The sequence below is a fragment of the Bidens hawaiensis genome, unplaced genomic scaffold (assembly GCF_021521415.1).
Source record: "Bidens hawaiensis isolate Kalapana, Puna unplaced genomic scaffold, B.hawaiensis_p1.1 tig00014849_1, whole genome shotgun sequence".
Taxonomy (NCBI): domain Eukaryota; kingdom Viridiplantae; phylum Streptophyta; class Magnoliopsida; order Asterales; family Asteraceae; genus Bidens; species Bidens hawaiensis.
Window position 1 is genome coordinate 189,825 of NW_027492314.1, and position 56,313 is coordinate 246,137.

Below are 56,313 nucleotides of genomic sequence, written 5' to 3' on the forward strand. Positions count from 1 at the left end.
GTTTGATATACGCGTGTTTTACATTAGAGTAAACAATTTCATGGTTGATGGTTACACACCTGAATATCTCACTCTAAACCACATACCTTTGGACTATGGTACTGTTCTTGAAGTAAATGGTAAAAGATGCACCTTGCAATCCGAGGTTGGTTCGTGTCGTCTAAAGAGAAACCGAGTAGACATGAGGTTCGAGGAAGCTACTTTTGTTACCACAGACAGTATAAGGTTGTCGGGTAGTGTGAAGTTTGAGGTTTTTGATGGTGAAGATCTTATTATCTCGGGTGCGTTGGAGATGCATAATGAAAAGTGGAGTATGAGTTGTGAGTCAATGGTTTGTGGTAGTAATGGTTTTTTTAAGGATAAGCATATAATAGGATGTGATTCAATGCTTCCAATGATTGAAGTTTATGTGGCGGGATCATTTTCCAGGGCGCCTGTTATTTTGACAAAACACTGCAGATGGCGGGATATGGAGATTATAAATATGGAAAGGATGATTATTATGATAACAGTTTGATGTGGAGCCAGAGAGAATTTATGGAAGGTGAAGATGGTGCGTTATCATGGTTCAATGCGGGTGTAAAGGTGGGTGTTGGGTTAGGGCTCGGTGTTTGTCTCGGGGTTGGTGTCGGAGTCGGTCTTCTTGTTCGGACATACCAGTCAACCAGTCGAATCTTTAGAAAACGGTTTTAGTAATTCCTCTTTTTCCTTTATTATTTTGTCTTTTGATTATATGTTGTAAAAGATGTAGAAAACAACTTATTTTGGCGTAAGTTATATAATACCAAATTAACAACCCTATAATTAAGTGTTGGGGTTTTGTATCATGACTTTCTGTCAAAGAACTAGACGTTACTTTCTGTTCGAAAACCCGGATTTTGTCTTCTGTGTTTCACAAGAATCCGACTACTGACCAACCATAACTGTTGTTTGATGATCTCTCTTTCCCGACCGACTCCCACTGATTCAACAGTAGCCAACTGCTGTTTGATTACGGCTTGCTGCACAAGGAATCCAACTGCCACCACAACTGCTGATCTCTGATGCTACTCGAACAACATGCTCGATCAGAATCTAATGTAGACAATTGAACAAACAGAATAAACAGTAGTTGCCTTCTTTACTGATCTGCTACTTTTTAATTAACTGATGATCAATGTTCAGGCTGCTGTTCTACTGAACTCTGATTATGTTATTCCTAGGATCTGTTGAGGGCTACACTCGTGATTGAATCCGCTGCTGCTGCTGCTGCTGCTACTGATTGACTGAAATAATCAGCAGCTGCTGACTATTCATTCTTGACACACAACAAAAACAATATACCAGAAATCTCTCTCTAACTCACACGAAAGCAAATAAGAAAATAAGAGAGAGATACGAGATTTACGTGGTTAGGTCTAAACTGACTTGCATCAACAGTCCGCATTAGACAAGTCAATATTATTTCTAAGGCGGTGAAGATTACAATTACATAGAGGTTGCATTTGTAGGGCTATAATGACATAGAGCTTGAATAATAGGCTAAACAATTAGTGGTGCCCTAAAACCAAAACTTGGTGTAGAAAACACCTAAAAATAAGTTGGCTCGGATTTCGGCAGCTCGTCAAAGCTACCCATATCTGTCCGAAAATAGTTTAATGCAGAAAAGGATTAGGATCGGCCACAAATCATGTAAGGCCCCGTTACCGGTAGCCCTACTTTCGTGTTGGATTTACTCATAAACGCAGTTCTAAATATCAGAGTTAATTAAAACATTCGCGGAATATAAAAGCTTTCATAAAACATTTCATAACAAAACACGTCTTGTCTTAAAACATCATTTTGTCTTTCAAAATAAACGAAACATTAAACTTAAACGTCTTGAGTCTTCCGATGCCAGCCTCTTATTCGGTGCCACGTGTCTCCTCAAGCGAGCTGCCTCATCCTACTCACCTGCGTGCATACTAAAAGTCAGCTACGCTGAGTGAGTTCTAGTTAATCACATAATCATACAATACCTTCTTACATTTCATACTTAACCTCTTAACTTTCTTTCATACACACATAAGTGCATATACTTTCATTCTTACCTTCATACTTTCTTTACATACATAATCATACGTTTTAAAGAGCCTTTCGCCCTATAACCTCACAGATATTATAAGGGTCTGGTCCCTAACATCACAGATATTATAAGGGTCTGGTCCCTAACATCACAGATATTAAAAGGGTCTGGTCCCTAACATCACAGATATTATTAGGGTCTGGTCCCTCTTCGTTAACCATGCCTTTCCTTTGTTTATTAACTTTATCGCATTCATACATATGAGCAAATACATTATACTTACCTTATACGTAACACTACAACCTGACAGTACGTGCAATATCCGAAGATCGTTCACGTACTGACAAGCAATCATTCATACATTTCACATCATTCATATAAGGCATACACTTATCACTTAGGATAAGTGTATTAACAAACATATCGAGTATGCACACAGCCCCGAAAACATAACACAGAAGTGGGGCTAGAAACTCACCTGAATGCGGTTACGTTCACCGTTAATCGTAATCCCTTTCTTCAGTTGTGCACGGCTGACTGTATAACAAGTATACGTATCAATTAACTATCACTACTCATATCATCTTTCTAGTCTTAACTAGTACCCACAACGAACGGGGGTCCGGGGGCAGCGCCCCTGGCAGCGGGGGCTAGGGAGCAGGGTCCAAGGGGCAGAGCCCCTGGCTGGGGTCGAGCTGCTAGGTCAGCTTGGAAAAATTTTATTTACATTAACTGTCTTAACACATTTTCCATTTGGTTTTTAATTTATTTTTTAAGCGAACTTAACTTTAGGCGAAGTTAAACCTTAGGCGAACTTAGCTTTAGGCGAAGTTAAACCTTAGGCGAACTTAGCTTTAGGCGAAGTTAAACCTTAGGCGAACTTAGCTTTAGGCGAAGTTAAGCCTTGAAGGCGAAGTTAAGCTTTGAAGGCGAAGTTATCGTTTTGAAGGCGAAGTTATCGTTTTGAAGGCGAAGTTGCCCAGTTCAGCCACGGGTTTGGTTTTCATCAAGCATTTTGGCGATTTTAACACCCTTGTTATGGTTCGACATCACCCACTACGTTCCCTAACCGTTTTCGGTCGTATATATACCCCGTATATACTATAAAGCTTGGATCTTTAAACTCTAAAGGTCAAGAACATACCTTTTTGTGCTCGTTTGGATCTCGTTTAACTTGTTTAATCACAACTAATCGTTCACTCTCTCTCGGATCTTGTTCGTTCCTCTCCCTCGGCCGCCGGCCATATGGCGGTGTGTGGTGTGTGTGTGTTTTGGAGTGTGTTAGAGAATAAGATGGAAATGAATGATGGTTTAGGGTTTAGGGGATATTTATATCCCTTAAAGCCCATGGACCTAAGGCCCATTCTCATTTAACCCATCTCAATTAATCTAAGTCCATGATCCGCTCCTTACTCGATATTAATTAATTAATAACGCGAAATCACTAAACGTAACTTTCTTTATTCAACATTAAAAATTTTAGGATGTTACAAATCAGCATCCACCTAACAATAAGGATTAGGAAATGTTTTCAGTTTTGTGGCAAATCAAAGCACTTTATCGGTTAGTAATAGCTTTCAACAATATATGTGCAACTTTTAGCACAGTAGCTAGGTAATTTAAACCGAGTACAAAGTTTAAATAGGAATAGTAAAAGTATCAAACAAAATGATGATAATCAAAATGAGCATCTAGTCTAGCCTTGGTTAAACTGAGTGGTCTGTTAAGCTAAGCATGCCACTCTTAAGACTCTTTTGCAGCATCCTCATTAATCTTTTGGTCCAAACCCCAGAATTTAGCAGTTTTGACATCATCCTGAACCATTAATTTTGAAAATTCTTCATGATCATATTTCATAGTTGCCTTCCCACCAAACTCGGTCGGGAGATTATCCGCATCAAAACACGATTGCATGATCTCCACACTCTCTTTATTCTTCGGGTACACAAATTTAACCTTCTGGAATGTTTTCGGATCCAAGAAGTATTTAACAATCTGCATATCATCAATCAGGTAATTAATATATATTTTTTTATAATATATATGTTTGATGCGAACGATACAAACCTTCCAAAATGCTTCAAAAATGTGAGGGGGGTTGTAGAGAAAAGCGAGAGCTCTGTGGATAGTGGTTTTGTAGTATGTTTACTGTCTCGCGTGCGGTTTTGATTGGCACATTGGTGCTAAAAGACCAGCCTGTGAAATCTATGAGCCACACCATTTGTTCCTGGCCTTCTGGGAGATTAAGGATGGCGTTTTCGATTAGGTACACCAGTTGTCTCATCTGATTATCTATTCCGGTTGTGTTCTGAAATCATTCTATTTTTTAATTAAAAGGTAAATGAAATGTAAAGTTTTAAACTAGAAGAAAGGGGTGTCAAATCACCTGCAGTCCTGGTTTCATTGTTAAAACCGTCCGTCCAAAACGGTCATGAAAATTTGATCTGAACAGCTTCCCGGTTTCACCTTCGACAGCAATCTCATGCTAACAAAATGATAATGTATGTTAAACAACTTTTTATATTAAACGATGTGGGATTTGTGTAGAGCGGTACAGAGAAACTAACCCAACGGATTTCTTCGGGTTTGTAGGTTGATCTCCATGCTAATGTCTCTTCCAACATCTTTTTAGCTTTCTCTATATTCCAGTTTCTAGCCTCCAGATATCTTTTTAAGCAAGCATCTGTGCAGTATTTCAAGCTGCATCCAGAAAGAGGTCCAAGAGCTGATCTAAGCTCATCTGCATATATAGATTCATCAAAATGTAAACTGATGCATTGATATGTTCAAAAACAGTTATTATAAGTTTTTGCTTCAAATCCTTGGTTAAATGAATCAGTTTTTTTTACCTTAGATTCAGGATGCAACTCATGATGCTCGTGTTCTTGTGTCGGTGACGCCTAAACATGGACATGATGAATAGTGATAACCAAAATAACTAATTGTATAGTTTCTTTATAGTTTTAAGAGAGACAAACACAATGTTTCAAGGCAAAAAACCAACCACCAGAGTTTGGTATATTTGGTAAAAGAAATAAAGTATTTAATAACTTTGTAATAATAAAGTTCATTTATTTGCATGTGGATGGGAAGTAATGCCAAATTGGTAGGAAGGTGGCCAGATCAGGTGCAATAATATATAGACTATTGAATCAAATTTATTGACTTCTTGTTTTTTCTAGTTGTGTGTGTGTCTGTTTTTTTTTTTTATTAAGAAGGTATTTTATTAAGAAATAAGTGGGATTAGCAAGGAGCTACCTCAACCAAAGAACGCTACATCGGTTTATAGTAAAAACTTACACCAGTTTAACCAAACTTTCATTTTTCGTCCTGTCCTTGCTTGTAAACACCCTTTTGTTTCGGGACCTCATACACCAAAGTCTAATCGAGAAAATACCATGGAAAGACTTTCTCTTCTTCTCATTTTTGGACACATCAAACGGAAGGTCCAAAAGTTGTAACGCGTTTAAGGGGAAGATTACCGGGGCGGGTTTGGTTTGAGGCGGTACGGGAGGAGACGGGCAATAATTAATTTCTATATATTCCCAAAAACTAAAAGCTTTTCATTTCTATCACTCACTTTTAATTAATTTCCACATTTTAGCTGAGAAACTTAATTGTTAAATAGATTATAAACTTATGATTACTTGTTTCAGCTGAACTAAATGAAAACTTGAAGTCTATTTTTCAATATGCAGCAATTTTATTACTAACGCTGTTTGGGATTCCTTATTTTCACCTCCTTATAACTTATAAGGAGAAGTCATAAGTTACAAATATGCAACTTATCAACATTTCCTCTCACATAATAAGGAAACCCAAACATTTTTTTTAACTTATCATAAGTCATAAGTTATAAGGAGCTAAAAATAAGGAATCCCAAACATCCTTTAAAAACAATAATACATTATAATAAAGTTAGTATAGAAAAGTAAACTGAAGACATCAGTCAACAATGCCGTTCTAGCTCAGTTGGTAGAGCGCGTGGCTTTTAACCACGTGGTCGTGGGTTCGAGTCCCACGGATGGCGTCTTCACTTTTATAAATGCTTTTAATTTAAATATTAAATTTGTCGGATGTAAATCAATAATAACAGCCTTTTGCAACTTTTTAATATAAAAAACAAAATAAAATATAAATTTTAGTGGTTTGAAAGCTTTTTATTTCTTAAGTTTAATACCTAACTACTTTATTTTATTTGTTGATTTATTTATTTAACTAACTTCATACGATCCTGAAATTCTTAAAGTTACTTTAGTTATTTGTTTTATATGATCTTACTATTAATTACTATTTTCTTTAACCCAATCTGTTTTAACTGATTCTTGTTTTTTTATTTCTTACTTATATGAGTGTTCTTCGGGTTGAAATTTACGATTTCAAGTTTCTTGGGTCTAAGATTCTTAATTCATACCCGAAACCTGACCCGTAAATATCATGATTTTTTCGGGTTTGATACTCCAGGTTCAGGTTTTATCGGTACTTGACCGATAAATTAAGAAACATTAAAAGAAAAACAAGTAAAATGCTAAAAGTTATATCTTCACTTATAAACGTAAATAAAACCAAAACACAATCTGTTAACAAATAAAGTTAAAACAATGACAAAGAAAAAAAAAAGGTATTCAATCTTTTCGTTAGACTTTTTGTACATCCATTTCTAACGTATTAAAAAAAGTCAATAAACGGATTTTCTACGGCCACCCCTCTAATTGTTAAAAAAACCGACCAATACGCCGCGTATAGAGCTATACGTGGCATATTGTTCGGTGTTTCTAGAAAAACACACAAATTTTATCTTATTGTGTTTTTTTTTTCTTTGTTTTCTTTTATTTTGTTATTATTTTTATTTATTATTATTATTTATTTATTATTTATTATTATTCGAAATTTGGCAAAGCACGTTCAGTTGCAGTGCTTATTTGGGAAAATTGACATTTTGAATTAGTTAATGTAACACAATAGTTTAACGAAATTGCATGTAAAGTTGTGTATCATTTTGTTTTTTATGTTTTCAATGTTAAATTGATGAAATAAATAAATCGTTTGGTAAAAGTTCGGTCAAAACAATTAACACATATATACCCCAAAACCAGTGTTATATAGATAAAGTATACAAATAAAAGTAAATACAATAAATAAAACATAAAAATCTACACAAAGTCGAAGTCGAAGTCGAAGGCGCCATCGAGGGCCCTGAACGCCGCGTCGCCATCGTTGACGTCGTCCTCTGCCCTGCGCCTAGCCCCCAAACCCTCACTGGCGGCATCCACGTCGTCGCCTCATCCGCGTCTCACACTAGACGAGTTCGCCTCGTGGTCAAAACTGGGAGGGGGTGGCGGGGGCACGGGGTAGTGCTCTCCTGACTGCTATGCTGCCAGATAGTGAACAATCCAGCTAATCTAGCCCGACATCTGCATCATCCCCTGCTCCGTGCGCAACCAAATGCACCGCGCGGTATGTGCGTGGAACGTGCTGCCAGGTTTACCGTAAAACTGTTCAGGCTGACTATAATAACCGATCTGCTCCTAACAAAATGTAATGTAGCATGCTTAGTTAAAAAACCAACTAATAACTGCATACTAAATAAATACAAATAGCGAAACCTGGTTCAAATTTGGTAAGGCCGACAAGCTAGCCTGACCATAAGGTTGTTGGGGCTGAGTATCATAGCCGACATACTCCTAACAAAACGTAATGTAGCAAGTCTTAATTATATAAACAACTAACAAATTCATACTAAATAAATATAAAAACAAAACCTGGTTCAAGTCGATTAATCACGACGTGCAAAGCTGATCGTTAGCGGCATAACCCGGCTCCTCCTTCGGAAATAAATGGTTAAACCACGACATTGTGGGTATATATATTACAAAAACTGTGTTATGTTGTTTGTTGATTGAATGTCGAGAAAGAGTGAGCGGCATGTGTATATATAATATAAAAAAGGAAAGGAGGAGAGGGAGGGGAGCCGGGCTCCTCCAATAATTCAAAGCAATCAATACGCCGCGTATAGAATACGCGGCGTATTAGGTACGATTTGACAACCTAACCAGCGTTTGATGGGTGTCCCTAGTAGGACCCATAATAAAACAAGTATTATATATATATGTTGATATAACAATCAAGTACATTAAAAGTAAATAATAATAAAAAGGAAAATTGTAAATAAATAATTCCAATTTTTGTGTATTGGCCGTTAATAATCCTAACTTTAAAAATCACTACCAGCGGTCCCAACTTCAACTATTTTTGTCTCAATGGTCCTCCGTTAAAAAACACTTAACGCCGTTATGTTTTTTCCCGAGTTTCAAACCGATGTTTTAAGGCTTTTGATCGGAAGAACAACACGATTCGACTGGTGTAAAACTTATCTCGAAACGATGATTCAAATGACTTGATTTTTGTTAATTAGAAATTAAAACACCTGAATTGAAACATTGTTTCGTAGCTTGAATCACCGTTTCGAGATAAGCTTTACATCGGTCGACTCGTATCATTCTTTCGATCAAAAGCCCTAAAACATCGTTTTGAAACTCGGGAAAAAGCGTAACGGTGTTAATAGTTTTTTAACGGAGGACCATTGAGACAAAAATAGTTGAAAATTAGGACTACTAGTAGTGATTTTTAAAGTTAGGATTATTATCGTCCAATACACAAAAGTTGAGATTATTTATTTCCAATTTTCCTAATAACAGTATCCTTATTAATTTGAGATTGACCTGAAAACCTAAAAAATCAGAACCAAGAACCGATCTGAATTACCACGGCTCGGGTTTGGGTTAATGTTTGTTCAGGTTCGGGTTAATGTTATAACTTCAACTGACATGCTTGCTTGTTTCTCCTACTCACTCAGAAGCATAACACCACCTCTAACTCCAAGCACGCCGCACCAGGTTCCAATTTCAATTCAAGCCTTTGTTCACTTTTACACTTATTAACAATTAACAAAAATGTTTAATATTATTTTTATTAATATTTCATGTTTCCGTATGCAATATTATCCTATATTCCTAACCCTAGAATTGGCTGTTTGGCTGTAACTTAAATTCTCGCAAGTTATATATTTACTTTAGAGATCGTTAGAATTAGGTTATTTATCTGTTTAATTAGGTTAACTTAATTGATGCCATGAAGTTAATTTAATCAATTAATCATAAATGAATTTGAAATATTAAACCTAATATCAAGTTTATGTTCACAGATACACTGTTTCAATCACATTATACTCAGTGTTGTAGTAATCGCTAGTTAGGCGGTGGGGTGGGCACTGGCGATTAATCAGGATTAGTTGTTAATTAATCGGCGCCTATTTGGGACTTTTACAGCCATGATTATACACAGGTTTAGCATTTGTTGTTGCATTTTGAATTTATTTTAACAAACTCTGCCGGATACGTTAGCGGTTTGACCTTCTTCTTGAATGTTAAGATTCATATTACTTTCTTTGTTCTTGCAAAAAAGCACAACTTTTGAAGATTTTAAAATATATTTCTGGGTAAGAGTGATTTTATAATGCGTATAAACCTTTAACCAACTAACTGTAGATTGGCGATGAATGAGAAAGAAGCTAGTGATGATGGAATGAATATGGATGATCTTCTCAGCAATCAGAAAGATATTAATGCAACGGAGGATAATAACGCGGGGTGCTCTCAAGAGAATCAAACAGATGACTGTAATGCTGAAGAAGAAGAAGAAGAATATGATGAGGAAGAAGAAGAAGAAGATGATGATGATGATAATGATGATACATACATGTTAAGATTTGAAGGAGAGGTAAATCCGTTGGCTCTAATAGAGGTTGATGCTGATGGAGTTTATCCTTATGAACATCTGGAACGCATGGAATATGAAGCTTTGGCTGATAAGAAGCGTAAAGCGATAATTGATTACAATAGTCAAGGGTAATTATTATTATTATTATTATTATTATTATTATTATCATTTTCTCGTTATAGTTTTTCATAATTTAACTTTAAAGTTTGTGTGTCAGAATGCCGCCAGAAAAGATGTTGAGAATAGAAGATTACCCGCAAGCAACATTTGATGAGTTATATGCTGAAATGACACATGGAACGAGAAGAAAGTCAAAGAAGGTATTACACTGTTTTCTATTATCTTTTTATAGTCAACCTTTTAACTTATATAATTTATGTCAGATTAGAAGAGGCAGGAGAAAAGGATCAAAGAGGAAAATTAGCCCCGAGATTACACGAAAGTTAGGTGATGCTACACTACACTATGCACATGGCCGATATGAAGAGGTACCAACTACTATCAGATGTTTAATATATTTTTCTTCAAGTATTAATGTTTTTTTTTTCTGAACTTTAGGCGATACCCTTATTGAAGGAAATCATTCTGATTTCACCGAATCTGGTTGAGCCTTACCATACACTCGGTCTTATATACAACTCCATGGGAAATCAAAAGAGAGCTTTAGCGTTTTATATGCTTGCTGTACATTTGAGTCCTAAAGATGCATCTCTCTGGAAGCTTCTTGTTAGATGGTCTATGTAAGTTTTTAACTATATATATAGAAGATACAAAGTTATAGTTTTGATGAATACATTTGAATCTGAACGATGCAGAGAACAAGGGAACCGTGGTCAAGCCCGTTATTGTCTTGATCGAGCAATAAAAGCAGACCCTGAAGATATGGGACTGAGATATCAACGGGCCTCACTTTTTCTTGAACTGGGAGAACATCAAAAGGCTGCTGAACAATATGACCAAATCTGGCATCTTCGTCCTAAGAATCTTGAAGCACTCAAGACAGCAGCGACGGTTTGTGGTCATCTATAAGAATATTTTTTGTTTTATAGAAGCAATTTTTTACAAAATGATTTTTGAAACTTTTTGGTTATTTCCAGTTGTACCAAAAATGTGGCCGGCAAGAACGCAGTATCAACATTCTTGAAGATTATTTGAAGAAGACCCCAAAAGATGCTGATGTGGATGTGGTTTGTTTGTTGGCTTCGTTTCTTATGTCTGAAAGTGCATATGAAAAAGCTCTTCAGCATATCCACCAGGCTTATTCTTCTGTCAAAGAATTACCAGCTGAATTGTCGATAAAAGCGGGAACATGTCACATTCATCTTGGAAACTTGGAAAAATCAGAGGTTTTTATAATCTTTTTTAATGATTTTTATTCATCATGAATTCAAGTATATAAATTTTTTTCTATTAACAAATGGCATGTAGGATTGCTTCAGTGTGCTCACACAAGAGAACGTAAATGATTATGCTCACTTAGTTATTGAAGTTGCAGACTCGTTTATGAGTGTTAAGAATCATGAGTTTGCATTGAAGTACTACCTGATGTTAGAAGGGAGTGATGGTGGAAACAAAGTAAGTATATAGCTCGTTTAACATAACATGATGATGCATTTTCTATTGCATCTATTCCTTCACTAATTTTTTTCTATTAAAGGGCCATCTAAATGGGAATATTGGGCGTTGTTACTATTTCTTAAACGCAAGAACACAAGCAATTGACTACATGTACAAAGGTATAGCCGTATAGGTCAAATTATATTTCATTTACATGTGAACTTATTACTTTTTTGGCAATAATGTCAACTTGTATATATATTTTTTTGGGACAGCCTTAGAGGAACTTGACTCTGACAATGAAGCTAGGTTAGATCTAGTGTCATATCTGTTAGTAGAAAATAAAGAAAATGAAGCCATATCTGTACTTTCTCCTCCTCATGATTCAGGTTAACCAGCTTTTGCATTTAAGAATTATTTTTTTAAATGTTGTCCTTATCTTGTTTTACTTTTACATTTTCAGAATCAAGAATTTGTCTACCCTCTGATACGGAGAAACCATGGTGGATTGATGAAAGAATAAAGTTAAGGCTATGCTTCATTTATAAATCTAGAGGTCTTACTGAAGCCTTTGTTGACACAATATTTCCACTAGTCCGTGAAACATTGTTTCTTGAAACTATTCAGCGAAGAAAAAGGGTGATTTTGCAATCATTTATATTTATGCTTACTTTGAGAAAACTGTTTACAGAATATTAAAATTTTTATATATTATTTGTGTTTTTTCAAGGCTAGAACAAAGAAAAGGTTAACGAGAAGTGTGCTCTATAAAAGACTTCAAGTACTGGGTGAAACTCAAACTGACAACGTGTTTCAAGGATTCCGTCCAGTTGCTTCGTCTGCAGATCTGTAAATATTTGACTTTAGGACATAAAATAAGGTTAATATGATATCCTACTAAAGAATAGTTTCATAAATTTAATGGTCAACAGGTCAAAAGCTGCTAGAGCAAAGAAGGCGCTTCAGAAAAAAGAAACACAAAGAGAAGAAAAACGAGCTGCAGCATTGGCCGCTGGAATTGAGTGGCAAAGTGATGAATCAGATGATGAATCTAATGTAAGTATAAAAAATAACGGTTTAATTAAATTTCATGATCTAAATTGTTTCATGTGACAGGCGTATAGAGAACCTCCCCTACCTAAACTCTTAAAGGATGAGGATCAGCTTACTCTTATTGTAGATGTCAGTAATACTTATTTTATTTGATCAATTCACATGTTAAATTTTACCTTTTAAATGTGTTATCTCAATTTGCTTGTGTTATTTCTAGTTATGCAAAGGATTAGTATCAGTGAAAAAGTATTGGGAAGCACTTGAAATTATAACATCGAGTCTCAAATTGGCACAAAACATTCTATCAACCGAGAAGCAAGAGGAGCTTCGAGCGCTTGGGGCACGTAAGTTGTTTTCTAAACGCAATATTTTCAAACTTTATGACAATATTTGAATTTCTCTACAGAGATTGCATATAATATTGATGGACCCACGAATGGATGGGATTGTGCTCGATACATCGTTACACAAAATCCTTACAGCTTTGCAGCGTGGAATTGCTACTATAAAATTATGTTAAGGTACATACTTTATTTATTGTCACCAAGCAAAGAAATCAACATATTTTTTGTTTTTTTCTCGTAAAAGTCCCTTAACTATTTTTGGCACATAATAACCAACATACTTTCTGTTATTTTGCATAATAGTCCCTAAACATTATTGTGCACATAAAGAGTGTTGAATACTTTCTGTTTTTATTTTAAAAATCCCTTACATGTTAAATATGAAAGGCGTCTCTCAATTATGATTGGATGACATCATGAAATATTGTTTGACAAATTACATAACAATAACGATAAACATCGTTTGGATATAACTCTCTTATCAATTTAAATTTTATACAAACCATTTTATATGCTTTTAGTATTTTAGTTTATTTTGAGTTATCATCCACGCTCATATATTAAGAAATATCTCTTTAAAAAACATTATTTTGATAAAATACATGAGCTTGGATGACGTAACTCAATATAAAAAGAAAACACGTATCAAATGGTTTGTATAAATTTAAAATCATTAAAAGGTTATAAAGAAATGATTTTATCACTATTCTAATGCAATTTGCCAAATAATGTTTTAATGATTTCATCCAATCATGATTATGAGATGGTTATTTTTTTTTTTTCAAATTTAACATGTTAAGGGACTTTTATGATAAAAACAGAAAATATGTTGGTTTTTTATTTGCAAAATATTGTTTAGGGACTTTTATGAGATAAAACGTAAATGTATGCTGGTTTTTTATGGTATCTGCCCTATTGCCACCAAACATTTTGTTGAATCTATACATTATTGTTTAACATTTGTTAGATCAAGGATGGATAAGCACAAAAAATTCTTGCAAGAGAAGTTTGTGAAACATGAAGATTGTATTCCGGTTCTTTTAATTAAAGGCCATCAATGGTCAATGCGTAGTCAACATCAAGCAGCTGCAAGCTGTTACTTGAAAGCCTATAAATTAATGCCTGAAAACGCCTTGGTCAATCTATGTGTTGGTATAATTTACTCTCATCCGATAAATACATATTATACATCATTTTCTTGCTAATTTTACTCTTGTTATTATCTAGGGACGGCCCTAATTAACCTAGCTCTTGGACTTCGACTTCATAACAAGCATCAATGTGTTATGCAAGGTTTATCTTTTCTCTACAACAACCTTCGCCTTTCAGAAAACAGCCAGGTTAATAAATTGTTTTTTACATGTTTATTTATAGTTCAGAAAACAGCCAGGTTAATAAATGTTTTTGTGAAACAGGAAGCTTTATACAACCTAGCCCGGGCCTATCATCATGTTGGTTTGGTTTCGGTTGCAGCTACATATTATGAAAAGGTGCTTGCGGTTCATCAAATAGATCACCCGATACCAAAGCTGCCAAATGATGGTCCAGAAACTACAAATGATCTGAAACCGGGTTATTGTGACCTTAAAAGAGAAGCAGCGTATAATTTGCACCTTATTTATAAAAGTAGTGGATCTGTAGATCTTGCAAGGCAGTTGCTTAAAGATTATTGTACCTTTAAATAACATCAATAATAATATAGTGTAACCCTCTGCACCTAAAGTTGACCTTCGCCCATGAATCAGCTCGTAGGCTTGGTATGTGTGCGCCATACAAAACCAGTTGATTACTAATGAGGTAATGCGTCACTGTACTTGTTCAACTTTTTTGTTTTTGGGATGTGCCGAGTTATACTTGCTCAGACGTGTGTATTCATGAGTTGATGGTGAACTTGTCAATGTCTTCTAGTTTCTTGCCAAGTCCGTAAGGATCAAAACCGTAACTGTATATAACAATAACGCAAATAAGAGGTCAGTTTAAGTTTTAAGTATATATTATGATTTAATTATATAGAGTTATTATATGCTATCTCCTTGTCACGCTGTTCTGTTGGTTAAATTTCTTTTTTATCCTAACATTTAGTTTGGTAGACACGAGTTTTGAGTTGTCATGTTAGCTTATTTAATAAACAGGCCATGTTTTGGTTGATCTGGTTAATACATTTAGTTAATAGATCTAGCCACCAACCTGTTTAACCCGTTTAATTATTCTCGGTTATCTTACAGTCTTGAAAATGTGAGTCTGAGAACATATTCATGCACCGTTTCCAAATTTGTGGCTTTTTTTTTTGTAACGCCAACAAAAATAATAATCAATGTTTTTTTAACATTGGATTGGAATCCTTGGCTGCCAGAAAAGTGAATACATTTGGATGGAGATCCATTATAATTGCCAACCAATGATGCGTTAATTAAATAGAATGTTTGTTGCCTTTGTTGGTCCGATGCTGAGACGGTGGATCACGTCTTCACAGGTTGTTACGCGGGTCGGTTATTTGACAAACTTTAAGCAAGTGGTGCAATATACCGTCATTTTTGCTTTTGCTAAGGGTGACCTTATTATAGTGTTCAACAAATTCCATTGACCGTCTGTCTCCATATAAATTAGATACCTAACAAACTCTAGTCTTTCTCCTTGCAACACACACAAACTTATCTAGTATAACAAACGGGTCAATACAGTCTTAGAGCATCTTTAATGGTTTGAAATACCATGTCACCCACCTTCACCCCTCTCTCCTTAAAACCTCAAAAACTAGAGCAGCATACTAAAATCTTTAACGAAAAAGAAAGATTTCAAAGTTACTCTTTTCCTAACTTTAGCGTAGAAAATCCGCCATTAGGAAGTTTTAAGTGTCCAAATACATTAAAATGGCCTTTCGGTACCAAAAAACAATAAAATATCAAAAAGAAACAATTTTTTAAAGAATTGTCAAGAGTTAACAAAAGATGTTAGAACTTAAATATATACCCATGTGATATGTTTTAAAAAGCAAAACAATAATAAGCATTATATCTCAAAGATTAACAAAAGTTATAAAAAAACAACTACCCAACTCCACCCCTCTCTCTTTTGCCACTTTCCCTCTCACATCTCTCTCCAAAAACCATTCATAAATCCAACATATATTTTTGCCACGTCACCCAGTGAAGATGCTAGCTCTTTAGATTTTTTATTGTTACTATTTTTTTTGTTTATTTATATATTTTTAATATTCAGGCCCGAAAGCATTGCTCATAGGCCCAATCCATCTATTTATTTTGGTAAGGAAGCAAATTTAAACGCGAGGAATTCCAAAAAAACGAAAGTTTATATTATTAACCCTGTCGGGCTGAACCTGAGGCTATTATTACTAGTTAATATAATATAATTGTAAATGATTTAGTTTATGATTCTTGTAACCTATTTCTCTCGTAATAAGTTAGGAAACTATTGTATTTACTATTTACTATATTGTATTGTATGTTGATCAATTCTGAGATTCATTCGATACCCAAACTCTCACCGCTGCAGCAGGTTTCAGTTACTTGTATCTTTTTTCACCCGTTAATTTTAATATTGTTTCTAACCGATTAATTACTTTACTGGTTAGTTTTTATTTGCGGATATGACCCATGGAGTAACAAGAAAGTCCAAGAAGGTATCAAATTGTTTGCCATTATCTTTTTATACTCAACCTTTTAACTTATATAATTTACGGCAGATTAGTATTAGTCCCGAGATTATACGAAAATTTGGTGATGCTACACGATGCTATGCACACGGGCGATATGAAGAGGTACTAATGTCTATGATGCGTTTCATCTTTAATGCATAATTAAAATAACTAAACCTCTTGGTTATGCTAATGTTATTTGTAAAAAACTTTAGGCTATACCTTTATTGAAGGAAATCATTCGGAGTTCGCCGTGTCTGGTTGAGCCTTACCATACACTCGGTCTTATACACAATGCTATGGGAGATAAAAAGAGAGCTTTAGCATTTTATATGCTTGCTGCGCATTTGACTCCTAAGGATGCGTCTCTATGGAAGCTTCTTGTTACATTTGCTTTGTAAGTTTTTGACCATGTATATTGAAGATAATAAGTTATGGTTATAATGAATATTTGTCACTGTCTAAATATGAATTATGCAGGGAACAAGGGAATCGTGGTCAAGCCCGTTATTGTCTTGAGCGAGCGATACAAGCAGACCCTGAAGATATGGGGCTTCGATGTCAACAGGTCTCACTTTTTCCTGAACTTGGAGAACATTAAAAGGCTGCTGAATCATATTACCAAACTGGAAACAAGGATAACGTCTAACGAGTAATGAGTTTTCGTACCTTTTTTTTATCTTCAACCGAAAGTCTGAAACCTTGGTTTATGTTCTTATTTATGAAATTACTATATATATCCTTTTCTGAATGATTATTGAGGTATTCGTAATAACTCTGTCTACATTACATATGCTACTTCAAAATGAGTTTATACTCTGAATATTACAAAATCAACTTGAACTTTATAACAAATTTAAAAAAAAAAAAAAAAATTGGTCAAAACTATATACTAAGCAATTGCATGCTTTAGATCTAACCATGCCTTAAAGTTGTAGGGTTGAACTTCATTAGAATGAGCCCTAACTTGCATCCCAAACTACTTTCGGAATTAAACTATGGTGATGCGGTTTTTCTTCAAGAAACATATATTTCTATCCCTCCACCACAATCTAAAGCATCACTTGAAGTACTCAAAAGGTAAAGATGGGGCAAGTTTAAACCAGTAGATCCTTCACTGTGGGCTTTGCCGGGGGGGGGGGGGGTGGCCTTGGGAGTGGTGAGTGGGCCATGCATCTTTTCTCTCTCGCTCTCTCACACATGCACACACATACATATATATGTATATATAATGGGGCAACAGACCACAGTGAGACGTTATGAAGAGGGGCTTCGAAGCACCGCTTTCTACATGACGATGACGTGGAGGGCTATGTTGCCCCCCATAGAGGACAACCTTAGAGTTATTATGCTCAAACTCAACTACCAAAGGGTATTGACGCTAGTGGCTATATTCGAAACACAAGAGTTCATGTTCAGCCTATATTTTTGCGTTTTGTACACAAGTTTTCATCTACATTCGGAGGCCTACTACTCTACTAGGTCCCGACATCACACACTCAGATTTTAACACCGACTCTCAAGAATATTGACGCCAACCCAAGAGAAAATAATTTAAAGATTTTAAATATTTGCAAATATAATACTATTATTTACAATTTAGCACATTAGAGTATTACAAATGTGTTGAATTCTTATAAGCTCGACAATAACTATTTAAGCAATTAAGCCCAATGCTCCATTAGTTCTTATAGGCCCAACTTCCCAATCACTATTTTTAAAAATGAAACCCATTACTCCATAGTCTCTATTAGCTTGAGCAACCCATTACTCCATAGTCTCTATTAGCCCAATCATTAAATAACTAGGCAACTAGCTTAATAACTAATAACCAATTCAATCACTTAGCAATAGAGTTGTTTACAAGCCGAGCCGAACAGAGCAAAGGCTTGCTAGTTGCTTGGCTCATTTAAAACCAAATCGAACGGCTGAAATTCGAACCGAGCGAAAATCGAAACGAACCAAAATTGAATCGAGCATTTTTTATCGAACATCGAGCAATTTTTGAGCATTGTTTATTTATTTTTCACTCTAGGTATTTCAATAAAAAAGAAGTTTGAAGGCTGTAAATAATATATTTTGTAAACAAATTAGTAGTTTTTATACAAACATGTATATGATGTAATAAGAGCGAAGTTTAAAGTGAGATATAATGAACATGCAAACAAACTTTTAGTATTTTGAAAACTTGAATCGAACAAATGTGACTCTAAAATTGACGGTATAGAAAAAATTTAAAAGTGTTTAAAAGTTGTATACTTATATTTTTATGAGTTGTCTATATATTTATATATTTGTTCATATATAATTTTATATAAAATAAATTAAAATATTCGAGCCGGATCGAACAAGCCTTTGCTTGTTGCTTGGCTCGTTTACAAACGGAGCCGAGCAGAGCGACTCGTTTACAATCGAGCGAAAAAATGAGCGAACTTGAGCAACAGCCGATTTGAACGACCCTGTTAACAATTAGCGGCAATTGAAAAAGGAACGATACTTCAAAATCTTTGATATGCCTAAAGCCCCCGGAATATTTAATGGTAATTCTAGCTGTTAAAGCGTTGTTCGAGGCTAGAACCGCCTACTTTTGGTTACAAACCTCTCAAACTTGATTTTAAACGACCCCAAATCCTCCATTTATGTATTTCTTTTTACACTTTTTCTCTAAATTATATTTTATTTGTTACTTATTTTTTGTATTGCTAGATTATTTTGAATCTTAGCTTGAATTTGATGCTAAATTGTCGATATCTAGTCAAAAACAAGTAAATAAATGTCCTAGTCATCTAGCAAGCTAGGGTAAGTATTGTGTCAAACCATGAGGAGTATGTAGTCAGTGTGCAGTGAAACTGATTCATAACATTATGAAGTAATTCATTTAACAGTGCTGATCACACTAGCAGTTGATTGGATTTAACATTAATCAAACAAGTAAACAACTTTCAAGCAATTAACAAAGACAAATCACACCCAAGGTTCAAGCAAGTAAATAAACAGCAATCTCATGTTCACCTAACATATTAACCATCAATGATCAAATCAGATTGACTAACTAGGTAAACCTTAGGCATCAACAATCGCTAGCACACGGCACTGGTTATCAAACAGTCCCTGCCAGTGTAATCCAAAGAAGGACAATTGTATGCTTCATCATATTCAAACTAGTCGAAACAACCCTATAAGCAATTATCATAGCAACTGGCAAACTAATCGTTCTGATCAAAATAAACCTAAACCAACTGAGTGCACAGTAATACCAAACATCAATACTCGTAGATTAATCAAAGATAATTACAAATCATTCGTTCTTAACATATGAGAAAAACTGTAAAATACAATATTCTACATCCTGGGTATGATTCGAAGGGTCTAGCCGCATCTCGGCATCACTCGGTCTTCGATTATGATGATAATGTATAAGGCCTTGAGATGATTGGGATTGATGGTTCTACTCCTTGCTGCTCTAGAAACTGCCTGGTAACTAAATAATCTCAAGTTAGGTCGTCAACACGTGATATAAATCAAAACTCTAACTTTCCCGACTGTGGGACCCATCACGTAGCACGATGGTCCTTTTCACTGGTCCATCGCGCCAAAGTTAACATTTTTATTATAATTTAGCGCTGTCTTCCACACCCACCGCGTAGCGCAATGGGTGGCTTCACTCAGCAGCTCAGTTTTCCATCTCGATTCTCGTGCTGGACATCCCCGGTCTTCATCATGTGTCCGTACAGGTCCAAATTAGTCGCATTAAGTACCTGTGACCTGAAACACAATAAACACGTGTGAAGTACCAAAGTTCTTAAACTAAACGAATAAAACAACTAAGTTAATGAACTAAACTATATACAATTAAACCGAAAATCAAATTTCCACAGGTTGTTGGTTGAATGCTTTGTAATGTTAGCTTGATTAATTAGTCTTTTATACCACTTTAGAATAGTTTATTAATGTTAGCTTGAAACTTGTGTGTTAGTTACTTGAGTTTGAAATTGTATAATTTAGGTATAAGAATAATATAACAGAACGATTCCTCAAACTGGTGATGCAAATTTGAGCGATATTTGTATCTGTTATGTTGTATAATTTAGAAATTGTGTTTTGAACGATTTCTCAAATTTAGGAATATGAATAATATAACAAGTCCAAAGTCTGGAAAAAAATCAAGACCATGCTCTCTTCGTAGACGTTATGTTACAGTATTTCTCACTCCCCTTAAATCCGTAAGGATCATCCCAAAATCCCTAATTGACTAGCTGTACATTTCTTCATCAACACTTTCGTTTATCAAATCGACTAACCATATCGTCTAAATCCTAATCGGTTAATATGTAAGCACACATGCACTACCTAAACTTTTTTGCTTCTTAGGAGTTCGAACTTTGCCACTTGTTATGTTGTCAACAATCAGCAATCTTCACACGGTTAGGCATGCATCGAGCAAACAAGCGAACTCTAAAGCGGCATTTCTTGAAACATACAAGTTTTTTTGTTCAAGCAACTAACACCGACTAAATACTTGATGTACTACCAAAATGATATTGACTAATATTACAAGGGTGCCTAAATTTTGGAAATAAGTTTTTTTTTTGTTCAAGCAACTACAATCAGTTTGTTAACGAGTAACCCTTGCGCATTTCATGGTTTGAAATGAATTTATGAACAGATAGCATTCGTGTATTTGTGGTTTAACCTGACCCATTTAAACTTGACTCGTTACCCACTAATGAATATTTCTAGGACCTCTAGGTATGTCATTATGCACATCCAAACACAGGATTGCCAACCATTTTCGTTAACATAGCAATGATGGCGATGATTGTTTTATACGCGGACATAAAAATATATTACCATCACTTAATTTATTGACAATTTGACAGCTTCATTTAAACACAAATTTTCACGTTTTATTTTATAACTTCTAACCTAACCTTTACTTTATGATACCAACACTTCTTTTTTGCATTGAGCTATTCAAATAAAAGATGAACTACCAAGTTAAGGAATTGAATTGGAGAAAATTTGCTTTCTCTTTTCCTTTCTCTTTTGCTTTTTTATTGCAATTGAATTGAGGGGAAAAGATGCTTTACTTCATGATGTCACCAAAACCAAACTATGCTTTGTGACTCAAATCATTAACATGATCATGGCCCGCCTTGTTGAATTATTGTTGTAAGTTTCAACACCCGTGAATGACATTTAAGGAAATAATAGTAATATTGAGAATGATGTTTCAAACCAAACCATATTAATGGACACACACATGCTTGTATTATGTGGAACAAACTCGAGTATTGTGCACTCAAAGCACCCGAGGTTTTTGACAAAACTCGTTTAGTATGTTAAATAATGAATGGGTTTAGATGTTTAGAAACCTAACGAAAGGAGACTATCAAGTTATAGCTGTTTAGATTATTAAGTATTGTTTAATGTTTCTGTTAGAACTGGTAAATTATAGATTAGTGATATAAGAAGAGAGCTTACGCAATGCTTACACATTTTATCTCCCATATTATTAATAAGTTTGAAATTTTACCGTAGTTTTGCTCAACAATTTAACCTTGCACATTTTTAATCTTTTGAGGGGACTATTTTCTAATTTTGTTTTGAAAAGCTCAACTATAACTATTCGATTAAGCCATTCAAAAAAGAAAAATATTTGCAGTTGGTCTTTCGGCATTTTAGGATCTTAAGGTCTCAAATTCGAAACCTGAATCAAATGTGTTTTCCCATAGTGATTTGTTTCCTTCTCGATGGTGTTCTTGGGTTAGTCAAGCTTGCAACGTAAAAATCAGTATAGACGGTTGACATCTTGTCTCAAGAAGGCTCACACGGGTATTGGAGGTTGTTCCAAATGTTGCTATAAAAAATAAAAATAAAAAACACTTGATTAATATCAAAACAAAATCTAACCTAGTTTGCTTTAAACATTCTCCTTAAATAAATTGGAATTATCAATGAGACCGCGATCTAGTATGTTGTTGTTTAAGGTATTTAATACCTTAAAACAAAACTTAGAACAAAAATAAATCTTGGTTTACAACTGCAGTTCCACTAAAGCCAACAATTCTAAGGAAAGGAAAGTGGAGTTGCCCAACAAAGAAACAAAAAACATAGCTTTAAACTCAATAATAGAAGTCAAAAAAGTTTAATATGAATTCCAAAAAGTAATTATATCCACTCGAAAGGCTAACACGACCAGAGTCATTTAATATTTTCATTTTGAATACTTATTATTATCAATAATAACAAAAACAATAATAACTATTCATTCATATTATAGATTCATAGTGGATAAACAATCATCACTTTACAAAAAAAAAAATAAACATCCCTTTGGTAGCACAAATTGACCCAAATTATTTGTAACCGATAAACAAAGTTATTAATTTATATTAAAACAAAATACTTTCTCATTAAATAATACAAAAACAAACATATATAAATCCTATAAGAAACCTAGCATAAACCTTTGTCCTTAAATAACCCCCTTGTCCTAAAACAGCACGTACTCACGTGAACCATTTGTCACGTAACTCCCAATCATGGCCTCTCCTCCTTCCACAGCCGGCTGCCTCCTCCTCTTCCTCCTCCACGCCGCCGTCCTCGCTAGTAAGCTTCTCTAACTTAAATCATCCTAACTCCCCGTTTCATCAATCGAATGATTGTCATGCTATAGCTACATCCCCTATCTAATTCCACATGTGTGTGATGAATGTCCACAAATCACTTAGACAACCATTTTAACAAAAACAATCAAATTTTAAAAACTATTGGTCTGATTGATTTGACAAAAAGGTCAAACCTTGAAAAATACTATGCATGACCAATATGTTTACCGTCTTTCTAACTAAAGACAGTAAAAATTTAATTCTTTTTACTTAATATAAGATTAGATGTCACACAGCGTATATAAGATAGCTTATGTAACTGATTCTTTATGTTTTAATTTTTATTATAACTCAGGATCACAATCATACATCGGAGTAAACTACGGCATGGTAGCCGACAACCTCCCGCCGCCATCCACCACCGCGAAGCTACTACAGACCACATCATTCGGGAAAGTGAGACTCTACGGAGCCGACCCATCAATCATCAAAGCCCTTGCAAACACCGGCATCGGTATCACAATCGGCACCGATAACGCCGATATCCCACCGATGGCAGCCGACATCACAGCCGCCAAAACCTGGATCGGTGCAAACGTACTCCCATATTATCCCGCCAGCAAAATCATCATCATCAACGTAGGCAACGAGGTACTCCAGTACGGCACACCCGAACTCAAAACACAACTATTACCCGCAATGAAAAACATGCAAGCCGCGCTTGAAGAGGCTTCATTGGGCGGGAAGATTAAGGTTTCAACTGTGCACGCAATGACGGTGTTGGGCGCATCAGAGCCGCCCTCGGCGGGTAGGTTCGATCCGAATGTTGTTGATTTGTTGAAAGGGTTGCTAGAGTTTAATAAAGAAACGGGGTCGGGTTTTTTAATTAATCCGTACCCGTTTTTCGCTTACCAAACAGACCCGAGGCCTGAGACGTTAGCGTTCTGCTTGTTTCAGCCGAACGCTGGGCGTCCGGATTCTGGGACGAATATCAAGTACATGAACATGTTTGATGCTCAGGTGAGTTTAATGTTTAAAGTTTATTTAAATTGTTTGTCACACGGTTAGTATTTGTGCTGTTTTGAATTTTGAAATCGGACTAGATTGAACGTGGACCACGTAATTAATTTAAGTTACAACGTGCATTGTCACATGTATGGTACAAGTAGATGATGCATGTAGCATGTTCAATTATTCTTTTCGTTACAAAAATAATGATATTTTTTGTTTTGTTTAAACATGGCCCAGAAGAAACGCAACGGATCTTTTCTTTTCATTTGAATTTATGTATTTTGTATATAATAAATTAATAATACAGCGGTTTTTATTTATTGTTATTAAAATAATATAATATGTAGTATATTGTTTTTCTGAGTGTAGCACTAAAAGGCAATTTTCAAAATAAATCAATGTCATAGTAATTTGTCAATTGAAATTCGGCTTAATTAAAATGTCAAGAATATTTTTTAGTCATTAGTTTAATACGAAACTTGTTAGTAATTTTAAACGTTTCAGTTGGTTACTCCTTTGTAGCTGGATTAACTAACCGTACACACAGAGTATAAACAAACCGAGTCACTCTTAGGATACTTAAGATCGATTTTTTGAGAACTCATATTGAGCGGGAACTAAAAAGGATCGGTTCTCAAGCTTCATACATTAAACTTGAATAGGTCACAAGTCTAAAGTCTAAACCAACCTATTATTTATTAATATAACAAGTCTTGTTTATAATAATAATAATAATGTAATTGCATAGAAAGTGTTAGTGGATAATAGAGGAGTCGAGCTCAAATCTAAGCTTGAAATTTACTCATGAGCTACACGAGCTTTAGACATAAAACTCTAAATGAGTATCACTGAGCTCGAGCTCTCTTAAGTTAAATTAGTCAAGCTCAGGTTTTGCTCAACCTGTTTGCACCCATACATATATATATTTATACATTTACGTATCAAGTTAAATGTTATGCACGCTAACAAAATGGGTGGATGAAACGAAGGTGGATGCAGTGAGATCAGCATTGAACGCCTTGGCGTTTAATGACGTCGAGATTGTCGTCGCAGAAACAGGCTGGCCATACAAAGGCGGTGTTGATGAGGCCGGTGCAACCGTAGAAAACGCCAAGGCTTACAATGGCAACTTGGTGGCTCATCTTAGGTCCATGACTGGAACTCCATTGATGCCCGGGAAATCCATCGACACATATCTTTTTGCATTATATGATGAGGATTTGAAGGGCGGGAAACTCTCGGAAAGGTATTTTGGAATCTATAATGTCGACTTGACACCTGTATATGACGTGGGTCTCTCCAAAAGCAGTCAGGTACACATGCTTATACTACATCATTATAATGTTCGTGTTCAGTTTGGTTTTGGTTTTGCTTTTTTTGGTTTTGTTGTTTGTGCTCAAAACTTTTGGTCCCAAAAAAATTCTTCTTTTACATAAATATTAAACTAAGCTGTTGGTTTTTGTTTGGGTTTGGTTTTTTCTATTACAAATCAGTTTTTCGGTTTCATTTATTTGGTTGCAAGTTGTATATATGTTGCCTAGAACAAATGTGTAACTTGTATTATTATAAACATTATGTTTAGGGTGGTCTTGCTACTGCACCAGCTCCCACCATAAGCCCACCAACGGACGTGCCACCTGCTACGAGTGGTGCACCCACCCTTCCAACTAACTCATCAACCACAACGAGTACTCCCAATTCCACCACCCCTCGTGACTCCCCTACTGCACGGGTCAATGCATCTAAAAATGAAGCTAACTTGGGTAAAATCGGTGCTAGTTTACTAACTGTTGTTTCTCTAGCGGTAGCTTCAATGTTGTAGATTGGTGTGAAAAAATTTCGTGATTTAAGGCTGTTTGGGTGTGTATTAGATTTTCCATGTAGAAGATTAATATTAATGTGATGTTTTCTCTATTATGTTAACTGTGACGATCAAGGGTGCTTGTCCTAAGTAGGATATTTCAACTACACCTTTGGTGCCATTTTTTAAAATTTGACCCCGGTAACAATATTAACTGTAAATAAGCACCATTCACTTTTTGATCGTAATAAAAAACCTTAACGTAACTATGAAAATCTGATAAGTTTATAATAAACTTGTGGTTTGACTCAATGTTATCTTAGCCGAAAGCGTACATTTAATATGATACATCATAAGAGAGAACGCTATTTAGAACACTTGAAAAGCGTGATTAAAACACCAAAACCTAAACCGGATGAGTTGCCGATATATGGTGGAAGAAGATGATTTTCAAAAGTCAAAACCGCACATGGTTGATGTATGCTTGCCTACGTTGGTCTTAAAAAGACCAAAGTTTTCCATGTTTTCAATCCACACACTTATTTCTTGTATAATGGCGGAAAATTCTGATGAGAGAGAAGTCCCAAAATAGTCATTTTTTCCTCAAAATCTTTTATAATTTGGACTGTCAATACGCATTGGGAAAAGATAAAAATAAAGACGAGATTTCGAAAGAAAGTCAGGTAAAAGACGAGATTTGGGGAAATAATGTCGATAAATTCCAAATTATTTGTAATCTTTGAGCAAAAGTTCAAATTTTTCAAAAACTTTTGTACACAAACAAACCGTCTTGAGATACTGTTATTTTATGTTTCTTACATTTCCCGTCCAAATTTTCAAATTCTAAAATTATATTTTTTACAATTATACTCCTGAACCACCATCACCACCTTGAACCACCACCACCACCACCTTGAACGACCACCATCACCAACGCCGGCTGCCCCCCCCCATCACCACCACCGTCACTACCACCATAGCCGCCTCCGCCACAGCTGCACCATCACCTCCATCACCGTTGCACCCCCATCACCGCGGCTATGGTCTTCCGCTCGTCGGAAACATCCACCGACTCAATCTACACCGAAGTTTGTCCCGCAAACCTACCTGTTGCATAAATGCCACCAAAAAGGAATGCAAAGCTTTAACGGGAGTTTTTATTCAAAGTATTTGTATTGAATTGTATTTTTTTTTTGTAACATATAAATATAACTCTAATAAATACTTTGACCGGATTCGTACTTCATATATAAAGTTACCTTCGCGGCTATGGTGTTGAAGCAGAAGTGTACGGCGGTGGATGTTTCCGACGAGCGGGAGACCATAGCCGTGGTGATGGGTGCAGCGGTGGTGGAGGTGATGGGCGCAGCGGTGGCGGAGGCGGCTATGGTGGTAGTGACGGTGGTGGTGATGGGGCCGACGACGTCGGTGATGGTGGTGGTGGTGGTTCAGGTGGTGGAGGCAGCTATGGTGGTAGTGACGGTGGTGGTGATGGGGTGGGGCAGCCGGCGTTGGTGATGGTGGTCGTTCAAGGTGGTGGTGGTGGTGGTGGTTCAAGGTGGTGATGGTGGTTCAGGGATATAATTGTAAAAAATATAATTTTCCAAGAATTTGAAATTTGGACGGGAAATGTAGGAAATATAAAAAAACAGTCTCTTAAGACGGTTTTTTTGAATAAAAAAGTTTTAAAAAAATTTGAACTGTTGCTCAAAAATTACAAATAATTTGGACTTTAACGACATTATTTCCCTAAATCTCGTCTTTTACCGGACTTTCTTTCGAAATCTCGTCTTTATTTTTATCTTTTCTCAATGCGTCTTGACATTCCAAATTATAAAAGATTTAAGGAAAAATGGGTTATTTTGGGACTTCTCTCTCTAAAAGGGGCTATTTTGGGAATTTTCCCTATTATATATATTAAACTAGTTTTAGAGCCCTTGTCACACATGAGATAATTCAAATTATAAGTAAAACAAATAATTGCATAGTGTATATGAAAAAGGTGTATTACATCTATGCTTATATCTATACAATGTGTATATAAATTGACTTTATTTATATCACAAAATAATTTTTTTAAATGAACTTAATAAAAAAATGTCCATGCAAAATCGCACTCGAGAATGCTTCTTTCTATTGAAAAATTCATTCTCGGTGTCATATATATATAATTGAAAGAATTTTGGTTATGAACTAATTTCGAAAATAAGACTTCTCATACGATTATAGTTTTAACTACTCAGCCTAAATACAAAAGAGTCGTTACCTTTATTGATATATTTATCAATTTACCACCCATCAAAGGAAAGTAGAATATTAAATTGTAGCAATGGATGTTCTTCAAGAACTATGTTTTTCAAAGCTACAGCATAAAAATGATTTTGATAAGTTTTAGAGGGCTTCTTGACAACATAAAAAATAGCATGTTAACCAATTTAATTTTGTGAATATTTTGTCTCATTTGAGCATAGTTTTACATGACATGCTTTCCATACAACATTTTGATCACCATTGAAGGAAAAATTAATGTTGACATAAATACTTCAAATTTGATAAAAGTTAGAAGCATTGATAGGCATTAGGGTGGCATGTCGAAAGTGTTCGCAATCTTTTCTTAAATTTTAATAGTTGAGGGAAAAATAGTCAATTTGCCAAATCTTGAACCTTTTGATTATTTCAAAAAATGCCCTTAAAAATAAACTTGAAACCCGAATAATGTTTAAAATTCTAACTTACAGATTTTTGACATTTTAAAGTCAACACTTTGAACTCATAACAAATTTAACGATAAATCTATTTTGCATTCTCAAACTTTTAAAAATACTCAAAATTTTCATTTTTGACCTGTAACAAATTTTGATCCAAATGTAATTAACTTGTACCAAACGATGTCTTTACCAACTTTTGACCCATAAAATCAAATTTAACTTCCACAAAAAACCCGAAACAATTTTCATTTGAGAAACATGATTTGTTGTTGATTTTTGGAATTCACCAAGTATTTTGAAATATATAGTAAAATAATATGTTAATATTTATATTTATAAAAATATATAGATATTATATAAATATAGTGTAAAAGAAAAGTAAATAATTATTGATTTATTACATATATTAGAGTATATTAGTTTTGGAGGGAAAAAATTTGTGAGAATTAACCAAAACATGACAAGTGTCCCCATTTATTTTACTTTATTAGAATAGGTAGATTCCAACTTCTAATCTCCTCACTAAATCACTGTTTGTTACATATGTGCTCAGAATTATTGTACTTCTCGCTTCGAATGTTGTACAGTTGTAGTTGATCCACATGTTAATGTGGTGTTTACAGGTATCTTACTTGGGTTTATACTTTACTAGCTTTTGAACCAGTGTATTACACGGGATTTGTCAAATGATAAAAATAAATAAGGTCGTTATTTCAATTGGGATTCTTAAAATACTACTTATGAATTAATTTAATGTACAAAGTAAAACTTATGACTTATATTTTTATTTCAATTCACGACTTATGAAATCCGTGTACAATGCGTTTAACAAAAAATACGAATTTAATGTAACTTCTCGTGTAACAATATTTAAAAGATGATGATTAATATGTATAGACAATATTCTGGAGCATAATCTCCAAATATAAATTCAGACCTAAATATCTATGTTTTCTACAATGGAGCATAATCTCCAAATATAAATTTAGACCTAAATATCTATTTTTTTTACAATGCTGAAAAAAATCACCAACCCAATAATTAATTCTATTTAGTATTAACTTTTTTTAAAGGTGAATATAAAGGTGACATTTACAAACATTTAAATAATGAAGAGTTAAGTGTCATTGTTCGTTTATTTTTTTGTTAAAAAAGTTGTTCAATTCGTTTATTTTTTATAAAAAAACGTGGTTCCGTTTGTATTTTTTTAAGTAGCTCGGTTCGTTTATTCTTGTTAAAAATGTGGTTCGGTTCGTTTATTTTTCTTAAAAAAGTAGTTCTGTACGTTTATTTTTTTGCTAAAAAGGTGGTTCGGTTCATGTGTTTTTGTTAAAAAAAATGGTTCGGTTTGTTTTTTTTAAGTAGTCCAGCTCATTTATTTAAGTAAATGAGAAAAAAAAAGCTATTTTGTTCTTGAGTTAATGGAAAAAACAAAAGGTTAACGAAAAGTATTAAAATAGCATGATTTTGGAAACGTTATTTGCAAGAATTAAAAAATGTACTAAAATTGTATAATTGGTCAAATCTCATGTATGAAAATGACACTTAACTCAATAATAAATATAATTCACACTATGTTATAACCCAATTGACAAAATGGTTTTGATATATGACCCATGAATTGCTAGAAGAATGAGATAAGAGATTAAGAATTAGAAGAAATGTAGTTTTAACACTTAAGCTTCAACATTTTCTTTTATTAGTGTAGTAAGATTCATTATAGAATAAAATAATAATAATCAATCAATATTTGTACTGGTGTTTACATGATGTACACTTCCAAGATGATTCCGACCCCTTTTCTTTCTCTATAATTGTCTTTCTTAGTTTCTCTCGGCGGCTTCACTATCTATTCCTTTTCAGGTCGCTGCATTAGCATATTTACTTAATTCTCAAACAGTTAAATGAGTCAAACCATACAAGAAAACACTTTACTTTGATTCACCACTTGTTCTACACAACAATAGAAGTATACTTACTCATCTTTGTCCTATAATTATATATATAGTTACCATAGAGTCATATGACCGTTGGATAAAAATCCAAGACTGATTCTCAGCCCTCCGATAAGCCCATAATGAAATTTAAATTTGAGCGTCCGATAAGAACCAAGATTGATTCTCAGCCCGGTTAAAGCACTTACCGGAGAGCAGTTACACACTATACTCTTATAATAGTCATTCCCAAACCGACGCATAATAGTTTCAGATTCTCGTCCGGCATGTTCTTCTTCAATTCCCATTCAATGCATAGCGCCTCTACACTTCATCTCCTCCTTAATTCATAACTATTTTCTTCAATGCGACTATTAAATGATTATCCAATCAATTAATGTGATGGCGGGCTTGAAGAGGAAGCAATCATCTCGGAGACGCGTGTTTAAACTCGCGGTGTTTCGGCCTAAGGTGGATGAGATCTCGCTTCTCACGGTTAAAAACAACCGGTAAGTTGTTGATTTGACTGGTTTATGTTTGAATTGCGTGATTGATTTGTGTGAATTTGGTTTGTATCTGTGTTGAGGAAATTAGGGCTAATTGGATATAAAACTTCAACATCGATACCCGAGAGCTTCAGATTCCTTGTAAGAGTTACGATAAAACCGTTGTCTGATTTCAGTATCATGCGTGAATTAGGTTTCAATTCATTAAACCTAATTAGTTGGTACTTGGTAGCCTATTATTTGTACAAGTTTGTTTTCATAACCATTGAGCTTTATGTGACCTTGCTTTTTCTTCTGGTTCTGGATTTGATTATTTAATAATTGTTGTGGTCTTTGCTGATTATATTCGTAGATCCATAAGATGTTAACTGCTTAATGTTGAAGTTTAGGATGAAAATGAAATGAATTTATTGTGTCTTTTGCATTTTTGGTGACATAATATGGATTTTTTATTCTTAGTTTTTGTGAAGATATCAAATTATTAATTATGTAGATACCTAGTAGTCTTTGATGTTATTGACATGTAATTGTTGAAGATGGCGCGTGTGTATGTTGGTAATTTAAATCCAAGGGTTAATAAGGGGAAGCTAAAGTATTTTCCTTATATCCGTGAAGCTTTGCAAGACTGAATGCTCAATTTTTTTACTTTTTTTTTTGGTATTTGATGCATATTTAGTTGTAATACCATTTGAACTTTGAAGACACATTTATGAAGGCCCTATAAAACATCAGCATCTTTTATACCCTGCAAAGGCATATTTGAGCTTCTGTTTTGGGTTATTTCTAAATTCTCTTATCATGGTCTTTATTTCTTTTATGAATCATGAGTCTCATGTGTAGTTCAATATCAAAGCTTAGTTGTTTCTAAGCTGTTGATTTTTTTGAAGCTGTAGGCATTTGTAGGATTTTTATATTTATAATTTTATATAATTTAGTACTGAAATTGGATTTTCAATTGGGTGGAATGTTATAGATGATTGATAACGTATGCATATTAATTCTTCAAAAATGTTTGAAAATTTGATAGAAATCTTTAAAAAATATAATTTTTAAATCTATGATTTCTATGTATTGTTGAACCTACCAATTTTATTGAACTTCTGAAGCCCAAATGGTATGATTATGTTTAAAGAAATAGCGCCAAGTGGTCTTTATATCAAACCAACGTGTCAAATAAGCTTTTTTATCCCACAATTACATAATTTCCTTTTAATTTCATAATTAGTTGTGGTCCTCTACCATGTTCTTCTACAAATCAGGTTAATTGAAATGTTTTATTTAATATCTTAAAATGATTTTTTTTTATAAATAATACAATATATACATGGATTTTTTAATTTTTCAGCAGTTACTTTTAACCGAACATGTCTATCTTGCAGTTCCTACAAGCTAGGGAAGTGGAGTTGCAGTTGCTATTGCAGTGGAGACTCTATAAATTGGATGTTTTATAAATGTAGTTCTCAGGTGCATTGTTTATTGTGTTGCTAATTGATTCGTGTCATGGATAAAGAGTATTATCGTCACACCTCTCTCTATGACGAGGAGGTACATGCCTTTGAAGGTAAGCATGTTTAACTTATTTCAGTTTCTATCGTTCTTTTGCCATTACGATAATATACAACTGTCACATATGAAGTTTGTTAACATGGCTATTTGTTTGAATACATGAAATTTTTGACGAATCTCACAAACAGTACCATAAGGTTGATGGTTTTTTTTTAAATGTGATTTTGTTGCATATAGTTTATTTGATTGAGTTGTTATGGGTGTTTAGATTCTTTTGCCCCAATTGGATCTCAGGAGTTTGGATTTTAATTTTTGGTTTTGTTTTGAAGGATAAATTGCAGAGGCTATAAGGAGAGATGATGTTAAAGCGAAAGTTTTGACCGGTAATAACTTGAATCCAGCTTTTACTTTTCATTGAATTCGAAAGGTTTTTGATCTCTTTATCTGTTTGGTAAAGTCAATAATCTTTAAATTGAGTATTTGTTCTGTTTAGGATCTTTGGTGAAGCCTAACAAGGAAAGTGACTGATAACGTCTATTGATTTTTGCATTTTAATTTCAATCAATTTTGTTTGTTGTAGAATGATACGATTAGGGTTTTAGGTTTTGATACAATTGATACCGAGCTAGAAACCATTTTAAACCTTACTTTTAATAAGAATGCTGCTTGATAAAACTGGTAATCTTATGAGTAATGGTAGCATGATTCAGTAATACTTTGTAAGCTAAAAAAAATCCTAAATAAAAGTTGTATATTTTCAAGAAAGACATTATGATATTTGAACTGTCTTTAGATTTTTTCATGAATAGATGCAACTAAAAGTTTTGATTACAGGACTACAACTTGCAAACGGGGGAAGACACATAGTGGTGGTAGTTGATAGTATCAAGTTTCTTTAACTCTCTGCTCACTTTACAAGTTTAGTCGGAGATCAACTTTCAATTTTGCTGATCATTCCAGTAAGACTTTCTTTTAAGTTGTAATCGCATCTCTTTGGTCACCAATCCAATTCATAGAGAAATTTATTATTGATTCTTAATTTATTTGATAAAAACCTTTGGTTAGTCCATTTATAAAAGTAGTTTGCATTTAAGTTATCTTACTATTATAATATTATTATTCGAGTTAATTATTTATAAAATTATTTTTGGTTAAGGCCAAAACAGGTTATCTGCAAAATGAGTTCGGGTCATTTAAAAAAGCATCAATTTTTGTTACGATTAAAACAATTCAAAACAAAATGAGGGTCATTTAAAATTTTTAAAAAGTATCAATCTTGGCGGCGAGCCGATTGCATTTTGGTCAGTGTTTTTGGTTTTGACTTTGTCCAACTTTTGTAACTGAAATTAAAAATTGTTAGCTTTTTATCATAAAAAGGTATTTAAGGATTCTGTTCTCAATTTATATTAAAGTAATTTTTAAGGGTTAGTATTAGAGGTTCTCAACAAATTACATTTTGACTTTCTGAAAGTCAAAATTGCATGATTTAGTTGGTTGGAAATCTGTAAAATTTGAAGATTTTGTTAACGGGTCAACTCAAAGGGCATTTTGGTAAAGTTCGAAATTTGTTTTACTGACAAATTGATTAGTGATAATTTATGATAGAAAGTGTCCATCTTACAAGTTATAAGCAAGTTTGACTTTTTGAAAGACGAAGTTACAATGATTTGGTCAAGGTGCATTTTGGACAATTTGATAATATTAAGTTTTAAACACAACAGGTAGCTAAATATACAACAGCAACAAATAGCTGCAGAGAAACAATCGGTTGCATTTTTGGTGCTTGAGCTACAAGATCAAGCCAACAAGTGTGTTACTTAGTTTTAGGATTTTATATATTTATTTGCAATATGTATACATCGGAATAATGTAGACGTTTTCGTGTATCATGTGAAATTTCTTGAAGTATGCTATGATACATGTACTCTATCATGGAAATTTATAAAAATATGTTGTCAAGAACTAAGCTTGGGAATCTGGCGGGTCGGGTCGGTTCAGTCGGATAATTGGTTAAAACATGTCCCAGTTAGAAAGGTATGTAAGAAAAATAGGTTTGAGACATTTAAAAAAAGCATCAAATTTGTTTCGAGTTAAAACGTGCTATAAGCAAAAATGAGTTTGAGTAATTTAGAAAAGTATCAATTTTGGTTCCGGCCAAAATGAGTAATAAGCAAAATGAGTTTTGGTTATTTTTAAAAGGTACCAATAATTGGGTCGGGTTAGAGAATGAGGACTCTAACCGAGTTACCGGTCATTCTATTTTGAACGCGAGCAAGCAGATTGGGTTCGTGTCATAAAAAGAAGTATCATTTTTTGCTCAGGTTAAAATAGCAAGTTATGAGTAAAATGATTTCTTCGTTTAAAAAAGAGTATTAATTTTGGTATGAGTTAACCCTGAAATCGTGTAAACTTTTGTGTAGATTAGCATGCAGAGTGCTTTTGACAAGTAACGAAACAACTTGTGTAAACTTTGGATTCAGATTGTAGCAATCAAAAAAGTAGGTGTCAAAATACCATCGCATACATCTTTTGATAATGTCTAACATTGGGTAAGGCAAAACGACGGCGAAGAACGATAACTTTGTTTTCAGTAGGATCGGTGTTGCCATTCAAAAGAGGGTGGCGGTGCAGATTGTTGTTCGCTTACCTACCTCTCTATTGTAATCGCATCCTTTTATTATAATATAAAATGACTTGAATTTCAAAAAAAAAAAAAAAGAATACAAACCATTCCATTCGCATACCACCGACAACATAGTGAAATCAAGAAAAAACTCAAAATATACCGGTGAACATGTCAAAATGCTATCATGCATACACTTACTATTCTCACTATTCTCTATAACCTTAGTATCTTATCCAGACATGTTTTATGCTCATTCATGTTATTAAATTAATGTCGTCATCATATTCCTACATTGACAAGAAAAGTACTAGTTCCTCTAGTTACGAGTTCTTGTTTTCCTTTAATGTAACATTCTAAAGGTAACAACCTGTTTCATTTGAACCAATATTTTAAACCCGCACATTGCAGTGGGATTGTTATATCGAGCTAGAAAACATGCGTAAAAATTTTAAACTACACACTCGTGTTGTTACGTGTTAACTCATAAAATTTAAATCGAGACGTAAAGCATCGTAATCGTATCCGTAGTTTATGTAAACCACGAGGAATTTATTAACCGATTTTCTTGTTCTTTATTTATAAATAAAGATTTACATTTTAAAAGAACGACTTAAAATTATTTTAAAAATAATAATAAAAGTATTACTTGCCCCTTAGCTTTTTATAAATTAATTATACTTTTATAAACCTAAAACTAAAAATAGAAAAGAATTTGCATAAGAATCATTTAACCATTTCACCACTTTAAAAAATAGCAAACCCACCATCCCTAATTCGAGAACTCCTCTTCTTTGCATAATACAACCACCAAATTTGGTTGAAGATAAAAGACATAGGATATAGGATGAGAAAAATAGGCTTTAACACTTGTATTTTGTGCTAAAAAATACCAACAAAGTTTGAATAGTGTTTCACACTCACATACCATAACTTGTTATTTAATATATATAATAATATTTGTTTTGAGCATGAAGCTTAACCAATCAACTACTTTCACAAATTTCTTCACAAACTATACTCTGATTAACATTAGAGTATTCCCATTCAATTCTCTATCTTTATCTCTATAATTACACTAAAACACTGTTTTTTCTCTCTCATTTTCAATTAAATAAATATTTTTTTATACTTTTATCACCTTTTCTCTCTCATCCACTCACAACCACTTTAAAAAACATTAAAAAATTATAGAGATGAACAGTGCGCATCTTCAAATTTAACCATGAACAGTAACATTTTCTCTCTCATCCTCTCACAACCATTTTTAACCAACCCTAAAAAGTAAAGAACCCCCTCACATAATTTAGGGAATCCATTGGAAATGCTCTTAGATGCTATTGGTATTCATTTGACCACAATTGCTAGTGTTGAATTTATACCCCTTAACCCGTTTTAAAAAGCAAACCTGCCCATTGGATGCAAAACTTTCAAACTCACCTTTAGTCACTTCTGGCTGCCCTTTAACACTAGGTAGAAGTAATCAATTAATATCAACATTTGCCAGTTAAACTAGCAAATTTGTCATTTGTGCATTTTTATTTTTAAGTCCAATTTAACACAAAACACCAATTTCACATATCATCTACGTATATTGATTTAAGCCTATCTGGTTCAGGTTTAATGTTTGGGCTTAGACCCATAGGAGATCCGATTCATTAGACTTGACATATCATGTTTCATCGTTTGGTCTAGGAATGGATAGGATCCGACCTATTGGTCTAACGAGGCCTACATCCCTCCTGTATAAGGAGGGGTAACCCCTACCATGAAGGGACTACTCCAGTTCTCTTTTGTTACCCTCTCTTTAGATACTATATTTACACATATATACATACTATGCTAAGGATGGGTATATACGACCAAATACCAGTACCATATCATTACCATCCGTGTAGTAACGGTACCGGTTTTGAGTTATAGGCTCTTTTGGTTTTGGATCTAGCCTGTATTGCTACCGTAATATACCAAAAATATCACATGAATACCGATTTTAGATTATGTAATAAATCCCATGATTTTGGTATATGAAACAAAAGCATCAACAAGAGTAGTTGTATCAAACGGTTTTATAGTTTCAAATAACGGGACAACCCGTTCCTCGTTTGACTATGACAATTGACAAGCAAATCAAAGCCGCCTATTAAGGTTTTCAATTTGTTTCTATTAATTATTAAAAATGAGAAAAAAATTATCCTTAATCTACTCAATACATTAAAAAAGTCTATATTTTGAAATAATAAAATTTCATTTCTAAACACTATCGCTAGATAGGACCTTTTATAAATTTTATACAAGTTGTCATAGGATTTGAATAAACGATTATGAAGAGTACCTAATGCAAACTTAAGAATTATGGTTTTGTCTATTGTATTCAAAATTTCCTGTCAAGTTAATGAAGTGGACTTTTTCTCTATTAGTTTGTTAAATACGTTTTGAGCTTTTGTTTCTGTTTTGAATTTCATATTTCATATGTTGACTTTTTTATGGTAACATAAGATGCGATACTGAAGTGGGACGATATCGAAATACCAATACCTAAACCAGTATCCTATTATTTTCGAACTTTTACCATTATACGAATCTATACCATGTAGGTTTGGTCCTAGAATGAGCGGTATCAGCTATGTATGATACAAGCACTAATACCATCCCTATGCTATACACATGCTATCTTGTATTAAAAGAAACAAAATAATTTCTTTTTGTTATTAATAATAACAAAAAGAAGTTAAACCGTTAAAAAGCTATTTTGTTAATCTATTTTAAGTCACGATTTTGTGTTGATTTCGTCAATACTGATCGAATTCGCGTCAGTTTGCAGCGTGTTGGAACATGACTGTGCCACGCCAAGAGTTTTTCTTCCTGATTTCATGTCGATACTGACCGAATTCCCTTCAGTTCCCAGCGCGTTGGAACGTGGTTATGCCACTCACTGCAAGTCGTTGGTTCCAGTGCCATAACCCAATACCGACCGAATTTGCATTGGCTCGCAACAACACCGCACGAGTTCTACCAACCGACCACAAGTCGTTTCAAACATTTTATTTCATCATAACCTATACAAGTGCAATACTATGTGTACGTTTACCTGTTCGGGTTTGCAATGATTACCGTTACAAGCTTAACCGATATTGATCGAATTCGCGTCGCTGCACTACTTGAACGGACATGGGTTGTTAGGTAGTTGTTTTGTATTATTTTGATTTTAGACGGCGTCCATAGAAACCTGATGGCCTGATCCACGGCATATTCTATTTTCCTTTCATTACACCGCCCACCTGTTTGTTTAATATACCATAATAATACATCTAACACATACCTCTTTCTTTCTTTCTTTCTCAACACTCTTTTCTTCTTCTTCTTCTTAATCGATCCTCAGGTAGGTAATTATTAATTAATTTATTTGTATCCGTTCAATCGTTCTTTCATTTCTCGTCAAATCTATTCAACAAATCAGGACACACACGTATATTTATTAATTGTTTTGATTAGTTATTTGATTGATAATTGTTGCAGATGGCGACTCTAATCTCTGACACTGCACCATGGAAACACCTCAAGGTGATTCATTTATTACCTAATTGTGTTTATTATTATTATTATTATTATTCTGTTTTTAATTGAATAATAATAATAATATATGCATGTGTTGATTTTGAATTGTAATTGGTAATTGCAGACACATGTTGGTGAAATTGATAAAACGCATTTGCGTGATTTGATGGGTGATGCTGACAGATGCAACTCCATGATGCTGTATGATATGATTCTTTCATATCCTCTTATTAATTTTATTATGTTTAGGGCTAGGTTAAGAGAGTGATGATAGGTTTTTTTTTTTTGGTTTATGCAGCGAGTTCGATGGGATATTCTTCGACTATTCGAGACAAAGAGCTACGGTGGACACGGTTTCCAAGCTCTTCGCACTTGCTGAGGTAGATTAGCCTCATTTCTGTTTATTGTCATTATATTAATCAATGGAAAAATGGTTGAAATTTTTATGATAATTTTATTTTTTTTAATGCAGGAAGCGCGTCTGAAACAAAAGATTAATAGTATGTTCAATGGGGAGCATGTAAGTAAAGCTATCAACTTTAATTTCTTTTGATGTAAAAGTTTAGAATAGAAGCTGATGCAGGTCGTATTTGCTGGTTTGGATTTCAGATAAACAGCACAGAGAACAGGTCTGTGCTTCATGTAGCTCTTCGTGCTTCAAAGGATGCCACCATAAATAGCGATGGGAAGAATGTCGTACCGGATGTTTGGAAAGTTCTTGATAAAATAAAAGAGTTCTCGGATAAAGTTCGCAGTGGTTCCTGGGTAGTTATCCACCTTATAAGCTGTTTTTGTTATATTATCTGTATGAAGATATCATACCGTACTGTTTCCGTAACATTCAACCTTTGTTAGGTTGGAGCCACAGGGAAATCATTGACAAATGTGATTGCTATTGGTATTGGTGGAAGCTTTCTGGGCCCATTGTTTGTGCACACTGCTCTTCAAACAGGTTAGCCTTTTCTCATAACTCCACATTTCAGTCAGATATTAACCAATTTTCTTTTTTAAGTGAGCCGTATAGAGTAATATATGCTTATTATTATAAAAATGGGAACTTACAGATCCAGTGGCTAGTAAATCTGCAGGAGGACGACAGCTTCGCTTGTAAGTATACATGTTGTGTATTTTTTTGGGTAAAGAGGATGATACTTTTACAAACTTTATAAATGAAAAAAACCATGCTGTGTGCTTTGTGGTGAAGTCAATGTGTTCTTATCTTTATCTGCTTACTCAATCAGTTGTTTTGAATCTCGAATTCTCAATTACAGATTCAAAGCATGGTATCTTATACCAACATGAAAACTATCCTTTTGTGAACTTGTATCTCATTACCAGTTTACCATTTAACGCCTAGGGTATCTGTAGTTTTACCGGTAGCACACTTACAGTCAACCTAATATGTCAAATGATATAAATACCATGATGGTTTATTTATTAGAAGATGAATTCAAGGACGGCTCTATTACTTGAGAGCTTTGAGGCAAAGCATACCAAAATGGACACCGCAAATTAGAACTGGGCTCTATATTGACTGTTATTTTCTGTGCATTAGAGAATGTTATCTATTTAGAGAGGTGTTTACAACTCCACTATGGTGAAGCAGTATTTTTTATCATTAGGTACAGAAAAAGAGAAAGAAAAGATCATACGGGATTCATCTAGAATACCATCTCTTGATACCCATATTAGCAAATCTGAACTTTAATGTTGACAACGCGTGCAGTCAGCAGTTATATACTTGTTACTAATGCCTTAATCAGCTCCAAAGTTCTAGGGAAGCTAAAAACATGCTATCAGCATGATAGATCTTGGCTTAAAAGGTGTAGGCTGTATGTAGACCATTAAAAAAGAAAATGAAAACTTGGGTTAGTTTGTGGATGTTTCAGAAACATGCTACCAATGTGCTGATCTTTTGATGTGAAAACTGTAGACCTATTAGAAAAAAGATTGAATAATACTTTTACTTGTGAGATCACAAAACTGTAGAACAGGGTGATCATGGTCTAAGGTCGAAGCCCATGAAAAGATATGCAATTTATAGAATAGTACATAAATCCTTGTGTTATTGTTAGCTGATTATGTGAACTTAAAGTCTTTTATTAGAAGTTATCATTTGTATTGTAATTTGTAAACAACCCGAAAGGAACAAAAATATATGTTTGACCAATTGTTCTGACACCTTTTTAAGGTTGCGCTTTTATATGGGTTTCTTATATCTGGATATGTCTGCAGTCTTGCTAATGTTGATCCAGTAGATGTTGCCAGAAACATTTCAGGCTTGGATCCTGAGACCACTTTAGGTGATATTATTTACTTTTATATGTCATGTATTACATTTTTATTTCAGAGAACAGAGCACTGTATCTTGTTTTATATTTTATGAAATTTTGAATTTTCTTTTATTAAATGCAGTTGTTGTGGTTTCCAAGACTTTCACTACCGCTGAGACCATGCTGAATGCTCGGACATTGAGGGAATGGATCTCATCGGCTTGTAAGTGCACCAACCTATGTTTCTATTAATATTTCTCGACCGAATAGTAATGCACCAATATTTAATCAAATTTTATATCATGCTCACACTAAATAAATTGAAAGATTGTTACTTTTTTTATTCTCTCGCATAACTTGGCCATATTATTTGCTGTTTTTAGGCCACAAGCTGTATCAAAGCACATGGTTGCTGTTAGCACAAATCTTAAGGTTTGATTCTGAAAACCAACTTGATCTTGTACATTATTAGAAGATATTTAGAGATAAACAGGAGATTTATTATTTTCAATATATATTTGATGCAGCTTGTTGAGAAATTCGGAATTGATCCTAATAATGCTTTTGCATTCTGGGACTGGGTAGGAGGCCGATACAGTGGTAAGATAGTCTGCTATTACTTAACCAATAAAGAAAATAAAAACCCATTTGTTTAAAAAGAATATTCATTTAATTGTTCATTTTTATCCATTTCAGTTTGCAGTGCTGTTGGAGTATTACCTTTGTCTCTTCAATACGGTTTCCCAGTCATTGAGAAGTACAGTAGCATATGAACTTCATCTTCTGTTTTTTGGGATTATTAATTCATTTTTACTGATATGAATTCGCTTACTTATAGATTCCCTAGAAGGTGCTAGAAGTATTGATCAGCATTTCCACTCGGCTCCTTTTGAGAAAAACATACCTGTATGCATATATTATTTACACTTCTGCATCTTATTGTCTTTGTGCTTGCTTTATCTTACTAAACATTTTTTTTGTTGACATTTTCAGGTTCTTTTGGGTTTATTGAGCATATGGAATGTCTCTTTTCTTGGATATCCCGCGAGAGTGAGTTTTATACTTTTATTATTTACAAAATCAAGCTCAATATATCTGTTCTTTATTGAACTTATTAACATGATCATTTTCTCTTCCCAGGCTATCCTGCCTTACACTCAAGCTCTTGAAAAGCTTGCTCCACACATTCAGCAGGTAAATTGTTACTTACATCACACGTGTCTTTTAGCTTTTTAAAGCCTTTTTAAATATCTGGATGTCAAACTTAATATATAGGTTAGCATGGAGAGTAACGGGAAAGGAGTATCCATAGATGGTATCCGCCTTCCTTTTGAAGCCGGTGAAATTGACTTTGGTGAACCAGGAACTAATGGTCAACACAGTTTTTACCAATTAATTCATCAGGTAAGTGTGTACCGTGTTTGAAATTTGATACTTTTATAATATAGCTTGTGTCAACCTTGATTTTGGAGTTTTCAGGGGCGTGTCATTCCTTGTGATTTTATCGGTATTGTGAAGAGTCAACAACCCGTCTACCTTAAAGGTTCTGTTTTATTTTTATCTTTTTTTGTTGCTTTTTTTTGGCTCCATTTTTGCTTATTGCGCACAATTTGGCTTGCAGATGAGGTGGTAAATAACCATGATGAGCTCATGTCCAACTTTTTCGCACAACCCGATGCTCTTGCTTATGGGAAGGTAATTCGATTGCATAACCCATTAACCTCTTAAGGATAACACGAAGATTCTATTATTATTGTTATTGTCATTGTTATTGTTATTTTATGATTTTGTCTTTCTTTCCAGACCCCTGAACAATTGCAAAGTGAGAATGTTGCATCTCATCTTGTTCCTCACAAGGTGATTGATTTCCTTCGTGATTGTACATTTTTTTCTGCTTTTAAATGAATTCTTGATTAACGATTGTTGCTTACTCAATCATCATCAACAGACCTTCACTGGGAACAGGCCATCACTTAGCCTTCTACTTCCATCATTGGATGCTTACAGAATTGGACAGGTTTGACCAGTGTCAATTTTAGTCAAATCTATGTATCTGGTGCTGACATCATCGTACAAAATCTTTTATTATCTATTCAGTTACTAGCTATCTATGAGCACAGAATTGCTGTTGAAGGTTTCATTTGGGGAATCAATTCTTTTGATCAATGGGGAGTTGAACTAGGAAAGGTATATATCACTATATATATTATTATCTTTTTCATAAAATACATAAATATATTATTTAATTTAAAAGAGGAGTAACTGAAAATGAATTTCATTGGGATGTTAAATTTCAAGTCACTTGCATCCCAAGTCAGAAAGCAACTCCATGCATCTCGAAAGAAAGGAGAATCGGTTGAAGGGTTCAATTTTAGTACCACCAAGTTGCTAACAAGATATCTTGAGGTACAACGCAAAACATAATCTTTTAAAAGAATATGAGAATAAATTATAAATTATTAATCAAAATTTTTGTTTTGTTTTTTGGCAGGCAAGTGCAGACGTGCCTTCCGAGCCCACGACTCTACTGCCTAAAATATAATTACAACTCGACGGTGATGAAGTTGTGAAACTGATACCAAAACCAGATGATAACATAGCTTATATTTCGTTACATCAACTGTTGCTTCTTTTTTGTAACTGCGTGACTCGTATCGCACGAGCATAATAATTCTTGCCATTTTGATGTGAGACCAACCCAAAATGATGGAATTATTGTTTTAATTTGCTGAATAAGATTGTGAAATCAAGCCTCACTCACTTTCTTTGTTTTGTGAATGATTGGATATTGAATATTGCTGCAAATTCAAGAAAAAATTTTTAAATAGTGGGTCTTGGGTCTGTGGGACTAGAAAAACATTCCTTGCACACCAAATGTTTGATGAATTGTTTCATTAACCTCAACAACTTTGAAGTGTTGTCCAGACTTGCATACCCTGCCCACCAAATGTTTGATGAAATGGTTCATTAAACTCAACAACTTAAAAGGAAACTGACTCAACAACTTAAACGTGTTATGTCAAGCTTTCAGTTATAAGTTTGCATCATAATAGTTGAATACAACTCTAACCGGGTCATTTGGCCGTACCCAAAATTCTTATATCTCTATACATTTTTATACGTTTCAATAAACATCTTAGCGCGACTTACCGAGAAAAAATATTTATATGCCAAACTAAAATATTCCATTTTTATAAGATTGTCTAGTATAATATGGAAGTATGGACCTGTTTTAAAGCATAATTTTTTTTTAAAAAAAATGTCATCTTAGATTACATAACAACAGAATATATTATAAGGTAGATCATTGTGATTGGTGTTCAATGATTGAGATAGTCCCTTGCAGGTTCATCTATTATTTGAAGTTGAAGCTAATATTCAACAAGGCAACAGATGCCTTCCAACCCAACCAAATATATTTAAATTTTAATAAGGTCAAACCCAATTTTATAAACTTTTAAGTTTTAACAACTCCTCACCTTCTTTCCTTATTTATTTTCCAAACACACCAACTTTCATTTCTTCTTTCTGTTGTCAAAAAATGGTGTTTCCTCCTCCACCCCTCTCTCTCCTTTGCATAATCTCCATTGTCACCCTTTATTTGATGATAGTTTATGCGGTTATCGGGTTCATTGCCAAATCAGAACTTTTTAGAGTCGACTCGCATGAAGGTGACCATAAACCATCCGGGTTGTCACGAGAGGAGTTGCAAATGTTGCGATCGTTTAACCATAAGATCAAAGAAGGAAATGAAGAATCATTGAGTTGTTCAATATGTTTGGATGATTTTAAAGATTTTGGGGTATGCAAAAGATTTCCAAGTTGTGAGCATGTGTTTCATAGCCATTGTATTGACCTTTGGTTGGTTCATAGAAGAACTTGTCCTATTTGTAGGACAACTTTTGATCATTTGGTTCATGTTGTTTAAGATTCTTATATATGCATATATCTTCATTTTCTTGTTTTGGAGATACTTGAATTCTTGAATTTTTATTAATTTTTCGTGGCAAAATGATATGGAAATTGCAAAGCTTATGATCCATATTGTTGGTGCTAGTTCATTGTGTTATGAATGAAGTAATCTAATTTTGTTTTCAATCCACAAGTAGAGCATATGACATTTCATATTTCATGTTTGTGAAAATATATTTTCATGTATTGTAAATTATCTATTTAGTTGTTCAAGACCCCCAATAAACTTAGATAATTTTAATATTTAAAAGCTAGCATAAGATTGAGATATACTTTTTTTTATAAAGATTAAATTGGGTTTAAACCTTAAGGTACAAAAAATCAAAATGGATGATAGATATTGAATACCTATAAGGGGATTAATTAAACATTTAAACCTCTTAAATACTTTTTCAGTTTCTTCTTGCGTGAGCGATAAGGAAGAGAAAAATTGCCAAAGATGTAACGTATGGTCAATGGTGTGTTTTAGAGCAACTTTCAAAACCTTAAATGAGTGTTTGAATTGATAAATTTCAACCATTAAATTAGTAGCTTAACCTTTTTAGAGCCTTATTAATACAAATTTGGGTTTTTTTTCTTAGACTTCATTATTATCAAACCCTTCTTTTTTTTATTTAAAAGTTCATACTGAAGTCTAGTATCTAGCAATTGATAGGGATGTTCCTATTATTCGGTTAGAAATCGATTAAACTAAAAATCAAATCAAATCAAAACCTTTTAGACTAGACAATTTGCCAAATTTGGTTTTTGATTTTACAAAATAATGGTTATTTAATTTTTGTCATTTACTTCAAATCAAATTTTTTAGCCTAATCATTTTAGCCCAGCCCAATCCAATAACAAATGATGGTAGAAAAGTTTTATTTTCTTATAGGGAAATACCATTAAAAACCAAACCACCGTACTTTATGTTTTTTCTTGTTAAAGTCTCAACAATTTTTAGTACGTTAAAGTTCATACGTATGTTAAATTTGAACAGAAAAATGACATAACTTATAAAAACAATATGGAAGTGATTTTTTTTCTAATGTGATTTTTTATATAATATGGCATGTGTGTGTATATAATTCTAAAAACTAGGTTAAATTTATATCAAATAGAATTAACATACAGGCTTTATTCTTATACTATAATAAGTCGTGTTTAGTAAGTTTATATTAAAACGACTAAATCAAGAAGACTCAAGTATCTGATCATAAAACAAAACGAGTTCAAGCAATGTGAACACTTAATTCTTTAGTTTATACATCTACATATTCTAATAAAGTAAAATAAATGTGGACACTTGTCATGTTTTGGTTAATTCTTACAATTTTTTCCCTCCAAAACTAATATATCCTAATATATGTAATAAATCAATAATGATTCACTTTTCTTTTACACTATATTTATATAATATCTATATACTTCTATAAATATAAATATTAACATATTATTTTACTATATATTTCAAAATACTTAGTGAATTTAAAAAATCAACAACAAATCATATTTCTCAAATGAAAATTGTTTTGGGTTTTTTGTGGAACTTAAATTTGATTTTATGGGTCAAAAGTTGATAAATAGATTGTTTGGTATAAGTTAACTGCATTTAGGTTAAAATTTGTAATGGGTCAAAAATGAAAATTTCGAGTATTTTTAAAAGTTTGAGAATGCAAAATAGATTTATCGTCAAATTTGTTATGGGTTCAAAGAGTTGACTTTAAAATGTCAAAAGTATGAAGGTTAGAAGTTTAAACATGATTCGAGTTTCAAATTTATCTTTAAGGGCGTTTTTTTTAAATAATCAAAATGTTCGGGATTTGGCAAACTGACTATTTTCCCTTAACTATTAAAATATAAGAAAAGATTGCGAACACTTTCGACGTGCCATCTCCATGCCTATCAATGCTTATAACTTTTATCAAATTTGAGATGTTTATGTCAACATTAATTTTCCTTCAATGGTGATCAGAACGTTGTATGGGATGCATGTCATGCAAAATTATGCTCAAATGAATATTCACAAAATTGAATGGGTTAACATGTCATTTTTTATGTTGTCATTATGATAAAGTCGAGAAGCCCTTTGAAACTTATCAAAATCTTTTTCATGGTGTAGCTTAGGAAAACATAGCTTTTGAAGAGCATCCATTGTTGCAATTTAATGTTCTACTTTCCTTTTATGGGTGGTAAATTGATAAATATATCAATAAAGGTAACGCTCATTTTGTATTTAGGCTGAGTGGTTAAAACCACTATCGTATGAAAAGCTTTATTTCCGAAATTGGTTCATAACCAAAAGTCTTTCAATTATACATATATGGCATCTAGAATGAATTTTTCAATAGAAAGAAGCATTCTCGGGTACGTTTTTGCATGGACATTTATTTTATTAAGTTCATTTAAAAAAATCATTTTGTGATACAAATAAAATCAATTTATGTACACATTGTATAGATACAAGTATAGATGTAATACATTTTTTTCATATACGCTATGTAATTATTTTTTTTACTTACAATTTTATAATTTGAATTATCTCGTGTGTGACACGGGCTTTAAAACTAGTAACTAATAAATAAGATTAAGGATAAAAAATAAAGTAGTAAATGGTATAGCAAAACGAGAAAACCCATGTATGACTTATGTTTAGAAGCAATATAACTTCTACTAATCCAACCAGAATCATTAGCCATGATCAAGTCGTGGTGTACTGATCACAGTCAACACACATGAAGTCCTGAAGTTTCAATACACCAACATAAAATAAATTGTCTTCGTTCAAATTTAACACAAACGCATAAGAAAAAAAAAGGCTACATATTGTTTTTATAAGTTTTGTCACATTTTTGCTCAAATTTAACATGTGCAGGAACTTTAACGTACAAAAAATTGTTAAAGGACATTAGTGAGAAAAAAGAGAGTATGTTGGTTTTTAATGGTATATACCATTTTCTTAATTTTAATGAAATACAATAAAAGTTAATGGTTTATTCGGTCGAAAACCAAACTGAATTTGAATTGGTTTGGTTTTGTTTTAGACTATCTGAATTCATTTTGGTTCATTTCCTGTTTCGACTTTCAGGCTGGGTTTATTCGGTCAAAAACTAAACCAGTAAACATCTCTAGATATATATTCATGAGTAGTACTTTTTGCACCCTTGTGATGAACGGTCGTTGCGCTTTCCAACCCCACTTTCAAAAATAGCGTGCTTCCGGTATCGGTCCCCGTCATGTTTTTCGGTTAAGTAATTTTTGGACCAGGGGTAAAATGGTAAAACCACATCTACTTAGGAAACCTTATAAGTCAGGTCCTCCACCTCACACGAGATAGTACATATGCAACCTTATAGGCATACCTACGACTCCTTCATCGTTTAGCTCAGATGTCTCCTTCACAATAGTTGATCAACACTCTACATTTCACAAGTTGTTTGATTATCTTTTAAGTTGGATTAGATGACAGGATGAGTTTGATTAGTTCTTGTAAGTCAAATAAGAAGTCAAACGACATGCCAAAGTGAAAGTATATGACTCACTGTGTTCCCGAGTTTCATTTAAAGGAGGAAAAGAAAGGAAAATGAGGGATGGAAAAAATTTGTTATGTTCCCGAGTTTCATTTAAGAAAGGAAAGAGAAGGAAAATATAAAAAGGGTGTTCCCGAGTTTCATTAAGGAAAGAAAAGGAGGGGGGGTGGGAGAAAATAAGGAGTAAAATAAGAAAAAATGTATCTTTTCAAATTGGAAAGATTAGGAAGGAAAGAAAATTAAAAAGAAAGAGGTGATGCCAAAAGAAAAGATAAGAAGAGAAATTTTCTTTTCCTTCCCTTTGTTTTCATGAATGAACTCGGGAACACAGATGAAAGTCTGTTCTTGAAAGTCATTTAGAAGTCAAATTACAGTTGTAAGTTCAAATTTTGAAAAATAATAAAAGATAACAAAATCTCTAAATTCTAATAAGAAGATTTTGTATTCAAATCTCTCATAATAGCATAAAATCATATAATCAAAGAAACCAAATATGTATATTGTTGTCGTTGAACGAATACTTATTCTAACATCAAAGGTTGGTTACGGAAAGAAATCCTCTCTCATTGTGGTAAGACTATTTATACTATATTTTGTAGATATACGGGATGTCTAAGACACTCTAGTTTCCATGCCCATGATCTATAGAGAACCCTATCTTCCATGCCCATGATCTATAGAGAACCTTGTCTTAATGTTAATAATTGAAAGTTTATAAGTTAGCTTGTCTTAGTTTGACATGCGTCCAATAAAGATGGATCGATTATCTACTTATAGCGTGAACAAAATTTTCATCAAAGTTATGTTCTTTGTTTATTAATTCAGATTTTACATTGTTATGTTTCTTTTGTTTTAACATTCTTTTTATAGTCAAATGGGGGGGGGGGGGGGGGGGGTTGTATGGCTAATCTTTTGAAAGACCAGTAAGAACCTCAAGACACAAGGCGAGCCTCGGCTTGGCAATCTTCTGAACCTCAGGTAACTAGGCCTTCTAGACTTGAGAAAACCCTCAAACAACCCACTGGAAAACAAAAGAAGAAAAGACTCAAAAGGGTATTTAGAGAGAGAAAGTAGACAGAGGCTAGAGAGAAATATATAAGAAGATTTTATTTCTTTCCAAGGATGGTTTACAAACAAGGGGGAACCCTCCTTTTATAGGCCAAGAATGGGTTTCCGTGACATCATCGCTTACATCACCACTAGCCAATTACGTTATGGCTTACATCACACTAGATATTACATCATTGCTTACATCACACAAATATTAAAATATTAAACACACCTAGATGTTTTAATTACTTTAAAAGTAATTAAGCTTTATTCTTAAAACAAACATACAATAAAACATTCTGGGTTTAGTGATACTTCTTCGGGACGTGTTTCTTCATTTCTTCCATATCCTTTATCTCTAAGGTAAAATCTGGTGGACTGGAGCGGTTAGGATCTTTTATCCATCCATATCCTTTATCTTCTACTTGTGGAACATTGATTTCAAAGACTTGGTTGAATGGGCTTTTACTGTTCCAGTAATCTAGGATAACTTGATCCCACCCTTTTGTTTGGGAGTTTTCTGTTGTCCAGGCGTCCATCTCATTTTGAATTTCTGAAGGGATATCTTCAAAGTTTACCTTGTTTTTCTTTGCCAAATATCATCGGATGTCTTGCCATGCTTGGAGGTAGTTTACTTTGAAGTAGTAGCCTGAAGGATTCATTTCAAACCACCCATAGACAAGACTTGACGAATCTGTTTCTGTTGGCACATTGTTTTGGACATACTTACTTGGTTTATTGAGCAATACCAAGCAATGTCTGCCCTGTCTAGAGGACAGTAGCTTAACCCATTTCTTGAATGGATAAAACCATCCAAGGAGTTTTGCCATATTCGTCTTTTCATCAGGAACAGCTTCCGACGTAACAGTAATCAGGTAACTGATTAGTTTGTTAGAATTAAAGGACATGGCAATTGTGAAATTTTCGAGCAGGTACCAGAAAAATCCCAAGGCTTCTTTAGGTAGCTGGTATGGGTTGCTAATGTGCAGGGTATTGAGAAAAGGGTAATCTGGATGAAACCTGTAGTTCTTCATGAAGGGGCCATTTTTCTTAAGGGCGATGGTTAGAAAGGTTTTGTAGTTTAGTAGGGAATCATCGACGTTGTTTGCTGCAATCAGTTCTTTGATATCTAGCGGGATTGGTGCTAAATTTGGAAGGTTGAGGTCGGCAATCAAGTTTTTGATATCGCGAGCGGCAGCGTTATCCATTTTTGGTATGGGTATTAAAGTATGATAGCTCCGAGTGGGTTGGTGTCCATCTTTGGGGATACCTTTACTTTTATAGGCCGATTGGCCTCTTTCAGTAATCCGAGGAACAGTAGATATTCCCTCTGTTGGAGCCTTCTGCAATAGTCGTGATCTTTGAGGTGATCTGCGAATATTTTCTTTTGACCATTTTCTGCTAAAGTTGTGGACATGACACCTCTTCTTGATTCTTACTTTTCCTTTCAAGATTTCTTTGCATGTGAAATCCTGACAACCCTTTTTTGCTTTTGTAAGTGGGGCGGCTTCTTTTCTCTGAGAGATTCTATTGTCTGCTTCTGCAGGAATCTTTACTGGTAGTGCGCATACTGTAACCAACTGTTCCTGGTTGGTTTTCCAGGTTTGCAGGTTATCTTCTTTAGGAAGCTTGTTTTTACCTTTCTCCTCAAGAATGAAACCTTCATCTTGGTATGACGTGAGTGCGTACATAGGCCTGACATCATCATTTGAGTCACTGGTTTCTGATTCGCTTGACTCACTACTTGAACCGGAATTATCATATCTGATTGAGCAAATTGTTTACTCTCTTGGTTCATCATCAAGTGAGTACAATGATTCCAGATCGGAGACGTCTATTGGTTCTACCATGTTGATTTGTTGTAATAAGGCCTGGGTCTTCTTCTTGTCTTTGCAGTCTCTTGCGAAGTGACCTTTTTGGTTACAGACATAGCATCGGTCAGTATTTCTTCCTCTGCTTGATTTTCTGCTTAAGAATTTCCATTTCCTGTTGAACTTATCTCTTTTCTTGTGGGACTTTTTTCTTCTTTGTGAGTATTCCTTATCAAGGAAGGCATCACGAAGACCATACTTCTTGGAAGTGTGGGAGCAATTGCAGGAGTCTTCATCTTTGCATTTTATTCTGAGATGCTTGTCATCACAAGCTGAGCCAAGCCTTCTTCCAGTTCTTTCAAATTCTACTAGGAACTGTTTTTGGTTCCAAAGTTTTGAAAGAGCATTTAAGATCAGCTGATACAGTTCTCCGAGCGATGCTTGAGCAACTGTAGTATTTTTGTTTTCTAGCTCTCTGTATGCTTCATTTGACAAAGACTCTGGGAATGAGTTTAGGAAGACTTGTTTAAGATTTACGTTATCCAATCCATGAAGGCCGTAAAAGCGTTCAAACATTCTATTGTAATGTTTTTCCAGGTCTTTTGATTGAAATGAACAACACTTCATTTTCAGGAATTCTTCTCGTGCTTTAACTGTGAATTCCACCGGATTACCTAGAAATTCATTATGAATTATGTGTATAAAATATTCTGGTGTTTGGCATTGCTGAATTTGAATCTGTCGATATTCTCCAAGGCTTAGGAACCAGTCTCGGAGTCTCCCTTGACATCGTGTCAGGAAACGTTTGATGACCATATCGATGTTGTAGTATTGCAGTTTAGCAGAGCACCATGTCAACATTTCTACATATCTTTCTCGCCATTGTGATGGCGGGACGTCATCGAAGGTGAACTGTTGCTTGGAGTCTGTGTTGGGATGCACAGTTTTGTTGGTTTGTGGTTCCGTCCGAGAGGCTGGATCTTCAATATCAGAGTCAAAGTTGTTTTTCTCCGTTGGTTCCGGTTGTGTCATGAATAAGTGTTCGAATTCATAGTTTGGAGTTATGTCTCCTGAGAATTCTGATCCTTCTTCAGAACTAACACGTGATTCATTATCGGAATAATTGATACTATTAACCGGAAATGTTTGTCGGTTATTCTGAATCATAACCCGGGGACTCTCATTTCTGGACGGTGGTGCTACAGTATATGCCATCATCATGTCATCATCTCTGACATGTTTGTCTTTCTTAGGACCGCTTGCAGACGTCTTCTGTTCTGTGCTGCTTGATGAAGCACTGCGGTTTAAGGATGATTTTCTCGCTCTTGCTCTAATCTGGGCCTGCTCATTTTACCAGAGGTTCATCGATGGTGACGTTTGTGAGAACGAATGAACCGGTAAAGGTTGCGGTTCAAAAGCTGTGCTGACAAACGGGGCGCTCGGTAGCCTCCATGGATCATCAACCATGGTTGAAGTTCTTTGCTGCTTGTGTTGTCTTTCAAGATCCACAAGTTGTGCTTTAAGGAACTTCATTTCAGCCTCCTTTTGAACTAGGCTGCTTGGCGGCTGTGAGCCAAGTCTTGCCTGGGCTAGCTGGAGTAACTCGTTATGAAGTCCAAGTATCTTGGTACGGACTTCATAGATGATACTCTCAAGGCTTTGCAATCTGCTTACCAAGCCTTCTTGTGTTTGACTGAACCTGTTCTGCTAGGCTAGGATGGTTTTGAGAATATTGTTTTGAGCAACAGCATTCTCGCTTTGCCAATTGAGTGTGGCTTCAGCAGCAGTAATCTGACTTGAGGAGCCTGTGGGGTTCATAGTGCTGGAAGGCTGTATCTTCCAGTTATGTTTGGTTTTTTATACAGGGTCTTCAAACGAAGTCAGAGCTGGGAACTCAGTCTGGTGGTCAGGGGATGAGGTGGATGCGATGGGTGTGAAGACAAGCATTCCCTTCGGCTTAGAAGAGGGTTTGGGTGATGAAGGTTTAGCCGGTACAGGCTGTGACCGTGACCGTGACGGTGAGTCACCATAAGGACAAAGTAGTCAAACTTGCCCAATGGTTCACCGAGAAGGCCTACGGCTGGATCTCCTGCTTCGTATCTCTTCTGCGGAGACTTTTGGGATCCTTTCCTCCTTCTAGGAACATCTTCATCATACTGTCTGCTTCATCTAAGCACGACTGACAGTTGCATACGTCATATGGGAAATGTTCTGTCTTAACAGGCTGCACCATATACATGGTTGAGAAGACATTTTGTTTGTCTTCCTTCTTGAACTTGACTTCAACCAGACCATCCTGGTGTCGGGTGAAATCTGGAGCTGTCGTTGTCTGAACTGGAGCCTGATGGATTTGTTCATAATTAGTTATCCATTTTTCTGGAAGAAGCTTGTGAAGCTCTTCTCTGGATAGCTGTTTAGGAACATAGGTGCAGGTTGGGACGGCATTAGAATCGATGTCGATGAACAGTGCGTCACCTGAGTTGTCATGCCCGGGAACCATGATGTCCAAAGAATGATTTTGGACCCTGTACGCCATCTGGTAATGGAAGGTTGCATGAAAGGTGTTAACCTGTTGGGCACCTCCAATATGGATCTGAGCCTTTAAGGCTGTTAACAGTGATGGATCATTGAGAGGCATGTTGAAGTTTGGATAGAAGGTGACAAACACAGTGCCGGCGTTCAACGTGGTATGAATGGTACCAATACAGGCGTGTTGGTATTCTACAAACCTGGAATCGACCAAGGCGATTTGAGAGAACGTTGGTAGACCTTTTCTACCGTGGAAGGTCAGGGCTAACCTGATCGCACCGAAGTGGATGTGAGTAAAGCCTTGTGCTTGGCAGATCCTTGGAAGATCTGAGGGGAGGGATAGGGTGACTAGGTGTTCGGAGGTTGTGGCTGGAAGCTGATGTGAATCAAACTTGGAATTTTGAACATACTCCTTGACACCTGGGTTGGGATTTGGACTAATTATTTTTTTGACTATTTTTGTAAGAGAATTTTGGGGTTTAGAAATGACACTATAAGGATTAACTAAGGGCATACTAGTAATAGGGATTTTAGAATCATCAGACATATATGAAAATTCATATAGCTGGTTAATTATAGACGCTGACGACCGACGACCGGACATAGAACGGGACAGACTAGACATAGAACGAGACGGACTAGACTCATGGTTCATATATGAGTTTTAACGTGATCTAACACCTTCTGGGCTTTCCCAATTCGTACCAACTAGAGACTTACAGCGACTCTTCTCCTCTTTAACGTCGTCTTACCACTCACGAACAAATTGTCTACCGACTCTGTTTACACGTCGTATCAGACTGTTCAAGTCCTAGCAAGATCAGTTGTTCTGATGTGAGAGATCTGATCAAAGTCGGCAGTCACAGAGAATACTTAAAAGATCTGGGTAGGCGAAACAGGAGCCTGGCTATGGCTCTGATACCACAAATCGGGGGGGGGGGGGGGGTGTATGGCTGATCTTCTGAAAGACCAGTAAGAACCTCAAGACACAAGGCGAGCCTCGGCTTGGCAATCTTCTGAACCTCAAGTAACTAGGCCTTCTAGACTTGAGAGAACCCTCAAACTAACGTAAATCACTTACATTGCTAACAGATTATATGCATACTTTAGCTGTATTGTATATTATTGTGTCAGAATTTATATGCTATCTAGATTTTATCCCCCGTATTACGGGAGTTGTTTTACATTATTCATTTTTAATATTTATATATGTATATTTGGATTTTAAGTTTATTTATTCAAAGAAAGTTAATAATTAATATACTTGAGTTTTGATGATAAAATGGTTTCACAAATAAATGATATATTATAATCTGGTTTAAAAGCTATATGGGTTTGATGATACCCATTACCCGTTTATTTTCTTTATTATAAATAATATCTTTTTTTAAATAAAATAGGATATTAATTTTAGTATATCCCTATTTTATAGGATTTTTATATCAAATATTTTATGAGATTAATTTTAATATAATGAGATGCTATAACCCGTTTAAGAGCTATCTGGGTTTGGTGAGAGCTTTACCCATGAATTCTGGTGAAATGCGTGAGATAATGGTTGTTTTACATTTTTTTGTTTTTTAATATTTATTTTATGGATTTTAATTTTTTTTGTTGTAAGAAAGTTAATAATATATTTAGGGTTTGATGATGAAAGGGTTTCATAAAAATATGATATTAATTTTTAGTATATCCCTATTTTATAGGATTTTCATGTCAAATATTTTATTAGATTAATTTTTAATATAATGAGATGTTATAACCCGTTTAAAAGCTATCTGGGTTTGGTGAGACCTTTACCCGTGAATTCGGTTTAAATATATAAGAAACCTTCATTTACAAATAAAGCAATCTGATGGTTTGAAAGAATGGTTGTTTTACATTTTTTGTTTTTAAATATTTATTTTATGGATTTTAATTTTCTTTATTGTAAGAAATTTAATAATATATTTAGGGTTTGATGATCAAAGGATTTCATAAAAATATGATATTATTTTATAGGATTTTCATGTCAAATATTTTATGAGATTAATTTTTAATATAATGAGATGTTATAACCCGTTTAAAAGCTATCTGTGTTTGGTGAGACCTTTACCCGTGAATTCGGTTTAAATGTGTGAGAAACCTTCATTTACAAATAAAGCAATCTGATGGCTTGAGAGAATGGTTGTTTTACATTTTTTTTTCAATATTTATTTTTTTGGATTTTAATTTTCTTTATTGTAAGAAAATTAATAATATACTTTGGGTTTGATAATGAAAGGGTTTCATAAATAAATGATATGTTGTAACCCGTTTAAAAGCTTTCTGGATTTGGTGACCCATGACTCGCTTATGTTTTTTATTATAAAATTGTTTATTAATGGTAATATCTTTTTTTTAAATTGGATATTAAATTTTAGTATATCCCTATTTTATAGGATTTTCATATCAAATAATTGGTAAGATTAATTTTTAATTTAATGAGATGTTATAACCC

At 34.3% G+C, this 56,313-nt stretch overlaps 3 protein-coding genes, 1 non-coding gene and 2 pseudogenes across 6 annotated transcripts; 5 read left to right on the top strand and 1 right to left on the bottom strand.

Annotated features, from left to right (window-relative positions):
- Positions 1-784, top strand: part of LOC143547871 (uncharacterized protein At1g01500-like) — an 878-nt pseudogene extending 94 nt beyond the window's left edge.
- A 2,923-nt stretch (positions 785-3,707) lies between these two features.
- Positions 3,708-5,468, bottom strand: LOC143547892 (uncharacterized; annotated as a pseudogene). Its single transcript, XR_013137858.1, has 6 exons — positions 5,442-5,468; positions 4,890-4,944; positions 4,612-4,784; positions 4,431-4,529; positions 4,112-4,352; positions 3,708-4,039 (listed from the first exon to the last, which is right to left on the bottom strand). The product of XR_013137858.1 is annotated as an uncharacterized LOC143547892 (transcript).
- A 533-nt stretch (positions 5,469-6,001) lies between these two features.
- On the top strand, positions 6,002-6,074 carry TRNAK-UUU (transfer RNA lysine (anticodon UUU)). Its single transcript has one exon. It is a non-coding gene; the product is annotated as a tRNA-Lys (tRNA).
- Positions 6,075-9,565: 3,491 nt separating this feature from the next.
- Positions 9,566-14,528, top strand: LOC143547899 (uncharacterized). The gene is made up of 18 exons (XM_077039203.1): positions 9,566-9,951; positions 10,041-10,143; positions 10,207-10,311; positions 10,382-10,563; positions 10,639-10,834; positions 10,921-11,169; positions 11,252-11,398; positions 11,481-11,559; positions 11,656-11,769; positions 11,844-12,019; positions 12,111-12,229; positions 12,313-12,436; positions 12,497-12,562; positions 12,651-12,777; positions 12,840-12,954; positions 13,745-13,929; positions 14,005-14,117; positions 14,193-14,528. The coding sequence occupies exons 1-18, from the start codon at positions 9,599-9,601 to the stop codon at positions 14,460-14,462; spliced, it is 2,823 nt and encodes a 940-aa protein (XP_076895318.1). The 5' UTR covers positions 9,566-9,598; the 3' UTR covers positions 14,463-14,528.
- An 8,362-nt stretch (positions 14,529-22,890) lies between these two features.
- On the top strand, positions 22,891-25,936 carry LOC143547872 (glucan endo-1,3-beta-glucosidase 7-like). Of its 2 annotated transcripts, XM_077039182.1 has the most exons (4): positions 22,891-23,044; positions 23,399-24,063; positions 25,044-25,367; positions 25,637-25,936. In XM_077039182.1, the coding sequence occupies exons 1-4, from the start codon at positions 22,978-22,980 to the stop codon at positions 25,874-25,876; spliced, it is 1,296 nt and encodes a 431-aa protein (XP_076895297.1). In that variant the 5' UTR covers positions 22,891-22,977; the 3' UTR covers positions 25,877-25,936. The 2 variants fall into 2 exon arrangements, with proteins under 2 accessions (XP_076895297.1, XP_076895295.1); XM_077039180.1 differs by lacking the exon at positions 22,891-23,044 and having other exon boundaries at positions 23,329-24,063.
- Positions 25,937-38,450: 12,514 nt separating this feature from the next.
- On the top strand, positions 38,451-43,719 carry LOC143547900 (glucose-6-phosphate isomerase, cytosolic 2B-like). The gene is made up of 24 exons (XM_077039204.1): positions 38,451-38,514; positions 38,652-38,696; positions 38,815-38,891; positions 38,989-39,070; positions 39,163-39,210; positions 39,300-39,455; positions 39,546-39,642; positions 39,755-39,797; positions 40,926-40,993; positions 41,106-41,190; positions 41,347-41,395; positions 41,491-41,563; positions 41,660-41,728; positions 41,811-41,869; positions 41,957-42,013; positions 42,104-42,157; positions 42,239-42,367; positions 42,443-42,506; positions 42,585-42,658; positions 42,767-42,820; positions 42,912-42,980; positions 43,061-43,150; positions 43,262-43,369; positions 43,455-43,719. Exons 2-24 carry the CDS (start codon positions 38,652-38,654, stop codon positions 43,503-43,505), a joined length of 1,701 nt encoding a protein of 566 aa, XP_076895319.1. The 5' UTR covers positions 38,451-38,514; the 3' UTR covers positions 43,506-43,719.
- Positions 43,720-56,313: the final 12,594 nt, after the last annotated feature.

Excerpts from the sequence above, each read along its gene's own strand:
- LOC143547899 (XM_077039203.1), top strand. The coding sequence starts at position 9,599 with ATGAATGAGAAAGAAGCTAGTGATGATGGAATGAATATGGATGATCTT. Across the intron at positions 10,144-10,206 it reads CGAGAAGAAAGTCAAAGAAG|ATTAGAAGAGGCAGGAGAAA; the intron begins GTATTACACTGT and ends AATTTATGTCAG. Across the intron at positions 12,955-13,744 it reads TACTATAAAATTATGTTAAG|ATCAAGGATGGATAAGCACA; the intron begins GTACATACTTTA and ends AACATTTGTTAG.
- LOC143547872 (XM_077039180.1), top strand. The coding sequence starts at position 23,329 with ATGTCACACAGCGTATATAAGATAGCTTATGTAACTGATTCTTTATGT. Across the intron at positions 24,064-25,043 it reads TGAACATGTTTGATGCTCAG|GTGGATGCAGTGAGATCAGC; the intron begins GTGAGTTTAATG and ends GATGAAACGAAG. Across the intron at positions 25,368-25,636 it reads GTCTCTCCAAAAGCAGTCAG|GGTGGTCTTGCTACTGCACC; the intron begins GTACACATGCTT and ends CATTATGTTTAG.
- LOC143547900 (XM_077039204.1), top strand. The coding sequence starts at position 38,652 with ATGGCGACTCTAATCTCTGACACTGCACCATGGAAACACCTCAAG. Across the intron at positions 39,071-39,162 it reads AGCTCTTCGCACTTGCTGAG|GAAGCGCGTCTGAAACAAAA; the intron begins GTAGATTAGCCT and ends TTTTTAATGCAG. Across the intron at positions 39,798-40,925 it reads GGAGGACGACAGCTTCGCTT|TCTTGCTAATGTTGATCCAG; the intron begins GTAAGTATACAT and ends ATATGTCTGCAG.